Source organism: Sander vitreus, chromosome 14 (assembly GCF_031162955.1).
Source record: "Sander vitreus isolate 19-12246 chromosome 14, sanVit1, whole genome shotgun sequence".
Taxonomy (NCBI): domain Eukaryota; kingdom Metazoa; phylum Chordata; class Actinopteri; order Perciformes; family Percidae; genus Sander; species Sander vitreus.
In genome coordinates this window covers 14,383,418-14,455,506 of record NC_135868.1, presented here as the reverse complement: position 1 = coordinate 14,455,506, position 72,089 = coordinate 14,383,418, and the positions used below count along the sequence as shown (strand labels likewise).

At 40.2% G+C, this 72,089-nt stretch overlaps 4 protein-coding genes across 5 annotated transcripts in view; all 4 read left to right on the top strand.

Annotated features, from left to right (window-relative positions):
• Positions 1-21,213: 21,213 nt before the first annotated feature.
• On the top strand, positions 21,214-57,613 carry pard6gb (par-6 family cell polarity regulator gamma b). Its single transcript, XM_078267968.1, has 3 exons — positions 21,214-21,303; positions 26,927-27,149; positions 55,967-57,613. Exons 1-3 carry the CDS (start codon positions 21,232-21,234, stop codon positions 57,046-57,048), a joined length of 1,377 nt encoding a protein of 458 aa, XP_078124094.1. The 5' UTR covers positions 21,214-21,231; the 3' UTR covers positions 57,049-57,613.
• A 2,291-nt stretch (positions 57,614-59,904) lies between these two features.
• bloc1s4 (biogenesis of lysosomal organelles complex-1, subunit 4, cappuccino) lies at positions 59,905-63,617 on the top strand. Its single transcript, XM_078268346.1, has 5 exons — positions 59,905-60,289; positions 61,230-61,301; positions 61,412-61,513; positions 62,254-62,388; positions 62,649-63,617. The coding sequence occupies exons 1-5, from the start codon at positions 59,972-59,974 to the stop codon at positions 62,745-62,747; spliced, it is 726 nt and encodes a 241-aa protein (XP_078124472.1). The 5' UTR covers positions 59,905-59,971; the 3' UTR covers positions 62,748-63,617.
• A 433-nt stretch (positions 63,618-64,050) lies between these two features.
• Positions 64,051-67,429, top strand: LOC144529335 (nuclear transport factor 2-like). Its single transcript, XM_078268347.1, has 5 exons — positions 64,051-64,161; positions 65,732-65,852; positions 66,076-66,147; positions 66,350-66,448; positions 67,125-67,429. The coding sequence occupies exons 2-5, from the start codon at positions 65,748-65,750 to the stop codon at positions 67,239-67,241; spliced, it is 393 nt and encodes a 130-aa protein (XP_078124473.1). The 5' UTR covers positions 64,051-64,161; positions 65,732-65,747; the 3' UTR covers positions 67,242-67,429.
• An 84-nt stretch (positions 67,430-67,513) lies between these two features.
• rrm2b (ribonucleotide reductase M2 b) overlaps positions 67,514-72,089 on the top strand; it is a 5,823-nt gene continuing 1,247 nt past the window's right edge. Inside the window, exons 1-7 of one of the 2 annotated variants that reach the window (XM_078268344.1) lie at positions 67,514-67,703; positions 69,437-69,601; positions 69,997-70,113; positions 70,693-70,826; positions 71,270-71,364; positions 71,490-71,623; positions 72,040-72,089. The exon at positions 72,040-72,089 is cut by the window's right edge and continues 55 nt beyond it. In XM_078268344.1, the coding sequence (XP_078124470.1) occupies positions 67,662-67,703; positions 69,437-69,601; positions 69,997-70,113; positions 70,693-70,826; positions 71,270-71,364; positions 71,490-71,623; positions 72,040-72,089 (737 nt within the window). In that variant the 5' untranslated portion in view covers positions 67,514-67,661. Of the gene's footprint in view, positions 67,704-68,078; positions 68,157-69,436; positions 69,602-69,996; positions 70,114-70,692; positions 70,827-71,269; positions 71,365-71,489; positions 71,624-72,039 lie in introns of those variants that run through there. The other variant, XM_078268345.1, reaches the window with a different exon arrangement.

Here is a 72,089-nt window from a genome sequence, read left to right as displayed (position 1 = left end):
TTCTGTGACACCTTGTGTAAATACTTACACTGGTCTTTCACGGCGTAGTGTGCCAATGCAGGAGATTTTGTCTTTAATGTGTTTTTGCTGCATTAAGTCCGAGTTATTTAGCGTGAAAGCATAGGAACTTATTACATGGATTCCTTGTAGCTGTTTCATTTTGTATCTTGTCGAGCATTATCTTTATCACTTTAAAAGGTCTGCTATTACATGTGCAGACATCACAGCTGGTTGACTGGAGCAGGGCAGAGTTTTCTTTTTTCTTTTCTTTTTTGTGAACATTTTTTATTTAAAATAAGGAGTTGTGATATACAGATATGCATTGGCCCAAAGGCAATTCAGACAAGAAGCAAAAATAAAATAAAATCAGCAACAACAAAGTGTGCAGACCCAGAAAAAAGGGCAAAAATAGAATAGAATAATACAATTAATTATAGTACAAAGGAAGTAATAGACAGAACATCACTATCAGGGGGGTCATAACTCTGAGTTGCTTAAGTATTTCCTGGCCTACATCATTGAAGCCTCTGTGCATTACACAGTCAGGAGGAAAAATAATATAGACAATGATCAATCGGACAACTTGTTCAATTAGTCAAACATTTTGAAACGTTGTGATGTTAATTCACTGTATTATTATGTATTGGCTGCAAACCCATATACCTTCCTCTCACTCAACCTGTCTATCCTCCTTTCTCCTTCACTCCTAGATACAGACTCTCTCTCTCTCTCTCTCTCTCTCTCTCTCTCTCTCTCCTTCTATTTCTTTTTTCTTTCTGTCAAGGGCACATAAGTGGAGGAGTGGCAGATTCAGCTGTGCTCCACCAGTGATCTGCAGACCAAGCATCAGGGAAGGTAATATTTTCATGTAATTGACAGTGTGTGTGTGTGTGTGTGTGTGTGTGTGTGTGTGTGTGTGTGCGTGCTTGTGTGTGTATGTGTGTGCGTGTGTGTGTTTGTGTGTGTCTTAAATTCCTTTTAAATCTGTGCAGCATTAGATTTTAAACCATTCTATAATGAAGATTATCGTGTCAAAAAATAAACTAAATAGTTGTCCAAAAGAATTTCTATCAGTTAGTATAAATGTTCTGCTCTATTTAGACGTCCGTGTTTGTGCATTTGCTAAAACACACAAGCTGATGTAGCTTTATGTGATGTTGCTTGTTCACATGCTTGTTTGCCTTGTGTGGTTGTCTGTCAGCTTTGGTAAACGGACAGACACATCCGGGGTGCGCTCTTTGCCTGGTAGTGGATCTGATGGGTTTTTCCTGTGATTGTGTCAGCTCCGCTTTGCTCTGACAGTCTCCTCAATTTGAGCAGGAATTAGATTTACTTCCCTCTGCCAGCTTCGGCCTTTCATCAACAAATACGGGGCGGTGAGATCACATTTGACAAGTGCAGCATGGGTTATACATGACTAGATCCATCATTTTAAACTTTGTATGTCTGCCAATGACAAGGAATACATCCTGAGGAAAATAGTAAGTGTATCAGTAAGCTGCCTGACACTGAAGGATCAGTACAGTTAGCAGCAGTAAACTCTTCCTTCCTCACTCTCCAGAGTTTAGAAGTAATAAAGTTATTTCAGCACCAGCACTTTTGTATATTGTGCAGGTATGCACCGAATCCAGGATTCGTGTTTGGATCGTGGCCGAACCTTAGAATTTTTTCCACCGAACCGAACCCTACACTTGCACTACGCGCACTACGCTGGTCGACGTAATGACGCCGCCTTTGATTACGGGAAGGTGTTTACGTAGGTGGACCGTTCAATGCAGTAGGCTGTGAGAAAGTGAAAATGGAACTCGTGAGCAGAAAAAGTGTTGTTTGGCAGTACTTTCAGTCAAAAGAAGGTGATTCAAGTCGAGCTACATGTTCAATTTGCAATGCCAATTTGTCTCGTGGTGGCAAGGACCCTAAACAATACACAACATCGCCGCTTTTAAAACATTTGCGTATGAAACATCCAAAATAATACGAGTTGTGCATGAAGGAATCTAGAGACAGCAGCCAAAATGCAGCAACTTCAGGTACGGCAAAGGAAGGACAGTCACAGCTAAAAACTGTGGACGTTGTTTACTTTATTAATATGTGTACTGTATGGGCTGAGGATGGGAGTAGGATTTGGTAGAATCTTAACCAGTGGATTCGATATTCGGCCGAACCCCAAAAATCTGGATTCAATGCATCCCTAATATTGTGTGTAGAAATAAATGTTATGACAATTAATTATAGTGAGACTCAGCTTTGCTTTTGTGAGCTGAGGAGGAAAAGACTCCCAGACTTCCAATTCTTTTTGGTTCTGGCAAATTCACTATACCTTAGAAATTTTCTCTCCTCACAACATCCTTATGTTTGTGATTGTGATCTAAACATACTTTTTCCATACATCCACCCTGGTATCCTCTTACGAAATGACATCAAACACAAGCCAAGTCGACGCCATTCCCATGCAGCTCGCTGCATCTGCCTCCACAAGGCCTCGTTCTTATCTTGTTTTTTCACACGGGAAGTACGAGTTCTGAATTGTTTAACTTAACCTCTGCAGATAGCTATCATCTCACTCCGACTTGTTATTTGCTCGCAGCGCTGCACGGGAGCCAAGATGGATGCATTAGCGGCGTGTTTTCATTGATGAGCGGAATAAAACTTTACGCTTGACAGTCTGTCCCAAAATGGATTCCTTTGCTACCTGCAGGTATGTCTGAGGAATGCTCATAATCCATCTGATGCTGTTCAAGCATGGGACAGCATGGCAGGTTTGCCTCTGGTGGTGTATTCTCTCTGTTCCCCTGTGTGTGTGTGTGTGTGTGTGTGTGTGTGTGTGTGTGTGTGTGTGTGTGTGTGTGTGTGTGTGTGTGTGTGTGTGTGTGTGTGTGTGTGTGTGTGATATTTATGTCTGTGTGCAACAATGTCTTTGCCTGTGTGGGTAACATATACTGCAGAAGAAAATTAGATGCTCAGATTAGGTATACATCGGTCCTGCTTTGCTTCAAAACATGACTCACCGCAAAAGTCTAAGTAGCCTACATGCTTTACATTTGTCAGCATTTGCAAACTGTCAATCAGTCTTTATTTAAAATTGGATATGATTTGCAAGACAACTAAACTGACTCTTTCACACTAGTTATGTTAAATCAAGATAAGATTAGGTACAACATCTTATTTTACTGTCTCAAACAAATGGCATCTAAATGAATCATCGGTAATCGTTGATGACAACATAGTTAGGTAGGGGTGACACAACGTACTGATTATACACTGTGAATTTCCTAGCAGCAGAAACAAAATGTGTGGGAAACATTCTGATTCAAGCTAAATTGATATTGGAAGCAGACACCACCGAGCTGATTTACACACTCGACAGAATGTATGGTGATTACAGTGTGAGATGGTCAAATAATAATAAGGCTGTGTTTGTGTGTGTGCTTGAGAATATGTGCTAGAACATTTCATTACACTAAGATGGAGATGTTAATAAATAGTGCCTGCAGGCAATCATCAATTGATCAGTTTGCTTACTTATTTTGTTTAGTGTGTCATAGACTGCAAACACACACAGACATACTGTATACTGTACATATGCTCATATATAGGCATTTACAAGGCTTGTAGGTTTGTAGGTGCGCGAAAAATCACCAGCAGAGACATGCAAAATGTACAACACACAAACCCACATCTGCACGTACACTGAGAATGACAAATTGCAGTGGATGCTGGTTTTCAAACAGATCGGAATGAAGACTTGCAATGATCATCGTTTATCAATGCACAGTTTTTTTAAGGACATGGCTCTTATTTGTTTTGGCTTGTAAGATCTAGACGGCAGCGAAGGAACCAACCAGAGTCAGGCAAGAAGAAGTGCCTCTTGTATCTTTATAGCTGCTTGTTTTCTGCTTGGCATTTGAAAGGAGTGTTTGTGCATTGTTGAATCACAGCGGCTTCATCATGGTGCTGCTGGTGGTGAAGGCTTGTCTTGCATGCTGCTTACATGGCTGCACGACCGTTGTGTGTTTGTGCACAAGCGCGTGTGCTCATGCATCTGCAAAGAAACATGTGTGTTTAAGGTGTGGGTGAGACACCACAGTGGTTAGGCATATATTCTCCTGTGCGATCACACACACACACACACACACACACACACACACACACACACACACAGGATGTAAAGTGCAGTGTGTGTAAGATGAATGTGTCTACATGCATTTAACAAGGTGTCTTAAAAACCTCTAAAAGTAAAGGAGGTGATAGAAAAAGGTTCACATCAAATTATGTGAAGCAGTAGTTGTAATGCATTGAAATCACAGACTTCAATGGGGTATATATTCTATGAACAAAGGGAAACCTTATAGACAGACTGTGCCATATATATTTGTAGTTTTTTTGGATTAAAATATAATTTCCTTGGAATATTGTGGTCTTTCCTTTATCCAGGAGAACTTTTTTTCTGTTGAGCTGCCCCAAAACATGCATCTTAATGATTAGTTACTCAAGCACACCAACACTTAATCTGTCGTGACTCTTTATCTAAATGGTCCTCCCCTTAAAGCCACATCATCACTGCTCAATTTCACCACATTTAGTCCGGCCACCTTAGCCCCCGTCTCATATAGATTTACTGAGGATAGCCCATAAAATCCTATATCACTTTTCAAACTGTTATCATACACCAGTTGAAAGAGGAGTCATTTAATGGGATGTATTAAACGGCCAATTGAAGTGTAATGTGCTAAGGTTTTATTTCCATTGTAAGTGATGGTGGGACGTGAGAGCATAAACCCACAGACCATTAAATTAACTCAATGAATTAATTGTATGCAAGCACATGTGTGCGTGCACATGTGAGTGTCTCTAAATGATTAAATCTTTAAGGGACATACTTTTGTCTGTGCATATTTAACCAGTGCACTGGGGGTAGAAGTCCGTGTGTGTTGTGTGAGTGTGTGTTTTTGTTCATGTCCGTGTTTCAGAGTGTGTATGTGTTTGAAAGCAGGACCATCTCAGAGCCAGTCAGTGCCTCCCCCTCATCAACCCGCTAATCACTGTGATTAGTGACTCATTTCATCATTACAGGTTTCATACCACACACTGCTTACCTCTGTATACTACCATTCCTGGAGAGATCTTCACACACACACACACACACACACACACACACACACACACACACACGCAGAAACACACAGTCTGGCTGAGGATCACACACTCCTCCACCTTCATCCCTACAGTCTGCCATCCATCACTGTGCCACTGGGGAGAGAGAGATGAAGAAAGGAGAGAGAACGGGAGGAAAAAACGAGAAGAGGGAGAGAGAGAGAACAGAAGAGAGAGACAAAGGAAGGAGTAGCCACATATGTATTTTTACCTTGAGCTGGGCCTCTCTTAATTCCCACACACACACACACACACACACACACATAAACGGAACAAGATATGTGAAACCAGAAAGCCGAAAAGGCATCCACTTCCTCGAGGGGCAGCTCGTGTGTATGTGTCTGTGCATGTTTATGTGGCAATGTGCACTAGAAGCTATACGAAGCTGAGTGAGGTCAGGTACGTGTGCAGGTGCAGCAGACACACAGGAACATGCACATAAGCACACACTCAAATCACACATAGACACAGAACAAATGCAAGTTTCAAAATAACAGATTGGAAGTAGCCTGCTAGCTGGTTTAATTTGTATAGTATTGTTAGCTGGAAGGTTTAACATGCCTACATAAAAACAAATCAAACAAATAAATAGAGTGAAACACAATACATGTTGATATATGCATTTCGTTTGTTTATATGCATTTACTGTGTAATGGCACATCATCACCTTTTCAGTATTTTTCTCTCTTTTAGCTCCGTTTTTGGTCTCTGAAAAAAGTAGGGCTGTCAGCATTAACGCGTTAATCGCGATGCGATTAAGGGCCGAGCATAATACGTTAATTTTTAGCGTATTAATCGCATGCCTCCATTTATTAATTTATTTTCACTTCACTCGGATTTGCGTCGTGCCTAACAGGCTACTATTTTGCCGTACTTCCTCGTAACACATCCTGCTCCTGCAGGAATAGCAACGTGGATTTCGGTGCCTCATTCCGGTGCCACTGATATGCCTGCACTTCTCTCTGATGCTCTGAAACAGACGATACAGGCAACAGAAACATTGCTGCACGTGACGCTAGTTAACACTATACTCGACAGCAGCTAACGTTAGCCTACCGCTAGCTAGTAGCTGGATTAAAAACGGTTACAATGCTGACAGCTAACGCTAAACGGTGTAAAGTTTGTCTGTATTTCACTGTAGAGGATTCCGACACCTCAATCTGCAGCTGCTGTTGTCGGAAAAACACAGACGGTGCGTTCAATGAAACTGGTAATTTACAGCCTCATGGTGCATTAAATGTTGTTGTTAAATGCCATTTTCCCATCTGGTGGTTGTTTTTGTCATTCAACAGCTATTTACTAGTGAAATAAGTTATTGTTATAGTGATTACATTATTATTAAACATTTCATTTTGACGATATGGCCTTAGCAATAAGCAAGCCATTCTTTAATGTCGCCAACTGTTTAGTACCCTTCTTTTTTTAACTTTCTTAAAAAGTATCAGTTCAGGCACCGTTAAGGCACCGGTACCGTTTTAAAAGTACCGCTTTAGCACTGGTATCCAAACCAACCAATACCCAACCCTAATATTGACTCTAGATTCAAATGTGTGACTAGATTAAATATATAATAAACAAATACAAATCTTAAAATCAAGTTCATAAAGTAACTTTCTTTGCATTCATTTGATTCCCAATCAAGATACACTGGTAAGAATTGCTTTCCATTGTTAATATGTACTTAAAAACAGTTCTGAAATGCAAAATAATAGAATTTTAATGATGTGATAAAACATGCGATTAATCTTGATTAACTATAGAAAATCAATGATTAATCGCGATTAAGAAAATGTAATCGTTTGACAGCCCTAGAAAAAAAGTGCTAAATGTTGTTGTTTTTAAATTACCATATCAATATACATAGTTTTTTTTTTTTCTATTTCAACATGAGGCATTAATGCATTAGTGCCACCACACAAAAAATCACCCAAATTATTCTGGGACAAGTTAAAATTGAGGCAACACAAATGCATACTGCTCTACATGTAAACGCCTATGTGCACAGATGACATAATGCCTCTGCCTACTCTAAACTTCAAAAGAACTTCCCTCGGTAAACACCTTCGTAACAAAGTCAGTCACAACAATGTGATTTGTTTGCGTGATTGTGAGCATGTGCACATTCTGTGTATATGTGCGCGGTATGCATGTGCAAGACTGTTTTTGTAGGCTTCATAATTCCTTTGTTTCATTTCCACCGTTCCGTCGCTCATGTGGTGTGTCACAAGCTGAGCCAAAACACCTAGTTAGCTGTCTTTGATAGCTGATCCTACATCTGTGTTTCGATGGCACCTTGTCCAACCTGCTCCGAATGATTCAACCATGCAGGCCCTACACTGAGCCGAATCCTCCCTGTGTGCCAAGAGACTGTCTAAATAATAATCCCACCCCGGGTCAGAGTACATTAACAGTCTCTTTTATGAGGTAGCATAGCCCCAAAGCCTTTCAGAGGGAAAACCTTCAGAACAATGGAGATTGTTTCCTGGAGGCTGAAGCAAATAAATTCAGCCTGTAGGGAACTTTGAAGGGCACATGGCGTTCTCACCGAGCTCCTGTAACTTCTCAGCAGCAGATAAGTGTTAAATTCGAACACTCTGAATCCCTGCAGTGTATCTGCTGCCACAAAATATCCACTCATGAAAGAAATATGGTGGTTTCAAAGGAAATGTAATAGCCTGGTATTGAGTACAGTAGCTACTGTACAAATCGGTGCTGGAACAGGTGTGGAAGAAAGATACTAAGACAAGGAAGTCCAGACTGTTGTGGCAAGGCTATAGGGTTGTGGTGAGCTAATCCTAACCAGACCCGCCTTGTCTGTATTCAACCAGCAACACCTCGTAACACTGAAGTGTGTTTAAATGTGTGTGTAGGGGGAGGTATAGGGACTGGTCTGCATCAAGGAGGAGACATTTTCTGCAGTCTGCAGCCTCTCCCCTTCACTAACACAGTGTGCATCTGCACGTGTGTGTGTCAGGGTGTGTGTGTGTGTGTGTGTGTGTGTGTGTGTGTGTGTGTGTGTGTGTGTGTGTGTGTGTGTGTGTGTGTGTGTGGGTTGTCAAAACCTCCCACCATATGGGCTGTTTTACTTGGTGACCTAACAGACTGCATGACTGGATGACAGAGATGCACGATGAAGCCTCATCTATCTCCACATCTGCAGAGAAGATAGGGAGGGACAGGGGGGGGGGGGTCATTGGAGACGGATAAGATGCAAATTGGTGTGAAGCTCGTATGCAGAGTGTTTAATTTCAAAACAGCTAAAAATGTAAATGCTACAAACAATTCTTAAGATTTGTACTTTATTTTTATCAGTGTCTTGACTTGACAACTCATTATACAATTTATTTTCCTTTTTTGTTTCTTGGAATGAGAATTAATTTTACCGCAGGGAAGAAAATAACACACACACAAACACTTACACACATAGCCCCAACAACAGTTCTCCTTCCTCTCTGCTCGTCTCTCCCACGCTTACCTTTCACTCCTACACAGTCTCTACTCCAACACAGCATGAACATACTGTAAACATGTCAGCTATTTATTTTTTTTATAAAATGGACATGTCTTGGCATTCGCGGTCGCCGGAATAAAAATAGCAACAGTGAATGTAGGATATTATCTTCAAGAATGAAATAATGAAATAGTGTAAACTAGGAAGAATTGTGTGATTTGAACTTGAAGTAGCCTTGCCCTGGTAACATTAAATGTAATGTTTTTGACTTTCAGCTGTTATTTTAGTTTATATTGTCTAGATTTGTGTACATTCTTCCTGTCTCTATTTGTTTTGAGTCTGAAAATGAGGCGACTGGGAGTGCATGTATACTTTTCAGTTGCCAGGCGGCATGGCAGCCATAAGCCAAATGACTGAAAAGAAAATTTCTAGTTTAAAATACATAGAAAGCATGCCCAGATGTTCCCCTAACCTTACAAATTGATCTTCATCATAGAATTGCCTCTTGTCTGCAACATCTTCAAAGTGTGCCCTGAGTTTGAGGCCTCGTAACAGCAAAACAAAGTCCAGAAAGCAGCCCGTTGGCAAACAAACAGAGAAAGAGGGAAAGATGGAAGGAGGGGGCCGTGAGGTGAGCCTGTGGGAGCTGAGTGGGGTGAAGGGAACGGGGACATGTTTACCTCTGTTCCCTTGGGGCACTGCTTTAGAGATGGGATGGGGGGTGGGGGGTTCCATCGAAGAGGAATGGGGGAGTTTTGTGGAGGACTTTAGGAGGAATAAAATTATTTTGACATTTGTCAGAGGGCCCAATGAAACATCAGAAAAAAGGCTCACACTCTAACCTTTTCCTGCATGTGTTGATCACTTCCTCAAACACATTTCTTCCCTTTTTTAAAACTCACACACTTAACACCGCTTTGATATTTACACGCAAGTGGTAAATATCGCCTGGAAGAACATGCATCCCTTCTGGCTTCAGGTCAGGTTATCTCCTATCAGCCCTGCCTTCCCTCTGCTTCTCTTAGAACTCCAAAGTGCTACATTAATCTATTTTGAAGAGAAAGTAACTGTTGCATGACATTCAGTATTCAACATTCATTAACCTAACCTAAGAACTTCTTTAAATTTTTCTGCTGTTCGTTTTGTAACAAGTATCGTGTTTTCAAAAGGTCTGCATCTCAATTTGGCTCTAAAGTGAGTTTGTAAAAAACAAAGAAATTAATAACACACTGGGATATGAGCTGATTGGTTGTTAGGGTTAACACTCATGATAAGTGGACTCTCTCCACATCAAATCCATGCATATAAACACCAGTGCAAAATAAAACCACCAAACCACGTTGAGCCCAGCCCACACCTCCAATAACCCCCCCCCTCACACTGCCTGCAACTCCTCACCCCTTAGACTCTCTCTCTCTCTCTCTCTCTCTCTCTCTCTCTCTCTCACTCACACACACACACACACACACATACACCAACGCCCCCCACCAACAAAGAGAAGGGGACAGCAGAGGAGCGAGAGAGGCAAAGAAAGGGAGAAGGAAAATGCACGCTTGACTAATTCTTGTATTCAGTCCCTTCCCGTGTGTGTGTGTGTGTGTGTGTGTGTGTGTGTGTGTGTGTGTGTGTGTTTGAGAACTGGCACACTCTAACCTTGACATTTTAGCATCATGGGGGCAATGAATGAAAACAGCCACAATACACTTGGGAAGGAGGGAGTGCGGAGGAGTGATGGGAGGAGAAGACAGGGGCAAGTGAGGTTTAAACAGTGATGGAGTCGCAGAGAGAGAACAATCTGTTTATCTATATATTTGTGTGTGTGTGTGTGTGTGTGTGTGTGTGTTTGTGTTTGTGTGTGTGTGTTTGTGTACAGTTTTGTATGTGTCACTGTGTGTGTGTCCACAGTCAGCAGCAGCAGCAGGGAGGGAATGGGATCTCTGCTCCAAACAGCCTGCCGGTTATTTAAAGGCCTTGGGGCCTGCACTAGATTGATGTTGTTTTCTTTCAATCAAGGAGCCGTGTGGGACGCGCTCACGCTGCGCACTGCTCGCATAAACACTCTTTACTGCTAGAGTAGGGAGGAAGACAGGCCTAGACACTGTGTCTGCATCTGACTGTCTATCCATGTGTCTCTCTCTGAAGGCATATGGAAACTTTTCACAAACTTATCATTACCTTCATGTAGCAAACAAGTTTCTTGAAGTTTCAAATGGCTGTGTGGGCAGGTTTATAAACCAATATGCACCTATGTGTGGTCAATTTCAAAACCAATGCCAATACTGTAACATAAGTTCCAGCAGCTAATCCAGACTAGTATACTCATTTAGAAACCATCCAAACGTGCACACTTTTAAGTTACCAGTGTTTTACTGAGTTTCTGCTTTTTGAAATTATTATAATTGTATTCCTGGATTTTAACTGTTATGTTCTGTTATGGTTATCATCATTTCTGTCAATCTGTTATTTTCTGTTTAATGCAAAGCAGTTTGCATATTTTACTATAATGTATTACTTTGATGTGTAGTCATTTGCAGGAAAAATACAGCACAGTGAATACAGTTAAAAGGCCTGTATTTATTCAAAATAACCCTTAAATATAAGTTTGTGTCAGTATTAGTTTTAGACTCTAAAAAGAAAAGAAAGGCAGAGTAGACACAGCCAGGAGCTGTATAGAAATGGATGGGGAACATTTTACGTAAATGTATTAATGTAAATAATAGTAAACACACAGTAAAATTAAAATCTTTCTACATGTTTTTTCCAAGTACAGAAGAACTACAATAAAGTGTGAGCTACACTTTAAGGAGGCCTTTGTTACTGGTATAGTCTCGCTTGCCTCCACAGCACTGCGGAGTAAGGTATGGCACCTCCACACACTCGGAAAAAAACGGTGTGGGTTGTTTACGTTTCTTTAAACCAATCACAATCGCCTTGGGCGACGCTAAGCTCCGGTCGAAGCGACGGTGTATGTATCTGCTAATTGGTCTCGGGAAGGAACTTGTCTTGGTGGAACATTTGCACTAAATGGAGTGAACTGTTCACATAATACAGTAACGTGATTTATATAAAGTAGCTGGGTACATGGTTAAATAAAATTTGCTCTTACCAGTGTATCAATCGCCATGTGTATTTTGTCCAACGGTCCCAAAATGCCCCAGTTAGATAGTAAATGCCTTAAATATATTCTTTGTAAATCTTTAAAATCATTCCCCAAAAGAACCAAGCAGGCCTGCCTTGTTGCACGATCCAAATTTTCTTTAAAACTTGTAATTTTCAGCGAATAACTTGCTAGCTCGAAGTTGGTTGATGTTTCCTGAAACCAACAGTTTTGCAAGGCGAGGGACATCCGGCGCAAGACACACACACACACACACACACACACACACACACACACACACACAATCAGAGACTTTGTTTGTCTAAAGGTAGAAATCATTTACCAGATTGTATCCTTGAGGCTTATATACAGTAAAAACAAAATAGCAAGGTTTTGAAATGTCTTGTGGGCTCTCAGAAAAAGGCTTTTTAATGTTCCACCAGTAGATATTCTGTGAATACATTGTGAGTTATATCTTTAATTTCCCCTGGCTGTCCCAAGTATTCAAAGACAAATTGTACATATTCAGCCTTCGAAGCAAAGAAGAAGCACAAACTCTGCCTAGTTTTTTCCCATGAGTGAAAGATTCATGCTTGCACTTTTACAAGATAAATAATCAATACACTACACATCACACACACACATACACACAAATGCTCCAGCCCAGCCTCACCGCTGTTCAGGAGACAAACATTTTCCACTCCTGTGGGCAGAGAAATGTCTAAATCTATGTCCTGAATTTCAATAAGTGTATTTGCACAGAATGTCTTTGTAAAGAAAAGTAAACCTTTAAACATTTAAAGAGCAATTTATTTTATGCCTTGACCAAAAAAGAGAGCTTTACATACTGCTGGTTTAATTCCACTACATTTGAAATAGTAAATGAGAAATCCTGCACTTTCTTTGAGTGGCCATTAGATTACTCCAAATGAAATAAAGGAACATTTCTAAATTCAATACAAAATAGGCCTATGTAGGTGTACTGATATGTGTCTTCAGGCGATTTTGAATTCTTTCATTAGGAAGATATTAAGGCTAATAGAAGTTTGTCTGTTTGATTGACAGCTGTCTCAGCCTATGACATCAGCCATGGTGGTTGCTGCTTGCTTGTCCCACAGTTCACCCCTTTATCCAGATTTAGATTTCATGACTTCAGTTACTGACAAACTGGCAGCAAATGAAATGTTAACCCAAACGTGACTTCAAAAGTACCCTTTAAACCTCTGGGTGATCTTACCCACAACATCCATATACGTCTGTAGTGTAATTGTCAATATCTAAGGAAAACCCTGCCCTCCAAATTTGGTGATTTTGAATTTTTCGAATAAAGTGAAGGATTAAGTTTTCTTTTATGGGTTGAGACAACTGTCAGACTTTTTAAGCTTAATAAACCATTTGACAATCTATTGGATTATCTGACAATATTTCAGAAAGCTCAAAAACAGACTTGTTTTTATTAAGTCACTGATGTTGTGGAGAGGCTTGATTTTTCACAGGACTGTGACGATATGTATCTACAATGTATGTTTAACCTTGTTAATTTCATTTTCTGCAAATCCATATTAATATGTAAATGCCTGAAAGTGTAGAATATTGCTGCAAAACACTTGAAATTACTTTTACTCTTGCTTTAACTACCCTGAGACTTTCATTGTAGTGTTACAGAATTGATATACCGTATGTAGTAATTCTGTAAATTATTCTTCTTTTTATTATCATCATCATGTTCACCCCTGACGGCTGCTGTCCTTGTGTATCACTATTTGTACTAACCCATGTAACGTATGAAGAGACCTCTAATGTACATTTATTATGATTAAACAGCTGTGTGGTTGGGAACAGAGACTAAATAGATCACACCCAAAGGTTACGGATGTTGCGTGAGGGATGGGTCTGCTTCTGACGACAAGGGTATTCCATTATCCCCACTATCTTTTGAATCTACCATGGCAACTACACCAACACAAACACACACATACACACAAAGTCGCACATAATAGTCTCTAAAGAGCAAAAAAGAAAGTGAGTATAACTTGATTTCCAGCCAATATGGTAGCTATGGTGCAGAAGCCAAATGAGACCTGTAACTATCATCTAACAGCTTACCTTCTTATAGACATGAATGTTATAGTTACTACAGGTAGAAATCCAGAGGAAATGATTGCAGTCGGGGTGGAAAATAACTGGAACAAATTATGGGATGTGTTGGATGAAATGGCTTGGATGGAAGAAAAAGGGTTGGCGAACACACATACACACACAAACACCTCCATCACAGCAGTTGCCTCTGTGCCTTTTTCTTTCTCATCGACCAGAGCTATTGATGTACTGAATGTTGGAAGGCTGAGTCAATAAACAAGAGGAAAAGCTTTTTGAGAAGAGAGTGACTGAAAGGAAGAATGTATCCACATGGAGTCTGTCTTTCTGTACATTCGTGTACCTGTACGTGTGTGTGTGTGTGTGTGTGTGTGTGTGTGTGTGCGTGTGTGTGTGTGTGTGTGTGTGTGTGTGCGTGCGTGTGTGTGTTGTGCATGTGCATTAATGTGTCCACCTGCACATCTCTCTCCGTGACTTCTTTCCTGTGCTGTCTCTTTGCCTCTACTCACATCTCCTATCCTCTCATCAACCCTCTCCTCTCTCCAGAGTCACAGAGCTGAGTCGTTAATGTTTAATGCTAACTCAGGAAGCAGACACACTCAGCAAGGCTTGCACACACACACACACACACACACACACACACACACACACACCCACAAACCCCTCCTGCATCCCCCTAGAGACGCCATCCTCATTACCAGCCTGAGATTTGACCTTTCACCCCTGGACCAGATGGCTGATGTTTTCATTCTGGAGGGAGAAGAAATTAACCAGGAGTGGCTCAACATCACACAGCGTCACAAGGAGGAGAAGGAGGACGAGTGTGTTGGAGGATGACGGGGGTGTTTGTCTATCAGCAGGGGGATCAGATAGAACTATTGCTGAATCAGGCAGGGCTTTTATGCCTTTAAAATTCTTTGTAAAGAAAACTGGGTACTTTGGCCTGAAGAAACAGATTGATACTGATTAGAGGAAACTGCTTGTTCACCAGCATAGTAGACTCTCTGACTACCTAATACACATGTAAAAAATTATTCATAACTAAATTTTAAGGTGAATTGTTCCTGGATTTGTTCCTTAACTGCCAGTATAAAAGCACCCTTACACACTCTCATTTCTTCCGCTGGCCTGTAGCCTTTGCTGACTCCAGAAAACTGTGACAAAGTCCAGATCAGGCTGCAGGTCTTTGCTACTTCACACATTAAAAGATTCCACAAATCACACAGCGTGGACAAGAGACATACGGGATTGAAGCTACACAGGTGGCGATGTGTGAGGTGCCAGTGAGTGAAAGTACGTGTGTGTGTGTGTGTGTGTGTGTGTGTGTGTGTGTGTGTGTGTGTGTGTGTGTGTTGTGAGAAAGAGAGGGAGTGAAAGCAGCAGAGATTTCACAGGCCTGTATATGTGCCTGAGCGCATGTTCGTGTGTAGCTATGTCAACGGCACCCTCCGGTGGCATGTGTGTCCATCTCATGCTAAGTCAAGTCAAGATTATGTGCAAAGCTCAATATCATTTACAATGTCTCAATTTGCTTCTGAAGCATACAACAGGAATGGTTCTAAAATAATGGAAACCAAAAACAACACCAAAAAACCTGAGCACATAGGGGGGAAATTAAAGAAACAATGTTAAGAAAATGGCCAGACATAATACAATAATGGATACAACATGAGATCAAATGCATTAACATTCAGGTAATGGGTAAAATAAAGTCATGATCTAAAATACAGTGGCTGATGGGTACTGGTTGTACACATATTAAAACACTTGTTAGGAGAAATGTATTGTGCAGTTGACATTTTGGACATTTTGTAGCATTACAAGTTGTCAAGTTTCCGTTGTCTCCCTCCAACAATGCTAATTAAGTTTGTCAAGGTCGGAGAACTCTGGCTCAAGTAGGAAGAAATGTAATTACGGTAGAAGGACGAGATAAAAGCGTGGCTAGCTTTCTCCAGGTCAGCAGAGGATTAAAATGATCAGATGGATGGAGCTGGAAGGCCAAATTGAAAATATCTTTAGATGATAAAAGTCATTAGATTACATTTACTGTAATTTACTTGAATTGTTGGACACAACATTGCTTAATGTCCTCAAGGTAGTTTATGACAGCAACTAGTTTCACCAGGTCTTATTGGTACATATGGCATAACAGCATAGAAATGTAAATTAATATTTCATTTGTAGGTAATGATCCATGAAAGATGTATACGGAAAAAAATGTCTACCTACAATGGATCCTTGAGGCACACCACAAGTGAGACAGGCAATAAAGGAAATAACCTTTTATAAAGGTGCAACAGAGAAGGTTTGATGGACAAGGATTTCAAAAGTATAAGAAATGCTTTTTTAACATTTTATATTTAGTGTTTTTCCTTTAGGTGACACTTTTTTTACAAAGCAAGGTACAAAGAGGTACATCCCAAGCCAGAGGAAGCTATTGAGAATAAAGCACACAATGTTCAATTTCAGGGTTCAATGGTGCATGGAGTAAAATATGATTGTATTATTGACAATTTTATTTTATTTTTATACAATTTAGGTTAAGGTCCAGTAGTACCAAAGTGGAGCAGTCTCCATGTTCACATGTATGTTCCTTTTTTATCCAATGGCAGCAGATGAGTGGTCAGCAAAACTTAGCCAAGTCGCCCCCGTAACAGAGGTGACAACTTTCTAGGGAGCTTCTGCCAACAGCACTGCATGTGTTCACTTGACTGTCTGTCTTTACCTCCTCCACAAACTCTCACCATCCTTTTCTACCTCATTTTTTCCTCCTGCTCCTTCTCTCTGTTTCATGCATACATACTGTATACTTTGAGAACTACACAGCGGGAGAGAAAGACAGAGTGATGGAAACAGAAAAAGATTACTTTTCCATTGTGTAACTTGCACTGCACCTGTATTTCATTTTGTCCAGCAGAGTAGACGAGTCAAAGGCCACAGCTGGAGGGTCTGATGGTATGTCATGATGACTCAGTATGATCCGGAGGAAAGGTTGTAGCTCTGCTTATGTTACTGTAAAACACAACCGCAATGTCTGTTCAATACGACCTGAATGCTGAGATCACCCGGAGATGCATATGCATGTGTGTGTGTGTGTGTGTGTGTGTGTGTGTGTGTGTGTGTGTGTGTGTGTGTGTGTGTGTGTGTGTGTGTGTGTGTGTGTGTGTGTTTGTGTGTGTGTGTGTGTGCCCTCCTTTCTCTTTAATCAGAGAGTGAGTGGAGCAGAACAGAACAGAGGGTTGAATCCGAAGCCTTTCTGCCGGTCTGTCTGACTTTAGGCTGGCACTGCTGCCATCTAAATACCCTCCAATAACCAGTTCCGGATGTTTCTCTGCCTCTGCACCGAGGATGGATTACTGTGAGTATCTTTTCATCTCACTGTAATCTTCTCCTCTCGCATTACCACCAGAGAGGACCACCTGAATTCAGACGAATGGAGCTGGATTAAATCCCCACAGTGCAATGAGTTCTGAGTATAAAGTGACTGTCTGCCATGCTCCTCATTACACACAAGATCTTATGAGGAGGGGAGAGGGAGAGTTGCATGAAATGATTAACTCAGCCTCCTCAATTTTCTTTTCCTTTTACCACAAACATCTTCCTCATTTATTCATTCATTCTTTATTATTTCATTATGTAATTTCCCTTTCTCTCTTCCATATTTTTATCATCCCTCTTGCTTTCTACTAGATCTTTTTTTGTCTTGTTTTTGTCCTTGTCTTTCAGTGCAGCACAACGATGTAAGTAAAAACTCATTTATTCACTCCTTCACATATACCCACTGATACTGGAACAGTGCTTATTCAAAACAAATCCATCCATTTGAAAGTATTTAAACAGTAACAGTTCTCTTTCACCAAGCATCAGTAAACCCCACACTGCAAAAGTTTTGTTGTTCCAGATCATAATGAATACATTCAGATAGGCCATATAAAAAAGAAATCATGGTCTTGGTTAACTTTTTTCTTTTTTATGTTTATAAGTGCAGTGCAAAAGTCCATGTTGTTTTTCTGCTGTGAGAGAAAACAATGCATGTGTAGATAGATAGATAGATAGATAGATAGATAGATAGATAGATAGATAGATAGATAGATAGATAGATAGATAGATAGATAGATAGATAGATAGATAGATAGATAGATAGATTTAGTTTGAAAGTGAAGAAACATGCTTTGTAATTGTTGTGTTAGCGCTCTCAGTGCCTGACAAAGCCATTTGCAACTAGACCTAAAAGAATGTCTATTCTATGCGCTTAATGTGGGTATGTGCTGACCTCTGCTGGTCATATGTAGGATTACTGCATTAGGGAGGAGGAAAATGACATTTGAGAAATATCCCAAAGGTACCCAGGGATATATGTATTGACTCTCACACATGCAACATTATGAAACCCTTCTGTTGACTCAATTTCACTCATTACTGTTGTATTTATGTTGATTGTATTATTAATGGCACGATCAACAAGCTTTCTCCACCGTTCCAATTTTGCAACAATGTTCATTCTGTTAAACATATCCAATGATGGATTAGGTTCCACATCACATGCTTGCTTCTAGATGTTGTTTTCCCACAAATCGGAGGGACATAACTCTAAGATAATTTTGTGCACAATAATTTATTAAAAACTCAAACAGTGTCCAGAGTTTGAAATAGTCTGGACCCCATGGCATTCAAGCGAAAGCTGATGGGGATATATGTGATACTTGATACTGGCCTTGAGTGGGCGCCATAAGCTTGACTACCAAATGTCTCTGAGTTAGCATTCACCATTGACCATATCTGACTATTGACCATGATGACCTTTACTATCCACAATTTCCTTAATTATCATCTCTTCACATCAGATCACTTGTATCACCTCACATCCCAAATTATGTGTGCACTTCATTCTGTTTGATGCAGGAACAATATCATTTAAATAAGTGACTAATCAAGACTTCTGATTTTTTCATACCAGTAAGCAATCATAGCAAACAGATGAAACACAAACTATGCAAAGTATAATCATGGTATGTTGAGTCTATTCATGAGAAAAAAATATTTTTGATCTCCACATCGAAAACTGTCAGAAATGATAATTGGATCTTGCCATATAGCAATTGTCAACAATTGGACCTTTAAAAATTAGATAACAGTACAGCGTCATTAGTAGAGATGGTCCGATACCATTATTTGCTTCCCGAAACCGATTCTGATACCTGAACTTGTGTATCAGCCGATACCGAGTACTGATCCGATACCAGTGTGTCATATATTTTATTATGTTTTAACAACTGTGTACTACTATCCCTGTATGGATGTGATATTATTTCTATCTTTGTTGTCGGTCTGGCTCAGGTTAAACTCTTTGTGAAACATGAACAAACACAAACAATGAACGCCACAGAACTTTCTTTTATTATCCAGTTTGACAGTCAGTTATAACGGAAAAAGAACATAAATAAACTACTTTAACGTAGATTTTCTTTAGGGCTTTATTACGTGGTATTGGATTGGTGCATAAACTCCTGTACTTCCCGATACAAATACCAGCGTTTTAGGCAGTATCGGAGGCAATACCGATACTGGTATCGGTATCGGAACATATCTAGTCATTAGAAAACAATACAATGTGTCACTACATAAAACCATGTAGGAAACATTGGTATACCTTTAGTACTTAGCTTCAGTGAAAAGCATCTGACAGTGTTCTTAGTGGGTTTCTAACTGGTCAACACATTCCTTTAGTGAGTAAACAAGCAATAGTTGCAGCTACTGTTGGGCATTGCAAACTGCAACTGTTGTACAGAGGTGGCTTTAGGGGCCCAGGAATGTTGTTAAGCAGGACAGCTGCAGTCAGTGACTGCCTCTTTACCTGGATGCCTTACTTTTTGGGGGTTTTGACCTGCATAACATCTGTCATGTTCCAGTAACACTTTATGGTGGACTTGTCAGAAGCCACAGGCTCTTACACTGTATTCCAGATGTAGAAGCTCTGAAAAGGTTTTGTTACAGATTATGTATTACGTATGTAAACAATTGTATTAGTCTTATTGTTGAGATTGCAAAAAATAAGTTACATTTGGCACAGTTAAGTTGCTGTAATTGAATGTAATATGAACCTGGCCTGCCTGACAAGTTGAGCAGGTGCTAATAGCTAATATAATAGATAATGAGCTATTTCCTTCACGTCATATGAATTCATGTTTGTGTATACATGGCAGACCAAATCTGGGTACTGAATAGAGCATGACATGTGTTTGCTCCTTGTGAATAAAAAGTGAGGACACTTGGGGGAAATCACGCTTAGGTCCTCAAATTCCACAGATCTCAGTTCAATTTCCTTGCCTTGTTTAAATAGCAATGAGCTCAACTGCACGTTTTGTTTTTAAATGAAGGAAAAGGAACCAATTATACAGAGCTAATGATAGTGTCATATCTCATTAATAGTACATAGGACAACATTTCATTAATAGGAGAAAATGTTTGGTTTTGGTTGTAATACTAATATCTAAACTAAAATGACATATAAATAAGATTTAGAAGGGATTAATGCTATTCTTAATTCCAATTCACATCATTTTGCATTATAATCTACCTGTGCCTTTAACTAGAGGCTTTGAAAACATTTGTGTTAAGAAATGCGTCCTCTGGCGCACTGGAGGACCAGTGTGCATAATGTTGCCTTCCCGCGCTATCGGAGATTTTCTATCTATTAGTAAAGATGCCTAAACGGCCCACAAAACGTATGGATGTGATCGGGAGATAAGTTTAACTCTTGGTTAGTATTCATTAATAAGCCTGGAAATGTAAGCCATTATAAATATTGTACTCTACAATCATTAAAAGATGCTTGGTGAAACATGGCTGATTTGCCATGATTTGCTTAATTTATCTTCTCTAATACGGTAACGTATCTGCCATAGTGTGATGATGGGACAGACGAAGTTCGACAATTATTAAATAATATTTTATTTTATTGAGATAAATTATTTGTAGCCATATAATAGGCCACATTTATGTAAATAACCAATATTTGTATGTTAAATCTTCATCGCGCATTGTATTTTTAATACGCGTCGTAATATGTAGCTGTAGCCGGTTGTTTTGGCTACTACGAGGTCCTGGGTGAGGAGGCTTGGGATTACGAGCAGTAAGTGAAGGCCTCATGGGATCCCATTTTTTAGGAGGGCTGATGTCATTTCAAAACTTAACTCGCACTCCCAAGTCAACGCGGCGAGTTGCTCACCTCCTATTCTTCTATAAAGTCCTCTCTTATGTTTGGCGGAGCGCCTTAAAAAGAAAACTCCAGGAGGTGAAATAAAATAAAGGAGACAACAACCTTCTCTTCTAGAGCCGAAGCAGAAGGATTTAACAGCAGAAACCCCGGGACCAGAGCCCCTCTATCTGCGGGCAACGGCGGCTGAACTTTTTAAACTGCAACCACAAAAAAATGAATCGGAGCTTTAATAAGTCGCAACCTCTGCGGAATGCGGATTGTAACGCCGTGGAAGTGAAAAGCAAGGTGAGCGTTGAGGGTTTGTCATTTGTTAGTTCCAAATGGGGATTTGGGGAGAAAATATAGAGTTCACATGGTCGTCCCGTAGACGGAGCTGGAGTTGGTCGGACAAACCGTGTAGGCTACAACTAACACATTTTCTCCTTTCAGTGACAACGTTCTTATCTAGTTAACGAAACAGGAGCTGGACGCACCAGTTTCTGGATGTTTCTGTAATTTGTACTGATTATTGTCTTCTTACTTCCGAGCATGCAGATTGTGCTGATTTGGCTCTTTCCCTTCTGTCACGAAGCTGATGGGAAAAACTGTTTTGACATTGTTTCTTAACAATCACGCTTTAAGTAGACTATGTGTTACAATGAGAAGGTGCTATCTGTTAAATCGGATGTTTTGCAACATTTGTCACTTTCACTGCGGGTTTTGTGCTACATAGTTTCATTAGTTTGTGAGTGTAATAGCTGCATAAATTAAGTTAATCCAAAGTAAATGACCACAGTTATCTACCAATTTGAGGGGTATGTAATGGAGACCAACACTTTATACAAAGTGTGAGCACACCTTAGGCTACATTATTTTTTTTTAAATGTTCTCTGTCAAACCTTATCAAACACATTAGAACTGCATTATACACCTTGGATATCTATTTAGTAAGAGTTTGTCTGCAGTATTAAAAAGTTTAGTTTTTAAGAGTTGGGTACACAACAACTGTTTATAGAGCATGTGGGCATAGTGAAATTCATCCCAGATAAACACATGGCACTGTGTCCAATCCTGACCACAAAATGAACAAACAGTGAACTATTTATAATTTTGCCACCACAGCCTCTGAAGGACTTCTTGTAACCAACATTGTTCTTCAAATTCCATTAAAGTGACGACGATCTAGAGTGATTTTCATACATATATGTTTACACATGCCAGCACACATGAGTGTGTCAGCACATACTGTAGGCCTTATATGAAGGATGCGCTGCTGAGTCCCAGTTGACATGCTAGATTGAGATGGACAAGAGGTGACTCATTCAGCCCAGAAGTCTTTTCACTTTTTAGTTTTGGCTGCCCAGTTTCAGTGATGTGGTGAGTTGGGGGCAGTGACCTGTGAGAGGGATAAAGGATACACTGATGGTAGGTGAGAAGAAAGAAGGATGCTCACAAAATCATCGAGGAGCTGTGCTTTTTTGTTTTGGGGCAGGGTGGGTTTTCATGGTTGTTCCTAAGAGACAGGAATGGTCACTATGAGATTGTCTGTAGGTGGAACTGATAAGTAAGAACCTGCATGGCCAGAACGGGCAGGTTTAAAAGCGTCATTGCAGCTGACTCACTGTCATACAACGTCACAAGTTTCCCGATTTGGGTCGTATATAATTCCTCACTCTTATCTCATCATTTTGTTCTCCTTCCTCTGGTTTTATTACGTGGTTGACCTGACTGAACCAGATTGACAGCTCTGAGCATTTGAATACTTGTAACAGGTTCTCCACTACTTGTTTGGTACCTGAATGTGTAAAAGCAACAATTAGGAATTTCCCCGAACACCACTGCATCTAGTTTTATAGCATGTGATGTGTTGAAAGGGGTTTATCTCAAGCAGTAACCAGAAATGCCGCTTAAAATGTTTAAAATGAATCCGTCTTTCATGGATAGTTTAGAAAATAGGACTTTACTGATGGAACATTTTCAGATTCCAACAGCAGTTCATCTTACTTGAAGCTCAGTTGATAGCAGATTAAATGTGTACATTTAGTTACATTTTCATTGAAGCTAGCTAGCTTCAGGGAACAGGACGTCTTAAAAAGATTTCTTGAAAAGAAACCAAGAAAGAAAGCTACAGAAAATGTGACTTAGCATTTCCTATGACCTGGATGAGTGAGAATCTTCAGATGTAAAAGCTAAGTTAGTTGTTTGATTGCACAGCGCTTCCCTACAGCTTTACATGACCAGTTAATGTTAAAAGAAATAACCTCAAAATTTGTGAAAAATGCTTAAGAAAACTTTATCAAACAATAGTTGAAGTTTCAACATTCACTAGATTGCCAAGGAGTGAAAATTGGTGCAATTGTCTGTGTAGTTGAGTGTGGTGTATGTTGTAGGGCTGCAACTAACAATTATTTTCATTGTCAATTAATCTCTCAATTATTTTCTATTATTATTATTATTTTTTTATCTACTATTAATCGATTTAGTGTTTTGGTCTATAAAATGTCAGACAATGGTTAAAAATGTCGATCATTGTTTTCCAAAGCCAGAGATGACGTCCTCGAATGTCTTATGTCCACAACTCAAGTTTGTCACAGAGGAGTGAAGACACTAGAAAATATTCACATATTCACAATTTTTCAAACGTATTAATTCATTTAATCAAAACTGATTAAAGTGATGATCAAAATAGTAGGCAATAATTTAATACTGTAGTTGACAACTAATCGATTAATCTAATCTTTGCAGCTCTAGTGATGTGCCTGGTTCTCACTGCTTAGCGTTTGGTTTTCTCAGGGGAAACTGTTCCAATGATAAGCTTATCAGGGATAACACTGGAGGTGTCTGGCTGTCTGTTGTGGAGCCTTGGCCAGGAGCTGGTTTCACTCACCTAAAGCTCTTATCAGTGACAGAGAAGAGAGTGCAAAGGGATGTTGGGGGTTGGGTGGCACCACTCCCTCTGTTCTTACTTTGAATCATCCAGATTTTCAAGTATTTTTTCAAGTATGTCAGAAATGATCAGCATATTTTCAGTTTGAGGCCTGATCCATTCCACATTGAGTTCCTGTTGCGTATTTATTTATCTTCTAATGCCAAGAACCTGTAGGTGATTTATCAGGCGAGTTGTCTCTGACTGAGTAGGTAAGCACAAAGCCAGTGTTGACGAAAGACGGAAGTCGGTTATATTCCATTTTCTCCAGTGTGTCAGAGTTTAGTGTCTCTAGACGTGTTTCAACCTGTTGACATCACTTCGCCCTGATAGGCCAGGAGCAAGACAGGTGATGTCACATTTGTAGTGATTTATTCTTAGGTTTGGGTTTTGTGTCGACGTCGCATGATTAATTGTCCCGTGTTCAGACTTGTTGGTACCAGAGGGCCAAGTTCTGCTTGTGAAAACAAATTGTTCAGACAAGAGAACATTCAGATTCAGAGCAGTGACGGAGCTCACTGGTATGCAGAAGTGTAGATATTATTCGGTAAGTTAAGCTTGACATGTTGAAATCTTACAGTCTAAATTACAGTTCAGTCACGTGTAGCTTTCACTTTCCTAAATGTCAAGTACACCTACTGAAGAGACTGACAAACCTGTTCATCAGCGTCTTGTGTCATCTTCTAATGTAGGTTGAGTTTTATAAGCTTGAATCCAAGTTACACGTTCAAAATTGAGGTTCACGTACATGTGTGCCTTCGTCGCCTTTAGTGAATCTGGCAGAAAACCACACACCCGCCTGGCATACCCCCTAGTCTCCTAACACGCCTCCTCTTAAATTCACATGTCATCTTCTAATTACAGAGCTGGTTAATGTATCCCCCGCTCTTCTTCTCTCCTCCCAGTCAGTATACTGCTACTCTCTTCTGCTTCTCTGTCAGCAGCCCCCTCACCCTCTTCCCTCCCTCCCTCCTCCTGCTCCATGATCATCATCTACACTCTTCTCCTCCGCTGTGAGCTAATGATTACAGTTACAAACAGCACCTTCGTCTACAAATTACCACTGTGATTCAGACACCAGTGCTACTGCAATGGTGTGTTGTTGTGGTTTGTGTAGCTTTTCTCCCTCTGTTGTATCTCTGCTCCTCAAGTCCATTATTGTCTGAGTCACATGATGACCCCACAGTGACCCTCAGCTGCTCTCTCATTGGTGGTTCGTTGACCTAGCCGGGAAAGCTGTACTAGCACAATTGTTCAAGTCTGTGCTCTTGTTGTGCGTAAGCAGTGGGTGGGAGGCGGGGCTGCCAGGCTAGCCAGTGTCATTTATATATACTGAGACAGCTTACTCATCCACCTGTATTGTTCTATTGTGCAGCAACCCTCTTCCCTTTTCCTGTTGTTTTCTTGGTCAAAGTTGCATGTGATGTGCAACTGACATTTGTTTTTGTAATGATGTGATCTTGGCATGCAGTGTAACACAAAGCTGCAGGGTTTCCACTAGGATTTTTTTTAGCTGAGGTGGTTGGCCAATAGCCACACACATCATGATCATCTCATCTTGTGATCAGTTTAGTTTGTGGATGACGGCCTTTACACACTTAGTAAGGGAGTAGTACACATTTTGAGAAATGTGCATATTCACTTTTATTGGAACTAGTTAGATGAGAAGATTGATACCACTCTTATGTCTGTAATCCAAATATGAAGCTACAGTTAGCTTACAGACTGGAAGCAGTTAGTCTGACTCTATCAAAGGTAACAGAAAAAAAGGGAAAACGCTTATTCACTTTGTTCCCCAAGTGTTATGAGAATATTTATACCACTTTTATATCTCTGTTCAATATAAGGCAACAGCCACATAGCTTAGCGTTTAGATTGGAATTAGAAACGGGAAAACAGCTAGCTTAGATTGGGTTTTATATGCATTAAACAAACGGATATTATATTGTGTTAGTCAGTGAGCTTTAGAGTGTTAGTAGGCGGATTTTGTTGCGTTCGAAAAGAGCCAGGCTACCTGTTTACCCCGGTTTTCATTCTTTGTGTTAATTTAAGCTAACCAGCTGCTGGCTGTCGCTTTACAATTGCATTACAGACATGCAAGTAGTATCTGTCTCCTCCTCTAACTCTGTAAAAAAGCGAATAAACATGCTTTCCAAAATGTCTAACTGTAAATATATCAGGGGTGCACGGTTAAGAAAATGTCACAATTCGATATCGTTTTTTAGGTTCAAGATTTGATTCAAAATCGATTTTCAATTAAAAAACATTTCAAAAAAAATAAATAAAAAAAGCGATTCACAGTATGTAAATGTAGTTACTTTTCCCATGTGATTGCAGTAGCCATAGAATAACATTTTTTTTTTTTTAAATCTATGATTTGATTTTGAATTGGTAGATCTTGAATCACGATTCGAATATGAATCAATATTTTTGCACACTCCTACAATATATGGCACTTGCTGTGTGAAAAGTGCCCCTTAAGGTTAATGTTTCATTTCATAAAAACGTGTACATTTTTTACAATGATAGTGGAGGTGTTTTAGCCGAGGTGGCCCACCTCAGCTATAAAACACTGATTTAAATGTCTTTAATATACAGCAACACTTGTTTTGAATTCATTTATTTAGGTACATGCTATTGAAGAATGGTGATTTGCTATGCTATCAGTACTTCTGGCTGTATTTTCTGTAAACGTCAAACTTCCTATGGTTGAGAAAAAATATTTAAAGTGATACTTTGGCTGCGTTAAAACCAGTTTTGCAAAGGATTGCAGCTAATTCAGTTTGTATTGTGCTTAGAAACGGATTCCCTGTGCCATATTGTACATAAGGTCATGACCACAACTGTGACAGAGCTCAATGGACTTCCACCCCGTTAGTTTTATGTGTGCCAGTCAGATGGTTTAGATAAGTGCAGCATGAGGTCAGACATCCCTGTGTCCTCTTCCTGTTTGGTTGTCTCATTTTTAATGTCCTCTCTCTTTTGATCTTCCCTTCCCTTCAGTATGGGGCAGAATTCCGCCGGTTCTCGGTGGACCGGGTCAAGCCTGGCAAGTTTGAGGAGTTTTACAAGCTCATTCTGCACATTCACCGCATCGCCAATATGGAGGTGATGATTGGCTATGCTGACATCCACGGTGATCTGCTGCCGATCAACAACGACGACAACTTCTGCAAGGCGGTGTCAACGGCTCATCCACTGCTCAGGATCTTCATACAGAGACAAGGTAGGTTGTCTGAAAAGTCATTAAGATGGTGTGGCTTCCTTTGGCTCTTTCTTGTATTAATTACACAACATGAATCAAGCTACTCTGTCTTTTTCTCCAACATCTGAATCCTAAACATTGTCTCTTAAAACTGGTAAACCTATAAAGCAATCATCTATTGCAATAACTGCTTCTTGGGCTGCAGTTATTGGGCTGAGTCGAATCAAGATACCCCACAGAATATTTCCTCATCTAATTATGCCTCTCTTCCCGCTATGGGAACCCAAGGCCTTTTTGTTTACTTCATGCAAGGCATTCTGTGTGTATCTCTGTGTGATTCCTGCCCTCTTATTGGCTGAATCTGCCTCAGTCTGTGTCTGTCTGCCTGGCTAAGTCTTGTGTATTATCCAGAGGAAGGACTCGCAGGCAGATGAACACAAACAAACACACACACACAGGCCGGTGCCTTGGCAGCCCCATAGAAATCAGGTCATTGAGCAAAGCCTGTATCCCGGCATACCAGACATTACTGAGAGACAAAAGATCTGCATGAAAAGAGACTCATTTCTGAGCTCCCTCCGTGTGTGTGTGTAGTGTGTGTGTGTGTAGTGTGTGTAAACAGCACCACGGTACCCTGAATGGGAACCAGTCCTAGTCTGTCTCTCCCTCTCCATCTCTCTCTCTCATTGATCCCAAATCTGGAGTGGGCCTTGACTGCCTGCCAGCCAGCCAGTGAGCATACAAATGAATCTTATCACCATTCACATCTATTCATACCCTCAATCCGTCCTGGAATGTTTTTCGCTCGGTTGTGTAATGAACATGTACACTCCAGGGTATTGTTTTAATTGTCGTCCAGTGGTTCAAATACAAAAGCTATCCACTGCGCTGTGAATTATCTTCCAGCAAGAAATAGGGTTTGGACCATCAAGAGGCCCCACCAGCCTCCTCCATTGTGTGATTCACTGTCTACAGAGCTCATATGGCTGCAGCTGAATAAACTCATTGTACACTGGCTGATAAGACATCAGCTAAATCTGTCAAATGTATAAATGAAATTTGGGATTTTAAGGTTTTTATGATAGGGTAAGTTTTTTTTAAATTTTTTTATTATTATTGCATCTGTCAGTGCAGACCAAGGTTATAATCGTTAATGAAAACAAACAAAATAATGAAAACTAGGTGGGGAAAAAACATTGTCGTAAACTGAAATAAAAATAAAAACGAGGCATTTTAAAAAAAACGATAACTAACTAAAACTGTAATGTCTGTTTGCAAAACTAAAATAAAATGATCGAGTAAATGTCCTTAGTTTTCGTCTTTGTCAATGTCTTTCATAGAGCAAATAACGTTATATCTTTCAGAGTTGACATTTCCGACCATAGACCTGTTTTATACAGTCTATACCGTAGACTTATATAGTTTCCGACTGGGAACCCAGAAATTCCGACATTCCATGTCAAATTGAACACAACACAGTCCATGCCCTTCGCCTGGCATCATGGCGGTACCGAAAGTCGGAAGAAAGCGGCAGAGACCTATTTGATTATGATGACTGTGTCAGATAAAAGCAAGTGCCTTGTGCAGTGGAAGGTGGATAAAATATGTGGACAATTTATTAAAGGGGAAAAATCCCACGAATTTGAAAGTACATTTGAGAAGCGCGCACAAGGAGGCTAACATAGCTTACCTTAACAAGGTAAAGGAGAACGACAAAGCCCCCTTTCCCCGAAACAGAAGCTAACCCCGTTACAGGGCCAGGCAGTATGACGGAGACAACAGCAGGACAGAGAACACTACAGGAGGGCTTTCACCGGCGACCCGATAGCTGCTGGTTAGTACATACGCAGGAACGCCAAAAGCAGGAGGAAGCGTGGGTTAATACCGGTATGTGTATTGATATTGGGACGTCTACACAACTGTGTGAGTCGACTGACTTTAAAAAGTTTGCCACTTTACTCGACCAAAGTTTGAAACACCTGTTATGTAGGTTTTTTCCTGTTACACGACACATTTTGCACTTATGTGGCGTCTTATGTAGACGGTTTACGTATTTGTGCTTATCATATGTACATTGTACTGGTGTTATTGTTGAATACATTGTGAATACATATTTCTAAAATTGCATGATGTTTTTGTTGAGTTATTATTGCACAACCTTTTTGGAATCTTGCCCCTGACAAATAAACCATATTACGAAAAAAAAGACTAAAACTAATAAAAACTAAGCATTTTCAAAAAATAAACTAAACTAGCAAACCCGCTTCAAAAACTAATTAAAACTAAACTGAATTTGAAAACAAAAAGTAAAAACGAAAGGGAAAAATAAAAACTAATGAAAAATGCAAAACTATAATAACCTTGGTGCAGACAGCATGCCTTTCCACTCTCTCTTCTACACTTAGACATTTAGCAGAGGTGGTCTCGTGATTATGAGTACACAAGGTCCTCAAAAGGTAGCCATAATTATTACTACTAATATATGGCATTTGAGGTGTGAAATGGAGACCCTGCACTTTTGCTTTGATATGTCACCCATATCCATCTTAAACATTGAGCAGGGGTGTCCCTGTTCTATGAGATGGATTGTGTACCAAGCATTCTATGAGATGGATTGTGTACCAAGCAATCTTTACCTTTCTCACATCCCTTTTCTGTCCCAGTTTCCTTTTCTGACACTCTCTGGAATACCTAATTCAAAAATACCATAAAGCACCAGAGGGACTGACCCTTGTTGAAGGGGCCTATGTAGTGTTGTGGTGTAAATACAATGCTGACATGGTGATGTGGTTTAGGGGAATGTGCCTTGTTGATGCTGCAGCAGTCTGAGCATCTTAAGCCTCACTGCAGTGTATTGTTAGTCGCCAGACAAAGAGGTTTGTGTTTTACCTCATGTTTCGGAAGAGCTCTCCCGCCCCAGTATGATACATACACGAGAAAGTATGTGTGTGATAATGACTGAATCAGTCAGTACCAGCCTGGTTAGTACAGGTCATTAGTGGTGTCACCGTGGATCTTCTCCGTCTCGGTCAGCAGACCACCCCGGATGAAAGAAAAGACTTACAGACTTAGACACATATCAAGACACTGTGACTCACCCCTCAGTCACAGAAGGGACCTTTTGTGTAGTAACTTAAACTGGACTGGTCTTTCACATGCATATGAGTGTGAAAAGAGAATCACATTTAATTGGTCTGTTCCCCTGACAGCTCAGCCCACAAAGTTTATAGGTCTTTGTATATTTTCATTGAAAGGTCATATTGCAGTTCATCTTGCAGTACATTTGTTACAATGTGTAAAACATGTATTTTTCATATTTTAAACAAGCTGCCGCATAGAACAGACTGTTAAACAAAAGTTCATGGATACATTGTACAATAAGGGCTTCTAAAGGCTTTCATAAGAGTAACCTATGAAACACAATGAGAGATGGGAGAGGAAATAAAATGAAGAGGAAAAAAAATTTACTGAAAACTAATACCTTATTAGATCTTTGTATTTATTTTAGTAGTAGTAGTAAGTAAGTTAGACCCTCCCCTTCACCCCAACATAAAAAAAAGTTTCTCTGGCTGGCCTTGTGTGTGTGTGTTTGTACTTTTGTCCATGTAACAATAGATATTATTACACGTGTGGGTCTCTTTTATCTACCTGACACCCCCCTTCTGGGCTTAGATTGCCATTGTTGGTAAAATCACTTGAGCACGTGCAGCAGTTGTGTGGCGACACAGCAATAATCCAGCTGATGATACCTGTTACTTCCTCTGAGGAATGATGGCAGCTTGTTTAATGATGACTTAACCTACAGAACAGCGGCTTACACTTTGTGGTTTGTTTCCAACAATACACAATATCCTTTTTATCTGCAGATGATTGCACAGTGCTCATCTTAAAGGTCCCATGGCACGGAAATTTCACTTTATGAGGTTTTTTAACATTAATATGAGTTCCCCCAGCCTGCCTATGGTCCCCCAGTGGTTAGAAATGGCAATAGGTGTAACCCGAGCCCTGGGTATCCTGCTCTGCCTTTGAGAAAATGAAAGCTCAGATGGGCCAATCTGGAATCTGTTCCTTATGACATCATAAGGAGCAATGTTACCTCCCCTTTCTCTGCTTTGCCCACCCAGAGAATTTGGCCCACCCATGAGAAAGAGAGAGACATCATGGCTTGCAAAGTGGCAGTTGGTCAAGGCCACACCCCCACCCTCCACCTTGCCCCCCCTCTCTCCTCTCAATAGCATTTAAAGCTACAGACACAGAAATGGCACATCCTAAGGAAAGCTCATTGTGGGACTGGCTCTAGTGGCTGTAATTATGCACCAAGGCTGAATTTCGGGAAAGAGACTTCAGCTACAGTATTAGGGGATCACTAAGGCCTATATAAAAGCATCCAAAAAGCAGCATGTCATAGGACCTTTAAGTCAGAGCAAGGGGAAGTTGAAGGGTAACACCTGTGTTGTTTTGTATTTTAAACCAGGAAGTCCACTGATATTTAAAACCTAAGGGTAGAGTCAAAGGCAAGGTTTCAAGTTTTTGGTTATAGTTTAAAATAAAACCTAAAGATTGAAGCCGTGACAACAATGCCTCTGGACATTTTGGAGTAACTCGCTATTATTTTTAAGAAATCGATGTTGCTCCTTGTCTTGCCATCACTCCTTACAAATGTAGCAGTAATTTCTTTGTTTTTTATTATGGTTTTAATATGTCAAAGAGTGATATCCTCTAAGAGATGATCCTCTAAATAGAGTACTGTTTGCAGCCACATGGCAAGTAGGGGTGCACAAAACTTACCGTTCAGATCGGATCACGGTTTTGAGTCACGGATCGGATCAATTTTCAGATCAGCACAAAAAAGGGGGGAATTGAAATGATTTATTAATAGGGCTGTCAAACGATTAATTTTTTTTAATCGTGATTAATTGCTGAAGTTCTATAGTTAATTGCGATTAATTGCATATTTTATCACATGATTAAAATTCTATTATTTTGCATTTCAGAACAGTTTTTAAGCACATTAACAATCGAAAGCAATTTTTACCAGTGTGTCTTGATTGGGAATCAAATGAATGCAAAGAAAGTTACTTTATGAACTTGATTTTAAGATTTGTAGTTATTTATTTACTGTAAACAAAAGAAAAATGTGTGAATCATAATGATGTCATTATTGCACAATTCCTCCAAGTACCTAACTAAAAAACTAAAAATCCCTATCCTTACTAGAGTCAATATAGTGTTTAGTAACTCCTAAATAATGTTGATTACTCACTGACGTCCAGTGATCACCATTTAATGAGCAGCTCATTTCTGCACAAGTCCGTGTTAACACAGCCCATCTCCACTCTTACCCGGCGACAGAGAAACAGGCTGGATAGTCCGGTACACTGTTGTTTCCACAACAACAAAAACACAGCAGTCTCTGAACTCGCGTTGGGAGTTTCGTTGAAGTTGGATGTAGTCCAGTTTTTGTCTGATGAGTGGACACTTGCAAGCAGGATTGATGGAACAGGTGGCCGGCTAGTGTTAGCTTTCCACCTAGCTAGGTTATACTCCAGCCCCCGTTCGCATTTCACCGCTGAGGATGTCCCCCGCTGCAGCTGCTTGCTCCGGCCACCGCAGCTGCTGCTGCTCGCTCCGGCCACCGCTGCTGCTCGCTCCAGCCACCGCTGCTGCCCACTCCGGCCACCGCTGCTTCGGCTTTACACAATGTGCATATGGCTTTCAACTTGTCTACGAGCCGTTCGCCATTCAGGATTTCATTGCTGCTGTCTTTCTCCATCATGCCTGCAGCCTGCAGCAGCAGGATGTGTTACGATGAAGTGGCAGCTTGATGAGAAGTAACGGTGCTGCAAAGGGTCAAAATAGTAGCCTGTTAGGCACGACGCAAAGCCGAGTGAAGTGTAAAATAAATTAATAAATGCCGGCATGCGATTAAAAAAAATTAATCGCATCGCGTCGGCCCTTAATCGCATCGCGATTAACACGTTAACGCTGACAGCCCTATTTATTAATAATGTAATAACTAACTTTTAACAATAATTACTTCTTTCACCACTAAATTACTGTTAAATGACAAAAACAGATAAGAAAAGGGTATTATACAGTTACTTTGAATGCAACAAGAGGTTTACCTTTATTCACGTCTCTGTTTTTCCGACAACAGCCGGGACTAAGTACTGTGTCTTTTAGCTCATAGCTTTAGCAACAGACTGTTGTACGTCCCACTGTCCTCTACAGTGAAATACAGACACACTTTTACACCGTTTAGCTGTCAGCATTTTAACTGTGCACAGCTAGTAGCTAACGGTAGGCTAACATCAACGTTACCTGCTGCCAAGTGTAATGTTAGTGTTAACTAGCGTGACATGCAGCAATGCTTCTGTTGCCTCTAACTTCGGTTTCGGAGCACCGAAATGAGGCACCAGAATCCGTTTTGCTATTCGGTCCGGTAGACACCGGGTACTGGTTTAACATGTGCCGTTCACGTGAACAGAAAATTGTGTATGTTTTCATGGCAACCCTCCATAGAGATTTATCAGCCTATTTTAAATAACAGCGACAGTAAACATTTATTCCACACTGGAATACCACACTTATGGTTAAACTTTGCAATTAAACCGTGGTTCATATGCATTCTGAACCGTGAGTGTTGATTTGTACGGACCACGGATCAACTATGGTCCGTTTCACCACTAATAGCGAGTGTTACTTTATCAGCAATGCAACACTATTAGGTGCATTGAGCTGTAACATTTTTCAATTTGTATATATTTCACTTTAGCGGAGGGCGCACTCAATTAGAATATTGATGGATTGTTTAAAAACAGAAAATTCCATGAATCCGGTTATCCCCACTGTAGAAAGGAGCCTTTCTGTTGAATCTTTTATACAATAGCTTAAATCACAAGTAGTCTGTCTGTAATGTCATGATTAACACACACAAAAGTAGATGGAGAGAGAACTTATCCTTGGACTTGGATTTGTCCCAGTAATAGTAAAATACAGATCAAATCCAGTTTAATGTTACATTACTTCTGCAGCCTCTACTGTTTTATTTCAAGCTTTACAAAAGTTGATGTGTGGAGCCAACAATGTGAAAACCTGTGGTGAAAAATATCAGTTTTTAGACGGGGTGTGGGAGGGTAGTCGCTTCACAGAGGGAAGTTTTCTACTGGCACGCACAGTCAGGGGGGAGGAGGGGGGACGGGCAAGCAAGTGATGGGAAGAAATGGGACGCATCAAAAGATATGTGTGCAAAGAGGAGTGAGTGAACCAGCTCTGTATGTGGAGGTGGACTTTGTGTCCAGTCGAATGTGTGGGTGTGTCATTGTAGTTGTTCAGTCATCTGTGGTCAACTGCTGATTGATGTTAAATTGGGGTCACATGCACAGTTCCGCGTTAGGAAGTGAGTTTCTACATGTTCGTACAGAGGAAAAAAAATGTATATTCTAATTCCAGTACCCTCATATTGACTTAGCTTTAAGTATCCTGTTCCCAATAAAAACTATATTAATTTTTTTTTAAATGCATTTGATTGGTCCAACTGTGCCATGTGGAATTTACTCAGCTAGGTAGTTTGACATTTTGTCAAAGGTTTATGGTACGTTTTATCTAGGGAAACTAATGTAGTACTAACAGTTCATTCATATTTTGCTTCTTGTGCAAAATGATGCAAATTAGGATATAGATAAAAGTGAAGGAACAATGGCTACACTGTTATTTTAGACAGAGATAACTCGGCCGAGCTCAAACATTTTCACAGTGTCTTTTACAATTATAAGATTAAAGACATAAGTAAATGATCCCTGTTACTACTGAAAAGGCTACTGAGTATGCGGAATATCTATTCCCACAAATCTATTTATTTATAGAGTTAAGTATGACCTGTGACTGTGTAATGTGCTAAAAAGCTTTTGGAGCTGGCAAAGTCTGACACAATCAAGCAGGTGTTGGTGCATAGCTACTAATTTCCCACACTACAGTAATGTAGTAATCTTGATGATAGTCTTTTATGATGCACAGTGGAGGGCAAGTGGGGTTTAAATAATTATATGTGTATTAAACTCAATTTGAATTTTACCTGTAATTACACTAATGGTTGACAAAAAATGATCTTGGTCCAAGCAAAACGCAGGCTTGTTTTTGAAAGCTCAATTTTGGGGGTGGGGAAATGGAGTTGTTTTTGTAGACAGTGCCAGTGGCCTGCACGCAGACTAAACTTTCAACAAAGAGAAAGGACCCCTGTTTGGCTAAGAACTTAAAGTTTAAATAAATAGAGCAGACAAGGTAGGCCAAGGTCGAGTCTGTACGGCTTCATATCTAGCTTGCTGAGCACCAGGGTTTACAGCTCCAGCAACCCAACTGCTCTCCACACCTGTGAAAACTACAAGGCCAGATATCAACATCAGCCAAACTAAAGAGAGATGTGGCACCACAGCACAAATACAAACTCCAGAATAAAACGGCAGCTACGCCAGTTAAAGCTGACATCCAGACCACTGCTGTTACTCAACAACTTGGACCGAACAGTTGATTGGAGATCAAATAAATGCTAGCATTATTGTATTTCTACGGCTGACCATGACTGTCTGCACTTTGCTGACTCGCCACACTTGGCTCTCTTGCTTTTTTTGTGTTGTTCACAGGACAAAGTTTGGCAGGCTGTGAATAGAAAGGTGTCGTTTACACTCAAAACTATAAAGGGAGTACAAGAGGAAAATGTAATTCAGCATGTTGAAATTGCTTGAGTGAAAAAGTTCATTATATGTTTCAGTGTATTAGTCATCATCCTGAGAAGTTGTCTCTGTTCATTGGAACAAGTTTGACTTGACTTTTTTTTTATAGTAAGAAAAAACCATGCAGAACATTTAAAATGTCTTTTTTTCATTCCAGAAAACTGGTTTTGAAATTCATCACCGCCAAATCCACATTATGAAAAAAAACTAACTTTTTAAAAGATTTTGGGTTATCAGGTGTATATACAGATGCTAGTAGATATGGATGATGGGCAAAGGCTTGACTGTAACTAGACCTGACCTTTCTAACTATGGAGTCTCACTGGCTAGGAGCAGGAGCTGTACAATCAGCCACACTTTTCAAATTTTCTGCAGTTTTGTAATGTGGTTCATATTTGGTCAAAGAGATAACAAGACAGAATAAAGAAAATTTAAAGGTGGGATTTTTTATATTCAGATACTCTTTTGTTTCAAATGTAGGTAAGCACTTGTTCAAATTTTTTTCTCCTGATGCTGATTCTGATACTAATGCTGTCTTATCTCACTGTGATTGGGATCATTTTATTTATTGGGCCTGAATTTGATAATAACACTTATACGGAAACTGGATTGGTTGCATCACGGCCTGATACCTGATCTGCCTAATACGGTTAGCATCGGTGCCAATACCGATCCAGTCTATTACATCCATAATTCTTATTATATATATTTGTATTACATTGCATAACATTTTTTTCACTGTCCCACAATTACATAAATGTTACTTACATTCTTCTCTGTATAAATCCACAAAGCAGTTATTATATATTTTAGATCCACAGTCTCTGTTGTGTTCCTCTATGTGCTGTTGTAGTGGCTGAGTGTGTGTGTGTGTGTGTGTGTGTGTGTGTGTCTGTCCTGTTCACTAGATGGGGATTGTGTGTCAACATGCCAGTGCTTAGTCATGGTAGCTATAGGTTAAATCTTTGACCCCACAACATTTTTTTTTTCTTTGACAAAAGATAGAGCCACCTCAGTAATTAGCATTGGCTTTTTATCCCAGTCAGACCTCACAGAGCTGCTATTCCTGTCAGATAGGACGCCAACATAACGGCGCAACTCGCCCGGCTGATCATTTTGGTCCACATTCAAAAATGCTGTTTTAGGTAGCTGCTTAGACCAATGCTTTTTCCCAATTGAGCTCAGACATGACTCAATTGTCAAGGGTAGAAAACCACGGCAGACAGTGGGGAGTCAGCCTGACAGTAAGAAAGACAGACAGGCAGGGAGTAGGAAGGAAGGAGGGAGGACTGGGCAGGTTGAGTCCACCTCCATCCTGCGGTCTGGCTGTTATCCTCTCATTGCAACCTGAGCCAACAGAAATCAAGAATTTTTTGGAGAACAGGGGAAGCCCGTGCAGACAGAAGTGGGACAAGCACATTTCATGTATGGTATGGGACAAAAAGCCTTTTATGTAAGCTTTACACTGATACTTTTGATGTCACATCTGGGTCGCATTCAGAGGGGCATGGGAAAATGCACCGCCTTAAACGACTCATCTCGGGCAAGTGAGGTGTTCAAGGGCTCGTCAGTGTCGGAAATCTTTCCCACTTGCAGTGCCTCTCTGCGCCATAGCAAATAAATCCCTGTCTCTACTGGGGAAAGTTTCAGTGCCGTAAAACATTTTAGGTAGTGTGTGTGTGTGGGCTTCTCAATAAAACCTGTGTGTGGCCTTTTTCTGCATGTCTTCAGACAATGCCAGCCCCAGTTAAAAAGTGATGGAGATGCCTGGTGCCTGCCAGGAGCAGGACAGAGAAGCAACAGCCATGTCCGATGGGGAGCTGCCTCTCTTTGTGCCTCTGACTGCGAATCCACTGCAGACCAGCATGGATGATGCTTTAAATCATGTCAGCTGGCACAATAAGGGACAAACACAAATCCACACCAATACTAAACATACAGCCAGATACCAGCATGCACACACACTCTGTCCTGTTACATCTAATTTGTGCTCGTTTGTTGAGTCATGCACACATGATTGGTTGCTTTTGGACTGCACATTTTCATATGCATCACAAATCCCAGCTGAAACACATGTTCAACCCTGCTCTCTGTTGTTGAGGCGTGGGAGGGGAGGTCCTGTGTTTTAATTAAACTTGTAAGGGCTGTTGTTTTTGGCAGAACTATATTTGTGTTTGTGTTTCCTAAGTCCCTGCTTTCATTTTGGTTTACGACCCCACTTTGAACTGCGTCCTTGCTCCCCCACAATGAAGTTTCCAGACATTGTGGGACAGGAGTGTCTGTGTCGGGGCACTCCTACTATCATCTGTTTGTCACGTTTTAGATTTATTTTGACATGTTGACCAACCCAGAGTAAAAAATGTTACATTTTGGTTTCGCATGGTCACAAATTGTTGGTAAAAATAGTTGAGTATGCAGAAAATTCATCCTTCTAACAAAACTGCTTAAATGTTTGACGTGCAAATTTGCTGAAGGATGTGGTCGATTTGCAGCTCCTCATATTGGTAAAAATGAACTATACACACAGCTGCTCTCAATTAAGGAATGCTATCACACCTCGGCAGACTTTCTGTTATGACTCCTGATTCTCAGAAACTCAGTGGCTCAGTTGAAATTGACCTGATTCTGCATCTAAATAAGCGAGATGCAGGCTTTTGGAACTTGAATGCTGTATGTAATGAATATAGCCAGTCCTTCAGGGACAAACAAACAACTTCCTAAACCTCCTCCACCACCAGGCCACTCCTCAGCGGCATGAACCTTCAAAGAGAGGAAAAAAAGCTAGAAGTACTTCCGTGCCTTATTTTTTTCCCCTTGGTGTATGGCTTGAAAGTGGAATGAGATCCTGTGACATGTGTGATGGAATTTCTGTGTGTGTGTGTGTGTGTGTGTGTGTGTGTGTCCTTTTGTTTATGATGTTTATGTTGTCATAAGCATAAGGGACAGGGTTTGGGGATTTCCTCTTAACTCGATAGAATAAACCAGTAATTATAACACATCTATTTTTCTATACAATAGGATTTTACTTTATGTTAAAAGGTGTTCTATGGATTTTTACATAAGTTTCCTGTAGTTTATACCATTTAATTCTAGGACGGTATACTTAAAAAAAAAAACTAAGAAGTGGGGGAAATACATTATTTAGTTTCTGGCCAACAGTTGGAGTAAGAAGATTGAAACCACTCATACTCGTCGTATTTAGTATAAGACTACAGCCAGCAGCTCATTAGCCTAGCTTAGCAAGAATTTGAAACTGGGAAAGAGCTAGCTTGGTTTGTTTTTTGTACGTATTAAACAAACGTGTTAATTAGTGAGCTTTAGAGGTGCTGGTGGATTTTGTTACGTGCAGACAGAGCAAGGCTAGCTGTTTCCCCACGTTTTAAGTCTTCATGCTTAGCTAAGCTAACCATTCCTTGACCCTAGCTTCATATTTAGCACACAGGCATAAGAGTGGTATCAAGAAAGCAAATAAGCATATCTCCTAAAATGTCGCACTATTACTTTAAAACATCCAAATAACCTCCAACAATTCTTGAACTTTTTTCTTATGGTGGTACATTTTAATTATTTTCACAGATAAATGACAAAATGTTTTGCCCATCTAACCTCAACTTCAACATTACTTTTTGCTGTCCATCCCTCTAGATAAATTATCTTTAAAATCAACATTTTGCATTGAGAAACCATTTGTAGAAGAAGTAGAGAAACCAGTTTAATCCTCATATAATCATATGAAATATAATAAATAAATAATAGTTTAATGTTAACAGAAATCTATGTCTGCTCATATTGGAGTGGTTGAACCTAATTCTGGGAAATACAGGATGATAACAGGATCATTAACTTTGCATGACAGGTTGAGAGATCAACAAACAATGTATAGAAATGTAAGGATGGATTTCCCCTTAAACAGGACAGAGACAATACTGAAAATGGTTGAATAAAAGTGTGCAGTGGAAAATTCCCAGGCCAAGTTTAGAACCAAGCCATGAGCAAAGTGAGGGAAGAGGGGGAAGATTTGGGGTTAGAGAGAGCAGGGGATATGGATGCAGGGTGGATGTTAGTGGGTTTTTGAGGGAGGAGTTGCTGGTTTTGTTGCTGGGCTCGCTGTGAGACTGCTCACTGCAGTTCCTCCTTAATTACAGCTCTGCTGGAGGACAAGGCCAGGCATGCTCTGTGTGTAGCGCTGGAAAACTTGCATACAAATGTAATGAACACAAGTGCAAGCTTGAGCAGGATTTGCGTCCTTTGAGGAAATCCTAGTTTATCTCGCATTATCAAAGCATGGGGGTTGGCTTAAAAAAAGTGTGATTGTCACTGACGCACATATCATATTTGGTTTTCTGTAAGCTTTAACACATTTCTCACCATATCCAATATTTTTTGTGTTCCTGGAACACAGTTTGGACCTATTTCACTGTTGATTTTTCAGTGGAGGTTACGCGTTAAGGATAATTCGAAAACCGTTCATTTGAATCCTCCTAATCTTCTTATCAAAAGAACTACATCTACAACACATAGCTCTTTGGCCTAAGCAAGCTGAGCCATGATAAGTGCAACGTAGCTAGCACAACATCAACCTAGCATTGCCTCTGCAAAGTGTTATTTTTGGAGTCCATAATTACAAAGGAGGGACTGACTTTGCTTCTCGACAGCTCACCCACAGCAAACGCACTCACCACTGGCAAGGTTGGCTTCAGAGCCACTCGGCTTACAGTAGGTAAATGGTATCTTGGCTACAACTTCTGGCTCATGCCAACTGTTGGTAGCTTGTCTATGGTTTAGATAGTAAACAAGTAAATATCAGCCACACTTACTTTGTAATTACAGCAAAGATTTCGACTTGCCACTTGTTTTGAAATGAGTCTTGTTTGTTGTGCATATTGCTGCTCGTGTCCATGATATGCTATAAATCCTGTACATTGCAAACACGCACACCTTGCTTCCCTTAAAGACAATCGGATGTGCTCATACTCGTAGCATGTGATGGGATTTATTTTCCCCATTTGTTGACCCTGGTCAGCAGTTCAGTCCCTGAAGCAAAATACATCTAAAACTAGATCCACTCAACATGAAAGCCTGTGCAAACATGGCAGTATGGGCTGTGTACAAGTGCACTGTATGAACTTGTGTCATTTGGCCTGCGTGGACACCAGTGTGTCTGTCTGAGATCTGTCTCAAATCAAAGGCCATGTGTGCACAAGGTACATGTGTGTAACATTCACTAACATGATTACATGCAATGCTGCACATTCACACTGAACAGACAGTCATGCCTTCAGTGCAAAAAAAAAAAGGCATGTTTATGTGTTAAATTTTGTTGATGTTGCATTGTGTTTTTCCTAGAAATAGTCTGATCCGGTCTGCTGAGAGGGAGTTGGCTGTTTCTTTAGGTTTGTTTACTCCTCTGGTATCCCCTTGTGGCCAAGCCACACTGACAAAACAAGAAGCCATTTTATTGTTGTTGTTTTCTAAAGGAAAGAAATTGGGCTATATTTTAGAGTTTGAGCTTGTGCATTATGACACATTTGATTTGAGTGGACTAGTGCAACTGTATCGTGGGGGGTGGGCTCGAGGAATTAAAAGAACAATTATATCCGGCTAAGAGACCGAGTATAGCCATATATAGGTCATGAGGCTAAAACAATGAGACAAGCTGCCATGCCCCCTCACCAGTCCAGCAATTGTTTAGCATAACATAGTAGGAGTGATTTGATTGGCTAGAATGGAGCCAGAAGTATCTATGATTGGCTATCACAAATCACCAGAGCTAATAGTGTCCATTGCAAACCTCATTTAACATCAAAGCAAAGCACTAAGAGGATCTAAAGCACGCGTCTTATCTTTGGTTTGCCCATAGTGCAATTGAGTACTCTTGGAAGAGTTTCTGCAGTTATCAATTGGTCATAGGATATTTGGTTGTGTTGTTTTGCTTTACTATGGCCAGTCTCTAAGTGATCAGTTCAGTCACTTTTTCGCAGCTGCATTTTTGTCTCATACTTTTGATGAATACATCTTTGATTCATGGTCCACTCACCAAGTGAGTACTGAAGGAAATTGTGCAAAATCTAAAATACCAATTATGATTCTTTAACATTAACAAAAGTGAATAACGACACCCTCTGTTGCATACCTTTTAGTCATAGACACATAAAGATGGGCTGATTTACTGTTTTTCTTTGAGTCCATTTTGGATGAATGCATCATTGGTGCACTCAGCATGAAAACATCATACTGCAATAAACTTTCACAAACTAATATTTAACCTAAAGCCTGGCTCTTCTATAACATTTGCCATCTTATGAGCTCCCGAACTGACTCACAGATGTCTGGCAGCAATGGGCCAACACACCGTGAGAAGATGCTGCTCCCTCTACCACCCACCCTCCCCCCTACTAGAGACATGTGGGCCACGAGTTGGTGGTTGAATCAGGCCAACTCAGCAATTCAGGATGGGAGAGGAAGGAAAAGAATGGAGGAGGGGAGGAATGAGCCCTGACTTTTGTCCTGATATGAATTGTGTCCCAGAGACTCGCCGAAACAATGGACACTGACAGCTCATGTGGAAATACTCCCACAGACAGTTTTGGCATGGTTTGTAAAAGAAGAGAGAGTAGTGATTTGGCTGCAGAGACTAGATGGAGTAAACGACAAATGGAGTCAGTGGAGCAAAACATGGAGCAGGAAGAACCAAGGATATGTGTCACCACACACAGGAAGGGTTCTTTAATGCTGTTTTTGTGTAAGAGAGGTTGTTGGTGTTTCAGGTGCAGGGGAGGGTGGGACTGAGGCCTGTTCAAGCTTGCAGAAGGATTTACCCAATCACACCCAGGGAACAGGGGGCCCCTCACCTGGAGGCCAGGAAGGGGCTTTTCATTGACCCATGTTCATGACTGAATAGAGGTCAATAAGGTTGCTCACGTTAATGGCAGAGTTCACCACATACTGGTGGAAGTCTCATGCTGAATCCCCTTCAAATGATTAACAATGGTGATATCCAACTGGATCAACAACTAAAGTAGACAAGAAGCCTATTTCAGCCAATACTATCATACTGATTTGGTGCACACTTGACTGCTGGAGCTTCTCAGTGGACATGGTGTGTGTGTGTGACTGTGTATTTGTCTGCTTCGATAGGGATTCAAAATTATCTCGTTCCGCTTTGGAGACAACATTTTCTCTGGCTGCTTATAAATCAAGTTGCAGCGTGATGGATTATATTTCTTGCCCACAGTGTGAGTGAAATTAATGTCTCCAGAGGCATTTTCATAACAGAGGATCACTTTTCCTGTGTGGGTCGATGTAAGTCCTTTGCAGCCATGCGTCTTCTGTGAGACAGACAGTCTCGGCCTTTCCCAGTCTCTCTCTTTTCCCGCAAGCCGGCAGTTTACTACAAATCAAAATTGGCTGCAAGGCAGTATGATGGGATGTCACTCTTTCCACCTGTTTACAGAAGGAATTGTTTTCAATATTTAAGTCTGCATGTGTGTTTACTTGCTTGGTTGTTTAATTTCCTTACCTGCCTGCTTGAATGTCCTTCGGCATTTTTTGGTCTGTCTGCACTATGTGTGTTTGAGAGCCAGACAGACCATAATCCTCCTAGTCTGCTTGTTGTATGTCACCTGCATCTGATAAAATATTAGAAAGAGACTTAAACTTAGATCAGTGCCAAAAGGTGGAGGAGAATGAAGGTGGGAAACTAGGACAGTAGTAGAGGTCTTCCGGAGTTCACTTGTGGTTTTGAGGAGCTCAGATCCGACCCAGGTCCAAATTATACCAAGTCGGGTTGGGTCTCATTTTACTACATTTCGGAGCCGTAAATACCTCTAGACAGTAGTATGGATAGGTGGCAGAGGGACACAAAACGGACACGCAAATCAGAAAGCCCAAAAAGTGAACCTGTATCTCGTTTTGTTTGTTACTAATGTATAACATTGTAATATAACTACATTATTTAGATGTGTGTATTTCTATATTTGGCTTCTAAATATTGAACCTTCTCATGTTAGCTAAATACACGGCCCAAGATATCTCATTGCAAGCCTCAGTGGTTTAGTTCAATTTGGTTGGTTTATACAATATAGTAAATGTTTAAATGAACCTACTCCTAAAAAAGTTTAGAAACATTTTTAGTCCCCCCTCCCTTGCCTCACAGTAGTTTGGTGGCTTGTGGACCTGAGGTAAAATGGTTGCCCCACACCCACAAGGTTGGCGGATCAATCCCAGACTCCTCCGGCCACATGTCAAAGTGTCCCTGAGCAAGACACTGAACTCCAAGCTGCTCCCCGGACGCTGTATTAGGAGTGGACCTGCTCCTAATACTTAGGATGGGTTAAATGCAGTAATAGAATTTCACTACATTGTACTGTGTGTATGTGACGATTAAGAATAAAGTCCTTTTCTTTTTTGGTCCACTGCCTGCTTTACAGCACCACAACAATTCCGGCGGACCGCAGGAAAGAATGAGAGAACATACTGGTAGTTAGATTCGCTACTGTTCAAGGCTATTTTATTCACGTTAACATCGGATGAAGTTCTTTTCTCTAATAAATTAGTCATGACAAAAAAGTTTGCTATGTTACTGTAATATAATGTAACGTTACCTAGCTTGTTTAATAGCTTGTTGGATAGAAATGCACCCACTACAACTAACGTTAACACAGTGATAAGCCTAACGTTATGTGTGTGAACTGATATTAGGGTTAATATTGAAGATATACAGTTGTGTTTCGCTCAATATGATGTTAAGTGGCAGATCAGTAGGTTTGCTGCAGTTAAATGTATATCTTCTGTCCCAGATGAAACCTAATATTTATGTGGAGGATGCAAGATCATTTTAGAATTATAATATGACCGCGTAGTGAACCTGTGACGTTAAAGATTTGTGTTGTTGTTGCCCAGATAAAATGACAGAGAAAAGAAAAACAGACATAAGATCCTTTTTCAGTACACCAAAACGCCAATAAGTCCTCATATCAAGACAATTTGGTGACATCTTTATAAGAATAGGTGCTTATGGAAATACTAACTGTCACAGGCAAAGGAGACCGAAAGACCTGAGGAACAGGGAGACCAGGGACAGTCAGGTGTAGAGTCTCAGGTAAGTGTGTTGAGCTTAGTTAATAATTTTGGAGGTGTGTGGCTGTCAGGGTTAGCAGATGAGCTTTACCAGTGACTCACTAATTTACATTATGATCAGTACAAGTGTACAAAAACATTGTATTTCTTTTATATGCGGACACTTTTTCAAAATAAGTCATTATGTTTTAAGGTATTTTTGTGGCTTGATTGTAAACTTAAAAATAGAGAAATGGTTTTAAAGAAGAATATTTTAGTCAATTTAGTCAGCTTTTTCATTGAATCAAGAGAAACACTGAAAAGAAGGATAATGGTACAGTTTCCATGCTACACTAATGATGGTATTAAGGCTTTCCTCTGCGTACACGCGTATATTTGTGGCTGTATTATTTGTGTCCCCTTCAAAAATTGCTCTTCAGAAATGTTATGTTTATTGCCCCCCCCAACTGTTAGATGAGATTTAAGCCCATGTCCTCCACAGCAACAAGTGCATTTCCAGCTCTTGCTGCCAGTGTGGCCACTTTTTATGCCAATTCACTAAAGCTGTTTAAATAACATAAGATAATTTCAACACAACTACAACGCTGGACAACGAGCTATAGCAAATTAACCATATTCCCATTTTCCCATTCCTGAGGTGTGCCCACATGAATAGTATTCACACAGGACTCATAAACATAGTTCTCTTCATTAAGCAATGTGAAGCAAATCCAATGGAGTGCAAATCTTTTCAGCCTGGGGTCACACATTATTTGATGGTTGAAGAGGCTGAAGGCTGCTAAGCTTGTGTTTTGGATTGTGAGTGTGGGAGAGGAATTGAATTGTGGGCTGTATTTAAGAGAAGATGAATATAGAAAAAGATTGGATATCAGGAAATTGTACTTTGTGTCGTATTTTAATGTCATTCTGTTGCCTGTGTTATCCTTAAGTCTGTCCTGCTCTCTCACACACACACATGCACCCACTTAACTACTTATATGGACTCTCACACAAACAGAAGGCCAGACAGGTGGCAGCGACACAAGTCCAAGTCTGCTGCTGTGACTTGTGTCACCTTGAGCGCTGCCAGGATCTATTTCCTTGATCCTTTTTTTTTTTGCCAAAATGCCTGTAAAATATATTATTTGTCATATGGTTGCAGGGGTGTGTTTTATGGTTTATACTTGAGTTTTAATTGTTCTATTTGAAATGAAAAATCTGTCCACCGCTTAGAGCTCAGTCTATTCTTTCTTTAGTAAAAAGTCCAAGATTTCCATTAACTTTGGACTTTTACTTAAGAAAGGACAGACTGATCTGACATGTATTTATATCTTCACATGGGCTAGTAAGCAGTGAAGCCACAGCCCAGGTAGCTGTGGGTCAGATGGCGGTGGAGACTTGGTGGCGCTTAAATCAACAGCATGTGTTTGCTTGGTTGGAAACATGCATATGATCAGGAGAAAGAGAGATCTCTGAAGGGGGAACACTTGATGGAGTGATTATCCCTTTTGAAAGGTTAGTGGAATGCAAGACCTGTCTACTCCATCGCTCTCCTCTTCCTCCTTTGATGTTCCTCCCTCCCCACCCCTCAACCACACACAAACGCAGGTTAATCTCCTTAAGTACGCACTCTCCCACTCCCTTCTCTTAAAATACGTTTTGTTTCTTTTTTTAACCTCCGTTCCCCTTATGATTTTGCCCAAAGTTTGGGTGTGTGTGATGGGGGTGGGTGATACCTGCTGCGAATCTTAAACCTGTGACACCCTCCCCAACCCACCCAACCATACAGGCCGAGCCAGATCAGAGCAGACAAGGCAGCTCCATTTAACGTGTCCCAGATGTGCAGCCCGGCCCCTGTGTGCAGCGGTAACTGCTAATGAAATGAGTGCAGAGAGTGAAGGAATGGAGGCGGTGCGTGCAAAGTGCTACCCAGCACATATATGCATGCACAAGTTTTAGAGCTCTGTCTTGTTTTATCAGGAGGAAAACTCCTGTTTTACCGGGGGGTTTTTTTTCTTGCAGACTGTTTTCACCCGACTCTTACCTGATTCTTGTTAGTTTTTTCTAATCCCAGGGTCTCTTTTTATATATATATCCACAGGAAGCATGAAGCAATAAAAGTGTACATTCACAGATGATTGTGGATCTTCAAAGTCTCTTTATAAGTTATCATGACAGTCCAGACTTTTTTTTTTCTTTGTGGAACGTGCAGGTTAAAGTAGAGGTAGTAATTTGTGTACTCTCCTATTTGCAGTAGTGGAAGAGGTAGTCAGATCCATTACTTAGGTAAAAGTAGTAAGTGTTGTATTTTGTGTTGTTGTATTATTATTATTATTATTATTATTATTGATGCATTAACCTTTTAATGTTTAAATGCAAAGATATGATACCTATTTTAATAATATCGACAAGTTTAATAAATACCAATGCATCATATTTTGTAAGCTGATATTTTTTGTATGTTAACTTTTACTTTGTACGGTAGCCATGTAGTGAAATAGAAGTATGAATATAGTATATAAAGAAATATTCAAGTAAAGCACAAGTACCTCAAAATTGTATAAAAGTGCTGTACTTGGTTACGTTCCACCACGGCCTGTACGTAATCTCTTCTAAGCACCTAGCATAACACAGCATGCATACGGTCACAGAAACTTCCAGTAAGTTTCTACCCAAACCTTCAGTGCAGCTGTCGATTAAAACCACGTACGTTTAATAAGCTTCTCCAAATTTCCAGCCGGCCCTGCCTCAACCACCCCTGCAAGAATGTGAAATATGTTTGTATGTTAAAAAAAAAAAAAGTTCTTCTTTATTCTGTCTGGATTCTTTTTCCATGTTAGTGTTAGCTGAACGTCTTGGCAGTGGTCAGCCCCTAAACACACAGATAGACTTCCCGGCCGTCTCCAATGAGGGAAGACAGGAGACGTCCAAGAATACTGCTTGTTTTGGTTCATTCCTTACATTTATGTGTACTTTACATTGACAAAGGTGAAAACTTGACCTGGCAACCCAAAAGGTAGAGGCAAAATACCTGTTTTAGTATTTGTTGCAGCTTATTTACATGGGAGAGGATTCCAGCTCATTTTGCTGTATTTGGATGTGTTGTATGAAACCACTGGAGAGTCATGAAAACCAGCTATTTCTGAGCCCACGCTATGAGGAGAAGGCAATAGAAAAGCACTCTGCATTTCATTAAATCATGTCTTTTCTAATGCAAACAGGACAAAAAATGCAAATGTGGCTAAGGGGGGGAAATGTTTCAGTGGACACATACACTTACTGTACTGCATTGTACTGGGATGTCTCCTTTTGGCTGTGCTCTGTCATGTGCTGTTTAATCCCGTTCTACTTTATGCCATATCCTGGTGGTTTTGAAAGTGAGGAGCTTCCAGCTGTGTGTGTGTGTGTGTGTGTGTGTTGTCTGTAGGGCCCAGGAATGAAGCCCACTACCACAGCATCCAGTGACCTAATGCAAAAGGCAGCAGGGTCTAGCACTATTTACCATTCTCTGTGTGTGCCTCGTCTCTCCCCCTCTTCAGTGATTATGGTCTCTCCTGTCACTAAGCACTTTGTCACGCTTGGCCGAAAAAAACATGATGGGGGCTGGGGGGTTGTTGGGGTGCAGGAATGTCACTTGCATAGATGGACTGTAGCTGGATATGCTGTAGACAGAGCAACATGCCGTAGGTCATGGACTGTAGTGTTAGCATACAAAAGTGAAATTTTGTGAAACTAATTGATATATCGTGGCTGTGAAAATAAGGAATTGTTGGACATTTTGGGAAATGCACTAAGTCCCTTTTTTGCCGAGACATGTCTGCACAGTAAATATTATGCTACAACTAGCAGGCAGTTAGCTTAGCACACAGACTGTTAACAGGGATAAGCAGCTAGCTTGGCTCTGTCCATAGGTACAAAAATGTGCCTACCAGCCTAAAGCTCAAAACTTAACTCACTGTATCTCGTTTGGTTAATCTGTACGAAAGCCAAAGTGTAAACTATCAATTTGCGTACTATATTTTCCCAAAATGTCGAACTAGTCCTTTTAAGCTTATCAGAAAAAATTGGAGATACATTGTTTTCACTGCACATTGACAATATGGTGATCTGTGCTCAAGTCTAGCATGTAGCATTTTCATACATGCTTCATATGCTGTATCTGAATATTTAGCTGCAATGCAGTCTTGTTTGCATGGTGTGGTGTTGCTTTTGTAAAGCAGTCTAACAGAGGATTGTGTGTTTGTAAGCTGGACTGCTAGGGTCATATCACGGAGTCAAAATATCATTATCAGGGGTACCCCTGAGGTGCCACCGCCAAAGCTGTTAGCAATGTGTTGATGTTGTCGCCGTTACCCCAAGTCTCACATGCATATAATAACAAGGCTTTCCACTGGTAAAGTTATGTTTTTTAAAATGAGCAGTAATAAAAGGTCAATCTTCTTATAAACAATATAGTTATTGAATGGTAACTAAACAAACTATTCATATTTTTTTGTTTAATTTTCTTGCAGCTGCTTTGGCAGCAACTCAGCCAATCAAAGCTGATAATTGCAATTTCTATTTATAAAGATGGATACAAATTTTTCTGCCTACCAAGCACAAATATTTCCGTTCATACAGATTAACATGTTAATGTGCCGTTACATGCAGGCACTGTGCATTCACACATGCTAGCACTGTACAAACAACTCTATAAAATGATGAAAAATGATTATAAATTATGTCTCTGGTTCCAACACACATATACCAAAAGTACTTTAACATAGCTTGCCAACTTTCCACAAAGCCCTGTGTGAAATATCACACATGAGGCCTGCCCCAAACACCTCTTCAAACATTATTAGTCTAAACTTCTGCTCAGTGAGTGTTGTGCCTCTAAAGGGAACCAGAACTAAAAGCTGTGGCTGTGCTGTTGCATATTCACTTATGTAAAGTCAGGAGCTAATGTTTTCACATCAATGCTTACAGAGTAGCGTACACAAACGCACGTCATACAAATTCCTTGTTGACTAATTTCCTCATACCATTTGTGCATTATTCCCATTCCATCGCACATTACCTTACCAAATCATAACAAGGATTTGAAACTTGCTGTTAAAGTAGAAGTGTGTTTTTTCGTTTGGTTCATTCTCAGCGTCTCTTCTGTCTCCTGTTTACAGTTGTGTCGAGCCAGTAGTGAATGTAAGAAGACCTGCCAGGAACAAGTGTGCACAGAGGCCCTAATGGTTGATCATAAAACTCTTTAGATTCCTGTCTTTTATGGGAGATGGTGGAAAAGCAGTAGGACTTTAAAGGGCCTTCTCTTCACAGCTTTGGTTAACTAGAGGTGGGCTTCAGTGGAACAAAGACTATTTTTCTTCTTTTTCCAAAAACAGCATGAGGCATTCAATAGCAACTGAGAGCCAGCTGCAAACTAGTTAGCTGGCTTCTAATTGGTCTGTTTTTTCCACCCCAATGCAGTATTACAACAATATAAATATATATATATATATATATATATATATATATATATATATATATATATATATATAATATATATTTATTTATTTCAGGAATAATTGAAATTATTGTCAGGTAACTGACTCTCATTTAGCACAGAGTATGGCTCTGAAAAAGGTTAGCAATATGCCAGTGATGGATCGCATGACTTAAAATCCATCATGGCAAGCTTGAAATAGCCAGTTGCTTTGGTTCAAAGCAGCCCACGCCTGTCAAGTAATGCAGGTCTTTAACTTGTTCGGAGATATCCCCAACTACATTTACCACCACATTCCTCTAGTGGCGCACACACACACACACACACACACACACACACACACACACACGCACACAGCCACACACATCAGCAGAGAGCAGAATGTTGAAGTCACCCAGAAGCCGTCTTTCCACCTCTGACCTTTTTCCCCTGACCTTGTGTGGGTTTGGGTGAGTTTTGGCATCATGGGGTTAGCATCCAGTATTCCTAAATTGAACATCTTTGCATGATTACTTTATGTCAGTATTGCATGACAGAGTTAAGGTTTTCAATGCTGGAAAGCATAACAATGTGAAAAGCACACTGTCAATTTCTGACCTTTCTTTCTTTACCCACCCAGCTGTGTCAGAGCCGTCAGATTACTCTTACTGATCCTCTTTAACACAGATGTTAAATGTTGTTTAAGTGAATAAATGTTTTCCGTCCCTGTCAGCATTTAGCCTCGCTATTAGCTGTAATTCTGGTGGAATTCCCTAACCTTAAGTTTAGAACAAACTAAAGTTTAGGCTAAATGCAAACAGCTGGTATGCGCATGGCATGCTCTGTGTGTTCTTGGGCATCACCTAAATTAGCATTTTATATTCCATAGGCTACTGATTGGTAAATATTAACATTTGATGGTAATGACATTGTGGAAATATTGTGTAACAGCTAATTGAAACACCAAGCTTTTCTAACGGGCTTTGATCTGAGGTGCTGTTTATCCTGCAGATGCCTGGCAGTGAACCAACAGTCTTTGATTAACAGGTTCACATTGGCTTACCCATCATGCTTCAGTTTAGCAGGGATTAGGTTTGTCAGGAGTTGTTACGATAACGTGTGTGTGTGTGTGTGTGTGTGTGTGTGTGTGTGTGTGTGTGTGTGTGTGTGTGTGTGTCTCTCTGTCTCAGCAGGATCAAGTTAGGACTAGTAAACTGTGACACCTGATAGTTCATCCTGATTTAACTAGTAATCAGTGGCCTTTATGAGATTGGACTGTTTTACAAAAGTCTTGATCTGGAATTTAAAGAGCAGAGTCCTTTTTTGGCATTATCCTAGACTGCAATCACATTTAGTTAAAACTACACAGTACAGCAGTAGAAGCACATGCAAGTTTACAATGAAACATACAGACAATTTCTGCTATACAGTGTATTTCACAGTAGCAGCGAACATGTTTAACTTTACAATGGAAAAACCCATTTCAGTTTGATGAATGCACTGGTCCTGAATATAATACCCCAGCCCTGCAGACAGACATAGACAGACAGGGTTTAGCTGCCACAGTCTGGTTCTATGACTCGACATCTTAATTGGTTTGGCATCTCCAAATACTGCAATCCAACAATGCTCCGGTGGTTTTACTTAACCAGGGGAATTTGCTTTAGCTTTAGCCGTGCGTCAGAATGAGAATTGACTTTATTGGCCAGGTCTACTTATGCATACAAGGCATTTGACTCCAGTTTACAGTAACTTGGGATTGAAGGCATAGTGCACTTAAAGGCTGCAACTAACTATTATTTTTATCATCTATTGATCTACTGATTATTTCCTCGATTCAAAAGAAGAAAAGAGATTCAATTTGCTCTGATTAAAGGCAAAGCAACAAATTCTCACAGTTGACAAGCTGGAACCATTTTCATTCAATAGTTTCAAAAACGGCTTAAACGATTAATTGATTACCATAATAGTTGCTGACTAATTCTCTGTTGATAGACTATTCAATTAATGGGCTATTTATCCCAGCTCTAGTGGGGTTTATGTGTAGTATTTCTGCTTTCCTGAAACATAAAATGACTTCAGGGTGAATGTGAGAATTTCAACCCAGTGTACCTGCTTCACCTGTGTTTGTTTTTGTTGTTTTTTTTTAACGCCTTCTTACTTGTACATACATACATGGCTCACATTCAAATTCTTTCACAAACTATGTGACATTTCTGGATGGTTGGTGATTATCTAGATGGGTACATGAAGTATGATACTTTCAAGTCATCACCTATGTGTGATTGTATCAGCTGGTTTACACTGGGCTTGTGCTAGTTTTCTGCTCGCTACGCTTCCCTTTTGAGTTGATGGTCTTACTTTTAGAAAGAGAAATGGAGTGGAGAAATGTGGATTTTGATTTGTTATTGCTAGTTACTATGCTGAACAATAAAGGACATCAGTGAGATAGAATTTAGACATTGATTCTTTAAAATGCAGTGCTCCCAGTGAATTGTGATCAGTGTAATCAGCACAAGGTGTCCCAAACCCAGATTTAACCCCTGCTCAGCTTAACTTCAATCTTCCCTTTTTACCTATTGTCCTAGGAAATATCAAACACAACCCATGTCTTTGTATCTGTAGGTTTCTTTAAACAAATTACACCAACATGGGCTTCTTATGGGATTTTGCAGAACAGCTGTAAGACATTACAAATAGAAAGCATTATTATAGTTGTACACATAGGATTTCTGACTGAAAGATCATCTGTCCTACTAAATACACTGGTGAAGTAGTGTGCTATGTGGTTTCAGATGGAGGTGAGGGTAATGAAGGAATATACGGTGTTACACCATAGAATGTAATGAGACTCTGCAGCGATCCCCTCCAACATGGTTCCCATCAGGGAGACTTGCACTTGTGGCAGAAATTCCATCCCTGTAGCAAATGCCTTGTCTGGATTCAATCAAATCAGCTTCTGCCACAACATGCCCAGAAAACTAAGGATGGACTTTAGGTTTGATGATATTCAGAAGTGTTTGCTTTAAAAATGGCATTTTTAACAAGGCTAATTTGAAAGCAGTAAAAGTTGATAAGATACGGCTATTTCTTTATCTGGAATAATTCCGTTTTGGCACAGCAGTTTGGCTAGAGTCTGTGAGCACTTAACATTATTTCATGCTATGCCAAGAGACGTCGATCTACTATGTCACTCACGCTCATTTATCATTCTTATTTTCCCCCCAATTTAGTCATCACCAATTCCCCATGTGTGCTGTGGTTCTTGTCACTGCAGATTTCACACTGTTTTCCCCCCCGACTCTTCATTTTTGAAGCTGTAGTAAAACATGCTGCTTTATCAACATTCTGCGCAAGAGGAGCAAGAGGAGGAAGAAAACGTGTTAAAGATGAGTCAGCATTGCGCATAGGTAGTTGTATGGCAGACGTCCACGCTCCTCTTGGGGCCTCTGCTCGGAGACTCCATATTTGTTTCAGTTTTCTCTCCTTCCACGGTGTACTTTTGAAGACGGGGCCCAAAATTGCAGTGTGCTCACCCATGATGATTTCAGAAAGCAGGTGTCCCAAACAGTAGGGCAAAGATGACTCATCGCCGTTGCCATGGAAATGCAGGAGCTGATGCTCCCGCTGGGGACCTTTTTTACTTCCTGTCACATCAGGCTTTGCTGTGTCCAGATTTCCTGTCTGCCTGAGAAGGGAAGATTAGAGTGCTAACAAGTTATTATTCTTTTCCATCATGGAGCACACTTTGTATCATTTCTGTCTTTATCAGGACCATAACTCAATAACACCCCAGAGTATAATTTTCATTCCACTCCAGCCCCAATCGTCCCTCCTTTTATTTTATTTTATCTAAGCAAGTACATGAGCATGTTTGGCAGCAGCTATGTTGTTCTGAAGAGTCCTTTATGAGGCATTTCATTGTTTTATTAATTGCTCTAAATCTCTGGTTGGAAACATACTTTAACTGAGATTTCCACGCTGATCTTCCCTCACAGCTCATTTTTTCACATTGTATTATGTCTTTTGGGGTCTCTTACTAGTTCAGCTTGTGGAGGACTGCTCAGTATCTTTTGAGTTCCATGTTTGTACTAGGGCTGCACAATATATCGTTTTTTAATCGTCATTGCGATTAGAGATGGTCCATTACCATTTTTTGCTTCCCGATTCTGATACCTGAACTTGTGTATCGGCCGATACCGAGTACCGATCCGATACCAGTGTGTCATAGATTGTATTATGTTTTAACAGCTGTATACTACTATCCCTGTATGGATGTGATATGATTTCTATCTTTGTTATCGGTCTGGCTCAGGTTAAACTCTTTGTGAAACATGAATGCCACAGAACTTTCTGTTATTCTGCAGTTTGACAGTCAGTTATAACGGAAAAAGAACATAAATAAACTACTTTAACGTAGATTTTCTTTAGGGCTTTATTACGTGGTATCGGCTCGGTGCATAAACTCCAGTACTTACCGATACCAGCGTTTTAGGCAGTATCGGAGCCGATACCGATACTGGTATCGGTATCTCTAATTGCGATATCAACTGTCGTAATATACACATCGCAAAAGGCTGTGATATTATCACGAAAGACACCCAGAGATGTTTTTGTTACTGTCATTCTTTTTTAGTGGTGGCTTTTATATTCAATTCAATGTTCAATTTGTTCAATAAAAGAATGTTACAAATGATTTCCTTTCAATTGTTTTAAATTCAACAAGCAATTTGTTGTATTTTAGCAGAATACGGAAAGCAGCAGAACTGAGTACTATTTTTTATTTTTTTTATTATTATTTTTTTTTATCCCATGTAATATCGTTATCGCAATATTCAACAAAGTTATCGCATATTTTACTTATACTGTGCAGCCCTAGTTTGTAATGAGGATAGTACATGTATGTGCCTGTGTAGAAATGCACACTGGGGATCCCTACAGCTGCTGCCTGGTAGCAGGAGGGTGGGTCACCTCTGTCGGCACAGGCAGGAATGCTCTGCACACTCAGCGTTTTATACAAACATGCACACAAAGAAACACAGAGTCACAGCATTAGGCGTATGCGAATCCAGTTGACACGCTCACCTCATTTTTCATACAAAGGCTGAACTCATTTTAAAAAACATTGCTTCATACTTAACTCACTTATAGAGTAAACCAGCAGGCACTCTGGCCTTGTTTGTGGCTTCAGTAATAAGAACTGTGTTATGTCACATATGGAATAACATCTGTATAAATGATTAGCAGCAGGTCTTTCTATTTTCAAGCACATCTGTGCATAGTTTGATCAAAGGTTGTTGAATTTGTAAGGCAGGTGCTTTGATTTAAAGATGTAGGGTAAAACTTGTGTACAGGATTTGTGGTTCAAGGATGGAAACTTTTCTGTTGTCGGTTTGTTTTAACTTTACAGATCCTCCCCTCAATCTTTTTGTGCCTTGAGGTGTTTTAGTTTTTCATTTTTTTTCCTTGTTGCCTTTAATATTTGGGAACAAAGTACTCATGGAAGAAAGAATGTTTTCAACTTGTGTTGCCTGCACATTCACAATATTGAAACCTAATTTCACTTTCTGTTTCTCTCTCCCTTTATTTCTTTACAGAAGAGGTTGACTATGCTAGCTATGGCACCAACACAATAACTCGTAAGAAGAAGGCAGTGGTCGCACTTCGCAATAATGACATCAACCGCAAGCGGCCACACATCCGCATCGGCATGCCGCAGGACTTCCGGCCCGTCTCCTCCATCATTGATGTGGATATCCTACCTGAATCTCACCGCCGTGTCCGACTGTATCGTCACGGCTCCGACAAACCCCTGGGCTTTTACATCCGAGATGGAACCAGTGTTCGCGTGACCCCACACGGGCTCGAGAAAGTCCCCGGCATCTTCATATCTCGGCTGGTGCCTGGAGGGTTGGCGGAGAGCACCGGGCTGCTGGCGGTTAATGATGAGGTGCTGGAGGTGAACGGCATTGAAGTGACTGGAAAGTCCTTAGATCAGGTAACGGATATGATGATTGCCAACAGCCACAACCTAATTGTGACTGTCAAGCCGGTGAACCAGCGCAACAATGTGGTCCGCAGCAGCAGGATCTCAGGGAGCTCAGGTCAGTCGTCTGACAGCAGTGGATCAACTGGCTACCCGACTTTGTCAGTGGCCTCAGTTGGGGCGATATCCTCTGGAGCACATGGTTACCAAGACGACCTGGAGAGTGACGAAGAGACGGATATTGTCATTGAGAGCAGCCTCAAGCGGCCGTCTCAGAGGTCCAATGCTTCCCTGGCGTCCAGTGTGTCTCGCACACACCAGCAGACACCAACAACAGCTTCGGGCCCAGCGGCACCTCCAAGCCCCCCCACACGTCCTTTATCGGTGGTCTCCACTGCCTCCTTCCACTCGCAGCCTAGCCTCAACGGAGGGTCCCAGCCCCACCACCACCACCACAGCAGCAGCCTCAGCTACCAGCTCCACAGAGACCTGAACCTTCAGCCCAACCCGCACCAACAGTCCCAGCACCGTCATCACCAAGTACAGCCTCCGCATCACAGCAGCAACCCAGCCCTCCGCCACAGCAACGGCAGCCTGCACAAAATCCTCAGCTCTCTGAAAACGGACCCGCGACACAGTCTCGCTCTACCCAGGGGAGGGGTGGAGGAGGACGGCACCGTCATTACTCTATAATACCTATAAACAGACTAGCACACAGACAGAAACTTCCCAACTGCTCAGAGACTTAAACTGGAACACCAGGCCGGAGAAATATGAGCACGAGTGTGTTTTGTCAGATACTAATTTTGTAACTTCTTTTTGTTTTTACGAAATAATTAATAATTGGAAGTTACAAGCCAAGAAACAAGGAAAATGTATTGTATATATTTCCTGTATTTTTTAAAGTTGTCGTTGTCTTACATAAAAGTATTTGTACGTATGTGTGTGTAATAAGCATCAGAACAAATAACTGTTTTTAGGCGAGTCCACTGTATCCTACAGTTCTGAATGTGCCTACAGCCTAATATCTTTTGCTAGTGACCACTTCTATTAAGATCATTTTTCATTCTTATTACTGGGACCAACTTGGGGTTGCTTGTGGATGTTTTTAAAGAGTAAATCTATATTTCTTATATTCTGATAAATGCTGTGTAGAGTATGATTTTTTTTTTTTTTAATAGTTCTTTTATGCATTGATGATTGTGATCAAATCCTTGTATCTGTTCCAATAAATTATTCTAAGTTTGCAAACTAGAAATGTGACTGTTTGGTTCAGCAGTTACATTTATGGTTCCTAAAGCTTTACATTGTTGAAATGGTATAATGTAATCTGTGTTGCAGCTGTTCTGTTCTCAGAATATAATCTCTCTTGAACAGCCACTACTATTGAATTTGTGAGAATGTGCATAATAGTTTTTTTTTTAAGATTTTATATTTTTATATATATATATATATATGAAAGTTTTTGTATGATTTTAATTTGTCTTAGATTAACCTAATTTTAAATCCTTAATAGCATCACTTAGTTGTGGGTGCATAAATGAACTATAATTTGATTTGTTTCCTCAAACATCTGCAGCAAAGGAACACTTTGTCTACTAAGCGTACAGTAGATACAGGTTTATTTAAAATACAAAGACTGTGACATCCCAAGAGATTTCCTGAAACTATAAAACAACCGAAAACATCAAGTTTTGGTTTTCAGCCCCTCAGAAAGAAAATTCTAAATCTTTTCACCAGACTCACTGCTAACAGTCAACAAAGCAAATGATCCCGGCATAGGCTGACATACCAATGTCTTCACCAACAGCAGCATCTGTAGATGAGGAATGCATAACCACAAAACATGTCGTAAGGGGTGTGACTGCCTTCTGGTAGCATAAACATTCTGCAGCTACAGTAAATCGTGAAGATATTTTCCCCTTCAGTGCCTACAGCAAACTAAGTAAAACTACACTGATTACTGATGATGACTATTCAAAGATGCTGAATAATTAAGAGCACTTTAACCTCATTCCTGTAATGTAAGTCCTGTAATGCAGTTTATTGCAACAAGTCCATTCCTGTTAGAGTAGTCAGGTTGGGTAGGATACACAGGTAAAGTTTCATCACAAAATAATTTGCTCTAGACATCATGTTTTTATCATCATCCAGTGTATTCAACATAGACATGCAGCAGCTTTGTCCTAGGTCAGAAGACCTCCAGCAGCAGCAAACTCCTTTCACCTCTCTGCTAATTAATGTTGGTCTGCTGTGTTTACTCGAGATGCCACACTGCTCAAACAGCTAATAGATCATTGGCACCCAACTGGTTTGCTTTGGCTGTAGTCTGCACCACCAATCAGCAGCAGATTTGAGTGTATTGGCTGACCCCAAATCCTGGATGACCTTTGCTATCAGTGTATTTAACACTGACTTTCAATCATGGGAAACCTGCAATATGAAGTATAAAAGTTAGTATCAGCAGAAGACATGCACATTCAGTAGCTCATTGTAGATTTTAATAGTTTTAGCACTAATGTGTAAAAGAGCTATGCTCCCCACATGTGACACACATGTGGCCATTTTGAGGTCCAAGTGTAGACTGATTAAAGCTGACAAAGTATTGTTAGTTTAATTGAAATTAAATTAAATTAAAATAAGGAAATTTGAGGTTTAAAGTGCAATCAATTAAGTGCAGAAGTGCAATCATTAATCATGGCACTGGGTGACATTGAAGTAATCCCTTTATATTAAGGGGGAGACATTACTGCATTTTCTCTCCACATAAACTGATTTGGCAGCTTATCAATTCTATTAGAGAGTTAATATGTTCAAAGGTGTGGTAAACATTTTTAACCAATGCCATAGCTAATGCCTCTGAGTTAGACCTGTGCAGACCACTAAAGTCAATTGCCATACAGTAATTCTGGCTTCCATCTGCTGGCCGAAATTACAATTACATTGCATGTCATGAAATGTCAATGACCAATGGCAATGAACATCAGTGTCACAGTGTGACATCTATAATTTATATAATTATATCAGATCGAGGCTTTGGTATCGGAGCATCTGGTAAGGATGACCCCTGAGCGCCTCCCTAGGGAGGTGTTCCAGGCATGTCCAGCTGGGAGGAGGCCTCGGGGAAGACCCAGGACTAGGTGGAGGGATTATATCTCGACCCTGGCCTGGGAACGCCTCGGGATCCCCCAGTCGGAGCTGGTTAATGTGGCTCGGGAAAGGGAAGTTTGGGGTCCCCTGCTGGAGCTGCTGCCCCCGCGACCCGACCCCGGATAAGCGGACGAAGATGGATGGATGGATGGATGGATGGATAGAGGCTTTGTTTCTAGCATTTTTTTTGTGATACATCGCAATTGTACATTTATATCACAGTGTGATTATCGTTCTGTGTTGGATTTGCTTTAGGGCTTAGAAATGTTTGCTTTGACGTCAATTATACATGTAACATGTAACGAATATTTACAGTAAAGTGGGATACAAAGTTAAGTATTATGCGCTACACTGTTTTGACCCTTATGAGCCACCATCCACTGCAAAAAAAAAAACAAACACGTGATCTAGTCAGTTGACAAGGCAAAACCAAACACGGCAGTTACACAGAAATAAGACAGGCGATATGGACCATCATCGGGTTGACAGGGTGGGCCTGCTGTCTCCCCTGGAGGAATCCAGCGCTGAGATAAGCAGAGACAGCGGCATCGTCTCCCAAAGTGCGAGCAGTTTGTCCATGGTGAGCGAAATCCTCAGCAGCGGTACCGTGTCGCAGAGCCCCAGCTTTGGCGCAGCAGCTAATGTTATCTCTCAAAGCCCGAGCCTCAACGAAGCAGCAGACCCCGAGATACCCGAGCAGCACTACCCAGAGCAGGACGACGAAGTCCTGAGACACACCGCCCTCAGCTACTCCTCCTACATCAAGGCGACAGCTGGAGAAGAGGTTTGTGTTCATGGCTTTTACACAAGAGAGCACACTAAGTTGAAAAGCACTGCACGTACTAACTAGCTGAGTTAACGTTAGCTCTTTGTTAATGAAGTAGCTAGTGTAGCACACACTAGTAGCCATAACTGCAATATAACGTTACTTGGCTAATAAATGGCTTCAGCTAACGAGCAATGCAGTCATTGCATGGATGTATTATAAGAAAAGTAATTAACCAGCGGCTGGAAGTGAAGTGGTTGCTAAGCGACACTAAAGTAGTGACATGATTGGTTTGCCGTCAGTGGTTCGGGTGTCATTTGATGGGAGTTCTTCTAGCTAATGCATCCATGGGACAAAGTCATTGTTTTATATTAAGTAAGTCTTGGCTATCGACACCTTAGTCAAAACTGTAAAGTCCCAAGTCAGTCCAAGTCCTTAAGTTTGTATTTTCGACTCCTTAACTAGTCATTATGCTTCTTTTTTTTAATGTATGACATTTAAAAATGTTGGCACCATAAAGCGGCTTTTAAAGGGGTACTCTATGAAGTTCAGTATTACTCTGTGAAAACAGTTGTTTAATGCCTTCTGTAGCTCTGGAGGGAAATAACGCCAGATGATAACAATCAGTTGATAACAATGTAAACACCAAAAAGTTCACCTGTCTTTAGCATAAAAAACAGATGTCTATTATGATGGTCGACTGACCAAAATTGCTGTCACTCCTGAGTAGACATTAACTGGAAATGCGTGATACCAGGCAATTTATAAAGAAGCTGAGCAAGCTAGCTGGGTCTGTAGGAAGACAAAGGCCCCTGTGTTTTGGTCCTGTGGTCTTTGCTCACTCAATTTAAAGGCATCTTATTAATTCCAGCTGTGACTGGTGTGTGGGACTAATTTGAAAGTGCACAGAAACTGTGTGCAGTTTTACAGACTTTTATTTTAATGATTTCTCATCTAGATTCTGTGCTTGGACAAGAGCTTGGAAGAAATGCTGACAAGAGTAGATGAGTTTGTTGGAATGCTGGATATGGTAAGCAAAGTCAGGGTATGACGCCGTATAATCTTATGAATGCACTGTATCTCATTTTGATTCAAATAAAAAGATTTGTTTCTCGCATCCTTTTGTGTTTTTTCCTCTAGATTCGTAATGATACCTCCCAGATAGTGAATGAAAACTTACCTCAAATCCAACAGAAGTCGGGTGAAATGAGACAAATATACAGAAGAATTGATAAGTTAGAGGTGAGTGATCATTTTAACTTTGCAAGATTGAATACTAGGGAGTAATTCCCTTTAAATAATACTACAAAAATATGTATTCATTAGGTGTTAATTTGGTGTGTTTGGTGGTGTTGTTGTAATGCACACTTGATCAAGGATTCTGAAATGAATGTAGCATAAAACCTATGATTTATGTGCAGTGTTTTTAGTCAAAATAAACTATGCTAAATTTCCTCTTCACAAGAGAAGAACCTCTGAGAGATATTAGGAACAAGGTTATCTTAATTGGTTGATCATTTTTATTCCAATAATGGAAGTAAACACTAGTCTAGGAGTGCAGTATGTTCCTGTTTTTAAATCCCACCGCACCGAGTAACTAATGAGGATACAATCCAGGACATAATAATAGTAAGTTATGACAGCTATTGTTTTCATACAGAGTTGGTTTTAGTAACTTTTCCATTCCTCAACTGAAGGGCTGGCTTTGTTAAATTCACACAAACATTTTTTATATTATTTAAAATGTGTTTTTAAGTTCACTCATTCACCTCCTATTTTTTTAAAAGATCCAATTTAAGTTAAACCATTTAAAGATTGTTAAGGATTGATTTAGGAAATGCCTGCATGGGCTTGTGAAAAAAATTGTTTTATGTAACTGTGATGTTTAATTGTCTTGAATGAAGTTTGTCTCAAATAGTGTTGCACAGAATCTCAATTTGATCAGCTTTTTGCTATATTACGGTATGCTGGTGTGCCTGCAGGCCTTTGTAAAGCTGGTGGGAGCCAACGTCAACGCGATGGAAGAGCAGGTCACACAGGCAGAGGGAGAACTAGGAACACTACCAGGTGCTTTCAAGAAGATCCTCCGCACAATGAGTGTCCCAGGCTTCTTAAATGTGAGAGTGCCTTCATATACATGTGGATTTGTAGTTTTACATTGTCATTTAGTTTTTTCAGTACCCATGCATTTTATGTGTTTCCATATTTACAATCATGAAATAACCAGTAATTTATGGTGTGAAACGTTTGTGCCGCTGAGTTGAACAGAGACCCTTTTCCAATAAACATTTAAAATCCAGCACAACAATTGTTGTAATTCTACTTCAGGCAGTGCTATTGGATAATTAGGATTCATTTTGTGTCGGTTCACTTACAGAAACCGGCCAGCCCAAGAAGACCAGCGCCACGTCAGCGTCAAGAGATCCCCAGTGTGTTCCAGACAGACGATTATTTCACATCACAGCCAGAGCAGTGACACGCTTGAACATTTAACACATCACTTGGTTCTAACCTCAGAGGCCTGTTGGGTGAATCTGTAGAGACTTTTACTGCCATCCATTACAAGAGGATCTATTGGTGCAGCGGCCTCAACAAAGCAATAGTAGCCTTTCTGAACAAGTCACTGGAAGTCAAGTGCGGGAAGACATTCTGCATTTTTGAGTGTCCTTTTCCTGGCAACATGCACTGAACTGTAGCAAAATGATTTAAAAAGTGCCTAAATGGGTCTTATCTCTGTCAGTTTTGTTTTCACCATTTGTGAAGAAAACAATGTAAGATGTTGGATTTTTGACAAGTCAGGAGGACAAAGTCATCCAGCTTGCCAGTAGGACACTGTAAACATGGTACAATAGCAGGAGTTGTAAAGATCTTAAGGGTATTACATAAAGAATTAACCCAGCTTTTTTTAATAATTACATTCCTGTTACTGGTGTTTGTAAAGACCTGCACGCTGTTATGAATTAATCTGTATTTCTAATGTCTCATCACTCGCCACGAGCAATATAGATCTTTTATCCAGATATCCAGTTAAGCATTTCATGTCTTCCATTTCAGAATATTAGCTTTATTGCTAGCCTGAGTTACTGACTATGGATGACAGTTGCCTCATTGATATGGGGCTACATTGTTGATAGCACCTTTTTAATAAAAGCACACTATAGATGAGTTGATAGTTTATGAAAGTTTGGGCCAGGGGTGGAGCTGTAATTGAGTTTTGTAACAATAACTGGAGGTGACCCTTACCCATTCAACAAGGTTTAATCAATAATGGTTACAGGTTAATTTATTATTTGATTCATTATTTGCCAAAATAGTTACTAATAAAGGTCTTCCATTTACAAGATGATTTTGGTTGAGGTTTTTTCTTAAATAATCATTAACGATTTATTTGAGACAAGGTCTTTGTTGTATGGCCCATTATTAGTTTTTCCAGTTGATATAATACATCCATGGGTTGGTTTATTTTTCACAGTCACCGGTTGGTTTACCTCCCTTGACATGTTTTCAGACCTGAGTTGGTTCTTCAGGCAGCAGCGCTTCCCTGTAGTCGGCATATAAATCCCGCCTACCATACTAGGATTGACCATAGATATATTATAATATACATGTTCTTATTATACAACTATGGGATTTAAGGGCCTAAAGTCCAACCATGGGTATAGAATGTGTTGGAGATGATCCTGGATATATTGGTAGTTGATGGGTTGATACAGTCGAGGGACGAGCTCCTGAGAGGCAGACCTCAGGGCAAACCGTTTCAATCATTCTTGGCCTTCATTGGTCAGCTGTAAGCGACGTCATAGGTTTGCCACTCTGAGGAAGCGGGAACCCCAACCCCATCATCCTCGACTGGATCTGTCTCCACGCTGGCTCGCCCTCTGATTGAAAAAGTAAGCTAAAATTTACGGACACGGTAAAGTACTGTTTAAGTAATGCTTCTCAACAACAACTTTCCCACTTGTACAAGCACGGGTTTGTTGAGACGAATATAACGAAGCTAGAATAGAGACATAGATAAATGAAACGGTTCCGGGAAAAGTACATATGTGTGCTAACGTTAGCCATAACTTAACGTTACGCTGTTATGGCGGTGACTCGCGATGTTAAACAGTGGGGACGGGTTTGGCTTAGCGTTGACACTGGCTGTAGTAGCTTACCCTACAAGCCCCAGGCTAGCTCGGTAGTAACTTCTGATGGATCTGAATCTGTTTCCAACCTCTATCGAGCCCCCTTAAACAATTCGAATAGATGTGGCTTTGGCCAGACGTTTAATAACGTTACAGAAAACAACTCCTCGGGATGTCCTGACAACTAATTTTTCACAAAACAAACTCGGTGATCTAACTTAGTGTTTTTGTAATTGGTGAGATCGTTGTTCTCGTTGAAACCGATTGAGAACTCGGACATTAGCAGGAATACCGGTAAAACCATGGATAAAACACTTTTCAAAGGAGGGCATAGGGTTTTAACTGTATATTCACAGATGTAAGTTATCCTTCAGCAGGAGAGACGGCTAACAGAATGCATCTGTAAAATACAACGTTAAATCAAACCATTTTGTTCCAAGTTGTGGGTGGGTCACACGACCACCTTCACAGATCACCTCCCAATCTCAGTGTTCCTCATAGTTTTGTCATAATGTCCCTCTTTTATAATGTCTGTATAAACTGAATTGAAAGTAAAAGTGTACTGAAACTTGCCAAAATTATGCATTCATATTGAGTTGTGTTGGTTTTAATTATTAACTTTTAGTAGAGTGCTAAATGTAAGGTCACGAGAGAGGGTTGGGGGATTCTCATTAAGTTAACCTGCAGCAGAATACTGTATAGGCTACTTGTTTAGTAGTTTTCGATTAAGATTTGTGTTGCTTCATTTACATTAGCTAATGTTTTCCTTTTAATAATGGATCCTATCAAAATGGGCCAAGACTTCAGTCTGAGCGATTCTCTATCATCAGTAACTGTTTGTTTGTTATTGTAGATTTTCCATGACAAACAAACAAACAGAAAGGGCGAACACACAGTACAAAGACATATCAACATAACTCCAAATGAGTGACAGTACAAACATATGAAATATGAGGGTGGGAGGGAGTGGGGGGGATTACAGTGTTTAAGTTATTTCATGCCCGTGTTTCTGTCTGACACAACATGTCACATCAGTGAAGTTATGATTGTAACTAATGAAGTGATTGGCATTCCTAACTAGACTAGAAGCCTTCCTTTTGTACCTTTTTTACTTAATAAAATCATTGACCTCCTTCCATTCATCCATATACAGTGTTTATTTTATATGATTCCTGAGTTGCATCATTTTTGTCTAAATTACTGAAGTGACCAAAAATATTTTTATGTTAGAGAATGTGTTGATAAAGTGTCAACATGAGTTCAGTAAACAGCCAGCCTGCAGTCTACTGCAACTTCAACTGACTGCTTATAATAAGACTCTTCTCTTTTACAGATCTAAAGCTTCACAGATGGCTTGTGAGAAAGAAATATGGCAAAAGCTTGGAGAGGGCTTTGTCCAAGAATATTACAACCAGTTTGACAATACCAACAGGTCGGGACTGGGTAACCTATATGTAAGTTTGTTAAGTGTCCATTTAATTACTGCCTGTTTTGATAAACATTATTAACATATGGTGTCGCACTGAAGAACCAAATTTCATCACACGGAGACATCACAACATTTACAGTTGAAATTACTGTTGTAAATACTATAATTAATGGTTATATATATATATATATATATATATATATATATTGTGTGCACGTATTTGGTGTAAACATGCTTTTTTTTCTTAGTCTGCTGACGCCTGTTTGACGTGGGAAGGTTCACCTTTTCAGGGGAGAGAAGCCATCACTGGCAAATTGGCAGTAAGTATCTTTTCTTAATCAGTTTGTATTAATCGCAATCCACAAAATGTGGGAAAAGTAGGCTTCCATAACAGTTTAGTAGTAACGGAAGAAAAGGAGCAGAGCTGTTCACTGGCAGCTTCCTGACCAAGCACCTTTTCTTCGTTTTTTGTATGTGGTATTGTACATCCTATTAATAAATGCTGTTGTTTCCAATCCACAGAACTTGCCTTTCAAGCGTATAAAGCACATTATCACAGAACAAGACTTCCAACCCACGATAGATAGTTGTATCCTCATCATGGTGTTCGGACAGTTACAGGTAAGCTGGTACATTTTTGTTGATACCCTTGGGTCTGCACCTGGGGCCTGTATCACGCAAATTCAACTTCTTTGGGTTACCTGACTTCACTGAGCCTAACATTGACCATCCTGGATAACTGGTTAGCTGGTTATTAACTGGCTCTGTTAACTCTGGGTTTTCCAATCCAGCTACGAGAGTGTTCGTGTGGAAGAGGCAGTGTTTTTATTTACAAGCAACATCGTCAGAGCCATTAATGAAGTACTTAATGTCAAATGTGATGAAATTTGGTTAAAGCGACAGCAAAAAGTAAAATATATACAATCACTTAACTAAAGGCGCCTTGGAAACACTAGCAATAATTTTCAAATATTAAAACTAAAGTAAGGCTATTAATAATGGGAAAATTGTTATACATGTCTTTAGTGTAGAGTAATTAGTGATTCTATTGTTTTTCGGTCTAATGGCGAACAAACACAAGTTTGTGATGCACATAAAACATTTCTGCTGCCGAAGAAGAGGAGAAGAGTGACAACCGTCTTCCTACAATAGACAACAATAGATTTGTCTTTAAATATTGCATGTAAGGTATAAAAAAGAAATAACTTTGATATATGTATAATACATTTCTGCTTTAGTTAACAGTTTGTGTCATCATTGTGCTTACAAATACTTCAAAAACTTTTTTCTGCAACAGGTAGATGATGATCCACCAATGGCCTTCCATCAAGTGTTCATGCTGAAGTCCCAAAACTGTGCATGGGCATGCACAAATGATGTGTTCCGGTTGGGGATACACAACATACCAGTGTAGCGATCTGGACTCACACACATTGACATCTAGCTCAGAGTTTGTACTATGGTCATGCTGTCATTAAAAACACAAGGGATTAATGTAAATATTCCTCCATGTTTACAATACATCTATAAGCATGCTATTTGTATTGAATATGTCATGTCAAATTGCATTCCTGTCCAATAAAAGGATTTATTAGTCTGAAATAGTCATTTGGGGATTTCTGTCATCCGCTCTAGATCATGTGGTTTCGTTATATAGCACGTGTATGAGCAGTAGAGGCGCTACAGCCCCTATGTGTGGGTGTCGTTTAAAGGGTTTAAACAACAAAGCTACAGCTGCATCCACACACAAGGTTATGCGAGGCAGTACAAGCCAGAAGAACCAAATTCAGTACTTCGAATGACACCGACGGTGAAATAATTGTCTTCTCAGAAAATGGATTTCATGAATATAAGTCGGCAATCTGATAAAGAATCGGTAAGCAGTTTATCTGGGGAAACTTAACGTCAAAATAACATACGTAAGTTACTGTCCGTGTGTCCAGAGTCCTCCGGATAAATGGAGGTGTTTTTGGCTTTGTTTTGTAAAGTTAAAGTCTTAGCTATATGAATATACGTTAATCCAACATTTTAACTGTTTTAAAACTGGCCTTGTATGTCCATGTAAGCTAACGTTAGCTACCTTATCTGTCGGTAACGTGTGCCAAAAAAATAATGGTAGGGATGGCGATGGCATGATTCGCCCTACTTTTCTTCTGATTGGCTAGTACTTGTCTGCTTTGCTTGGGTTGGTTAGGGTTAGGGTAAGGCAATCAGAGACAGAGTAGGGCGGGACATGCCTTCGCCATCCTGGGGAAGAAAAATACATCCGTGATGCGTAGGGGCGGTTAGCTCTGAAGACTGCAGATATTCCGAATGAACTCTTCTAACTGTAATTTATGCTATTTATGAATTGGACTGCTTATTGGTTAGCCTTGCTGGACTTTGTAGACTACCTGGGGTATAAATAGTGTATTTATTTATTTATTTTGTTGTATGTGTTTGTATGTATGCAAATGTTCTCAATACATTTAGCTATTGAAGAACAAAAATACAGTGTAGGGGGTTTTCGGATGCTGCGTTCCAGTCATGGGTTAGTTAGCTAGCAAGTTAGTTTAGCTAGCTAGCTAGTCGGAGGTCCTCCTTGCATGTATAAACCATAGATATAAATGAAACAGAGGAGGATAAATGAGACAGACGCCATTAAACATTGTATTGTATGTTACTATTAAACTTGGAAACGTATCTAAATATTGTTTACTTAAATACAGGCAAATATACTTAATAACGTTGTTGTGTGACGTCAGACAACTGCTATTTCATGAAGTCGGGGTAGATAGATTTCCCCCGAGTTTACAGATAAAAAAAAACTTTGAGTGGTGTGCTTATATGGTGGTGTGCCATTGTACTTTTTAAAGTAGGAGGTCGACATTTTCAAGTTCCGAGTTGTCTGGAACGCAGCCTCAGCCGTTCAGAAAATGCTGCAAAACAGTTTAGCTATGGAAAGTGACAAAATAATTGATAACTATGTTTACTTTATTTATTTATTTATTTAACAGGGACAATGCTCATTATATCAACAGCAAAGCAACTGCAAATGAGCCAGGTTTAGCTTATGTTGTTTTTGTTGTTTTTCATGTGTTGTCCCTGGCCAGTTTGAAAATGACAGTCAACATATAAAAACAACATACACAGACCAACATTAAAAAAACAGACAATGCACAACAAGTAACATGCAAAACAAATCTGCAGGCAGGCAGCAAAAGTCAGCAGGCATTCAGCAATCTAATGTGCACATATTTGGTTATCAATAAGCCAGTTTTTCAGCTGACCAGTAAAAGAATAAGTATTCACTTCTCTTATCTGTATTGGCAACATATTCCAGTCTTTAGATGCTGTTATAATAACTTGATAACTAAAAAAGCCTAATATTTGACATGTGGATGCGATAACATTATGTGCCTTGTTCTGGATGTTGCAAGCAGCCTATTTAATTATAATTAAAGACACCAGTAGTTGTCTACCAAAGTCCAAAACTGTAGTGGTGAATGGGGATACTACCGATGTTTGCCGAATCCAAGTTTAGCAATTAGAAAAACAAACACGATAAAAACAATTCCACACTAAATGTAAGGTGAAAATATGTTTACTTACTGTGTTCTGGCTCTTTAGAATGGCTTCAAAGATAAAGACCCAGACTGCCAAAATGGTTCAGAGAAAGAGGAAGAACCTTTGCTCCGAGAAAACCCCAGACGGTTTGTCATCTTCCCCATCCAGTACCCCGAAATCTGGAAGATGTACAAGCAGGCACAGGCCTCCTTCTGGACGGTGGAAGAGGTGGGTATCAGTTTTACTGTACCAACTAAATGTTGTCATTTTAGTGTTTCACCAGCTGGCTTAAGGGTAAGTTTTACTTACCAAATGCATTTTGATGTAACACAAACTTTACAGTATCATTCTATTTAAGGTAGATTAAATATTACAGATGTAACAAAAATTACAAATGAACCTGGCTGTCTTGACAGCAGTTGAAATGCACACGACTCATTACAAAAATGATACGGTTTGCTTTTCAGGTTGATTCCACAAAGACATACTGTATTGCAGCCCTCCACAAAAACACACAAAAAAACTAAAAGAAACACTCTCATCCAATACAGCCTGCTACCACTGGGAAAACTTAAATAATGTGTGAGACTGACAGGTGTACATTTTATGTTGTGTCTTTCTAGGTTGATCTAACCAAAGACTTGCCACACTGGGACCGTTTGAAACCTGAGGAGAAACACTTCATCTCCCATGTGCTAGCCTTCTTTGCTGCAAGTGATGGTATCGTCAATGAGAACCTGGTGAGCTATTTCACTCAGATGTAACAGATGTTTTTAGACTGTATGCCTCAAGAGATTGAGCATTTCTTCATCAACCTACCACAGTCACCAATGTTTTTCAGAGCAGATGATACTTTGAAACTATAGTGCACAACTAGTTTATATTAATGAAATGTCCATTACTTTCAAGCCATTGCCAAATGAGTTGATACAAAGCTAATCAAGCCTATTAGCTCCACAAACTGTATTTCTCAGTATGGCTATGTTTACAAGATGGCGCAGTCCGGCGACATTCGTGCGCAGAAGCTCGAGTGATGCGTTTTACGTCACCGCTAAGAAAGGACAACAGCAGCGTTCAGATCTGGAGACAAAGAGGACGTAAAAATGACAAGCTAATCATCTCTTCTGAAGAGTCCATCATGTTTTTTTAATTCTCCGTGTTAGCTACTGCGTGGAGGAGGGGTGGGGGTTGGATGCTTCGACAGTGTTGTTGTCATTACTTAGAATTCCTCATGGGGGCAACAGAAACTAAGCACTATAGCTTTAAAAATAAAACAATGTGCAAGTTTTTCCGTATTGTGTTTGTGTGTTATCTAACAGGTGCAGAGGTTCTGCCAGGAGGTGCAGGTCCCTGAAGCACGCTCCTTCTACAGCTTCCAGATCCTTATAGAGACTGTTCATTCAGAGATGTACAGCATGCTCATCAACACTTACATCAGGGACCTGAAGGAGAGGTTCGTTTTTCTTTTCTTTTTGGATCCTCACTTCTTATTATGCTCAGTGGCAGTGGTTAGATGATGGTAAAGATTTTGTGCCTCAGAGCTTTTTGGAGCAAGTGCATAACCATAGTCATAGTAATCTTCTGAAGATTCAATCAAACTGTAAGACTTGCACCTGTTCATCACAGGCTACAGTCTATTCCACATTGTGGGGATTTCTGTTGCATTCCCAGCTGCAGCAGCTTTGACGTACCTACAGAGTAGGAAAGGCAACAATTCCATGGATTTTTGCTGCATTTAAATTTAGGTAGATTTGTTATTTATTTTCAATCTTCTTTTGATCTCACTAAAAAAAAAGCAAGGTAGTCAATACTTTTCATAGTTACTTTAATTTGTTATGCTGAGTCTATATGTCCGAGCTGTAGTAGGTCATTTGGTATTAACTGTGTGTGTTTCAGGGACAACTTATTTAATGCCACTCAGACCATGCCTTGTGTGAGACGAAAAGCAGACTGGGCCCTCCAGTGGATAAATGACAGCAAATCCACATTTGGTAAGGAGGTGTACCACTTTCAAAAGATCATATTGTAAATTACATAATACTGAGAAACTCCCACTTGGAGGAGCTTCCCGTTCATCTTTGGTTAATAGTAGTTTTGACACTTTTTTGCCCAAAAGGAGAGCGAATTGTGGCTTTTGCAGCAGTGGAGGGCATCTTCTTCTCTGGCTCATTCGCTGCCATCTATTGGCTCAAGAAGAGAGGACTAATGCCTGGCCTTACCTACTCCAACGAGCTGATTGCCAGGGATGAGGTGAGATTAATTCACAAACCAAAAGACATGTAGTTTAATCTGTCAAAAAAACCCACCAACTTTGAGTGCAGCTGGAATAAGCGATTATGTACAACACGGCGAAAAGGGCTTAACCTTGATCTCAGGCCGTTTTGTTTGACACACCTGCGTAGTGTTTTCCCTCTCATTTGAGGCCATTGAACTAACTGAGGTTACTGTACTACTGTCTGCATTTCCCACTTCGTCGATTCGACAGCTGGCTTGTTTAGCTCTTCCATTCACACTTTGCTGTTTACAAATTGTCAGAGTAGCTATGGCACTCTTCAGTCAGTTTGGGTAGTAATATGGTCACAGTTTGCATATCAAGGCAGTAAAGACACTGATCTTCTCTGTTTTTATGTCAACTACTCTGACATGTGTATTGATGTGTTTCCTAGGGCCTGCACTGTAACTTTGCCTGCCTGCTGTACAGCTACCTGGTGAAGAA

Coding starts and splice junctions, on each gene's coding strand:
- pard6gb (XM_078267968.1), top strand. CDS start 21,232: ATGAATCGGAGCTTTAATAAGTCGCAACCTCTGCGGAATGCGGATTGT. Junction 21,304..26,926: donor CCGTGGAAGTGAAAAGCAAG/GTGAGCGTTGAG, acceptor CCTTCCCTTCAG/TATGGGGCAGAATTCCGCCG. Junction 27,150..55,966: donor GATCTTCATACAGAGACAAG/GTAGGTTGTCTG, acceptor ATTTCTTTACAG/AAGAGGTTGACTATGCTAGC.
- bloc1s4 (XM_078268346.1), top strand. CDS start 59,972: ATGGACCATCATCGGGTTGACAGGGTGGGCCTGCTGTCTCCCCTGGAG. Junction 61,302..61,411: donor TTGTTGGAATGCTGGATATG/GTAAGCAAAGTC, acceptor TTTTTCCTCTAG/ATTCGTAATGATACCTCCCA. Junction 61,514..62,253: donor GAAGAATTGATAAGTTAGAG/GTGAGTGATCAT, acceptor GTGTGCCTGCAG/GCCTTTGTAAAGCTGGTGGG.
- LOC144529335 (XM_078268347.1), top strand. CDS start 65,748: ATGGCTTGTGAGAAAGAAATATGGCAAAAGCTTGGAGAGGGCTTTGTC. Junction 66,148..66,349: donor CCATCACTGGCAAATTGGCA/GTAAGTATCTTT, acceptor TCCAATCCACAG/AACTTGCCTTTCAAGCGTAT. Junction 66,449..67,124: donor TGGTGTTCGGACAGTTACAG/GTAAGCTGGTAC, acceptor TTTCTGCAACAG/GTAGATGATGATCCACCAAT.